General features: G+C 36.9%; 1 protein-coding gene across 4 annotated transcripts; it reads right to left on the bottom strand.

The window, feature by feature from the left end:
• Nucleotides 1–28859: 28859 nt before the first annotated feature.
• LOC102920548 (solute carrier family 22 member 22-like) lies at nucleotides 28860–68213 on the bottom strand. 4 transcript variants are annotated; one of them, XM_076555757.1, is made up of 11 exons: nucleotides 67840–68213; nucleotides 56862–57284; nucleotides 54497–54600; nucleotides 53175–53329; nucleotides 52507–52675; nucleotides 51550–51673; nucleotides 47690–47805; nucleotides 45308–45522; nucleotides 37081–37189; nucleotides 32260–32463; nucleotides 28860–29976 (listed from the first exon to the last, which is right to left on the bottom strand). In XM_076555757.1, exons 2-11 carry the CDS (start codon nucleotides 57261–57263, stop codon nucleotides 29913–29915), a joined length of 1662 nt encoding a protein of 553 aa, XP_076411872.1. In that variant the 5' UTR covers nucleotides 57264–57284; nucleotides 67840–68213; the 3' UTR covers nucleotides 28860–29912. The 4 variants fall into 4 exon arrangements, with proteins under 4 accessions (XP_076411872.1, XP_076411873.1, XP_076411874.1 ...); XM_076555758.1 differs by lacking the exon at nucleotides 67840–68213 and adding an exon at nucleotides 58436–58599; XM_076555759.1 differs by lacking the exon at nucleotides 32260–32463.
• Nucleotides 68214–72089: the final 3876 nt, after the last annotated feature.

Genomic DNA, 72089 nt, shown 5'->3' with positions numbered 1-72089 from the left:
TGACTATACGCTCATGTGCTTCACGAGGCCAAAGGTGGCTAGTGTCAGCCTCATTTGCATTCCACTTTAAACACTGAGGCAGTTTCTCTGGATAAATCTAGATTTCACCAGTTGAGCTAGGGTGGCTAGCCAGCTTGCTTCAATGACTCAGAGTGCTGGAATTATAGGTAGGCTACCACATCTGCCCAGCATTTTATGTGTGTTCTGGAGAACCAAACTCTGGTCTTCATATTTGTGCATCCATAACTTTACATACTGAGCCATCTCCTCAGCTCCTTCCATAGTGCTTTAAAACACCCAACAAAAATGTACTTTGTTAGATCTTAACTGGTTCTCTAATTAAAGCATGAATCCAAGAACATAATACACTGGGAATTGAGAGGTCCTTATGGGCAAGTTAGGATGCAGTCAGTTTCCCTATAACACACTTTCTATTCATCCCTCAGTGTGTCCAAATGTTGAATTCAAGGCTTTGTCTCCCCTTCACAGGAACAACCAGATGATAATGTTGTCTGTTTACATTGGTACCCATGGAGACTCTCCAAAATGCCCTGCCACTTTGCCATTTTCAACTCGTGAAGACTGATGATGCAAATGCCAAAGACTGTGAGACAGAGGCAGGACTGTAGAAGTCACGAGCCCTTCTGTGGCTCCAGAAACTGTTGTTTAAGTACCGGCCTTCTTCGTGACATGTCTGCGATTTGAAAGAGAAAGTAAGTCAGTCACCCTCGAGCCTACTTGGCATTGATAAAGATGCAACAGCTGAGACTGTGGACTTCTTACTGGAAACTGGATTCACTGTGTCAAAGTCCCCACCCCCTGTAGCTAAAAGGAGCCTTTGAAGAAGACTGGAAGACTGCACTTTCTACATCTTCCCTGACAATGTGCTCTTTGAGGTTCTTTTGGTGTAGCCGAATTTTATGAATGACTGAAAAAAGAACTTGCGTGAATAACTACAGTGGTCATAAAAGCTCTTCATATATTACACTGTCCGTATACCAGGTTGCAAATGCTAAGTGCTTACATTTCAAAGTTCCCAGGTTTGCCATTTGCCTACATATTTACACACATTTGGATCCTTTCATTCTTTTATATATGCAGTGGTGTATATAGTGTTGGATGAATTTTAAAGGAGATCAAACTGGGAGCAGCGTGCCACTGTTGGCAGCACTGTTCTAATAAATATAATTTCTATAATTTCCTTTCTTTCAGGAAACTAACACTCCAATACTTGAGAACATAGTTCTATCTTTAAGGGAAAATAAAGAAGGATCTTGGACAAGCCATCTTCCTGAGAAACTTTTCAGATTCATCTAGTCAGTCACCAACAATTTACAATCAACTACATTCTAGGCATTGAGATATAACTATGTAAATTATAACTAGATTTAGCTAGCAAAGAGAGGTGGCCATATAAACATGCCACTGGCATCATATTCTTCTAAATGCACAGGCTTGAGTTCTCAGTCATCCTCTAAGACACAAATCCATCAGTAACAGTGGCTCCTGATAGCAAGCTAAGATGGCTGACAATGCAGAGAACATTAGATGCAGATATTTCAAGGTAGCCAGAAACAGATATAAAATTCACTATTACAGCTGTAATTAAGGTGATTGAGGATTATAAGTGGGCTGTTAATTGTGTGGAAACCCAATGGAATACAGATTCTGAAGTCTCTCCTAACTAAAGAGTCTATAAAGTTCAGAGATCAGTGAGAAAAAAAAAAGTGAGAATGGAAAATAGATGAAATCTCCATGAGTAAACTGGGGATGAAGGGTGGGCAATGGAGGGTAGGGGATGGGGAGGAGAGCATAAGGGAATGGGATGGTTAAACTGGAATGGGGAGGGAGGGGGAATGCAATGAAAGAGATACCATGATAGAGAGAGACATCATGGGGATAGAGAAAAGCCCGGTTCTAGGGAAGTTGCCAGGAATCCCCAAGGATGACCCCAGCCTGGACTACTAGCAATAGTGGAGATGGTGCCTGAACTGAACTGGCTTGCACCAGAGATCAGACGGGTGAATACCCTAACTATCATCACAGAACTTTTCTCCAATGACTGATGGGAGTAGATGCAGAGATCCACAGCCAATCACTAGACAGAGCTCCAGGAGTCCAGTCAAAGAGAGAGAAGAGGGATTCTATGAACAAGTGCATCAGGATCATAATGGGGAAACCTGCAGGGACAACCAAACCAAACTAGAGGGAACTCATGAAAGTTGGATCAATGTCTGTGGAGCCTACAGGGGACTGGACTAGTCCCTTTGCATAGTGAGACAATTGTGTAGCCTGATCTGCTTGGGAGGATCCCTGTCAGTAGGATCAGAGTCCATCTTAGTTGCATGACCAGGCTTTGTGGAGCCCACTATCTATGATGGGACACCTCGTGCAGCCTTGAGGAGGGGGAAGGGCTTGGACCTGCCTCTACTGAATGTGCCTTCACATAGGAGGCCTTGCCTTCTTGTGGGAGGGAGTGGAGGATGGTTTGTGGAGGGGAGGCTGGGCACAGGGGCAGGAGGAGAGGAGAGGAAGATCTTTGATTGGTGTGTAAAATGAATGAAAAAAAATTTCTTAGAAAAAAAATGGAAGAATTGTATCAGAGGTCTATTTAGAAGTTTCTGTCAGACAGCAATGTGGTCTGCACTTGTTAGAAGGTGTGTCTGAGTAAGATATGGGTAGAGAAGCAATCATGTTTCACAGATGCCAATTTAAATATAAACATAATGCCATGTTACTTCCCAACGGCAGCAGCATAGACACCAAGTCCAGCTGTGAACTGAGTCATGACCAAAACCTCCTTTTAAGGCAAGCTAGGGGAATGTGAAGAATTCTGTGCTAATTACCATGATAGATAGTGTTCTAACAACTCCATTCTTCTTATATTTTCAGAAATGCTAAAAGGCTACAATGTAGGGTTCTTAGTGCGTGTGTGGACAAGCACAGAGAGGTCAATTATTTTTTTTTACTTCAGAGAGAAGAGAAATGGATAGTGCTTCCCACAACTCACAAAAGACAAGTCAGCCCAGAAAACCTATAGGCTATGATTCTGTGGTGCAGATTCCACATCTGGATGTCTCTGATATAAAAAATTGAATAGTTAATACCTACCTGAAAAGACTGTTATAAGAATTACACAGAATATTTACCTTTTTTTTTTTTTTTTTTTTGATTTTTTTGAGACAGGGTTTCTCTGTGTAGCTTTGCGCCAGAATATTTACCAAGTGCACAGGATAACAAGAATTTGACAGTGGTTCTTTAATAAATACAACTAGAACTATTTTATGTTAGTCTTTAATTTATTTAAATCATTCTGTCATCAATTAACTATTTTGCATATAATTATTTTACAAGCAATAGATATGTAACCCTTTTAAAATAACATTACTAAATTTCTCTGATTGTAAAATAATAACATAAAGAACTTCAGAAGTATGAAAACCACACTGACTCCAAGTAGTTACAGCAAATGAAACTTTTCATTTTTCTCATTTCTGTGCCTAGAAGAGATATTATAAAACATACTTGGGGTCCTATCATATATAAACTTTATAATCAGCAGGGAACCACAGGAAATACAGAGAGAGGATGCCTGGAATTATGTGGAGAAAAAGTTGTAACCGAGGAGAATTCAATTATAGCATTCATATTTCGTAGACTTTTCGCTAAACTTCCTAACAATTTGGAACACATGGCTACTTAAAACACTCGGTAGGTAGAGGTGTGACAATGGAAGAGCTGAATCAGGTAAGGCCATGCACAGCGGTGGCTGTCAGAATGATGATGTCAGAGATGATAAGCTGGCATCTAAGGAAGACAACAGAGGGTGAAAGCACCAGCAGAGAACAGATAGATGTGAAGAAACTTAGAATTAGAGGGCTAAATCCAAAGTTATCTTATCAGCAGACTTGTGGAGAGACTGACACAATGTTCCCATAAAGAAGTTTCCGGAACTGAAGTGCTCTGAGGTACACGAGGAAGCCCGGAAAACACAACACACTAACAGAACCTGAAGAAATAAATCTACTTTAGAAATCTTCCAGGGCTGATGGACGAAAGAACCGCATACACAAGCAGAGGACTTGCTTGTAATAGTAGCCAAGGCAGTCATCCCCAAGTTTCTGGGTTTGCATGAGATGCTCATCTGGACTTAGATTCTGAATTTTTTTTTCTTTCTTAATACTTTTGACATTTCCCACATTGTATGGAAATATTCCAAAAACTTTAGTTCAAAAATCTTTAGAGAGAGAATGATGACTGCCATACCCTTGGAAACTACATATTTGAAGTTTACAAGAGCCGTCATTCATCCATTCAGTAAATGGCCTAGTCTCCATCGTGCTGGTGTCTGGGGATAGCAGGTAGAAAAGGCATGGTGCCAATCTATATGGAACACTGCGTTCTAATAAAGCAAAAATTAAATACCAAGTCACACAGCAGCTCTTCAATTTCCACTAACATAAAATATGAATGCCCTATGAATGTATTTGACATTGAAGGCATGCTATGCTTTCTTAAGGAACAATGGGAAGCCATTGATTATGGTCAGGGCCTGCCATGATCACCCTTCTTGTCTGAAGGATCATCGGGAAGGTCTGTGTGGAAGTTTTCAGATATTTGCTATTTGAAGCTCACTAAAGCCTGCCATTGTCCACCTTCAGGGTGGTGTCACCTGGATCCGTAGATATTCCTGCTGCTGCACTGGAAGCTGACCTCACCTAGTGCCTTTCCTTCCCACATCTTCTACATTCAAAGATATGTGTGACTCTATAGTACCCTGAAGAATGGCCTCTCTTGCTCCATGAGTCACCATGATGTACATCTCACCACTGACTTTCTTTAGAAACTCCAAAACTGTCGAGAGGGCATGAAAACATCTGACATCTCAGGCTTCCCTTCTCTACTATCATATCTATATTCTGTAGGTCCTGGGAAAGCAGAAACTGTAGATGTGAATATCTTTCAGTGAACATCTCATTGTATGTACCTGTGTGTTTGATTTTGTTCCTTGTAAAAGAAACTCCCAGAAAAGAACTTTTTCAGTATCTCAGATTTAAATAGAGCAGATATTTCTAAACTACATTTAACTGCAAGGATAGGGTATTTCTGAGGCGATTCATTAAACTGCAGACAGACCATATAGCACCACCCCAAAAAGAGTGTTGAGGAAGTTCCCTTCCAGACAGACGTCTCCCTAATGTAAATCTCATTCCAATCCCTCTACAATATGTGTCTTTCCCCTCTATTCAATAGAGACAATAGAGCCTATTGTCTTCTTAAATACAAATTTAATTCCTGTCCATTTTAACCACTGTAACTGGCACCACCACTAATGTGGTCTCAGCAATTACTTACACAGATTCCCCTGAGTGGCTTCTCTCATCTGTTACATCACTGCTGCACTTTATTCCCCTAGAGAAGGCCTAGTTCTTTTCTACAACTAACTACTACCCGACCCAAAGCCCTCAAGCTATTCTCACAGCTCCTCGGATAGGCTCCACTGTCAAACTAGGATAAGATCTAATGTCGAACTTACAAGACCGCAAGTTGTAGTTTCCAGTGATCTCTCTCTAATTCTCGGTCATGGAAGTCTCTCTCCTACCGTCAGGCACTTCACTGCTTTAAAATAAAAGCCTGAGCCTAGGACTGTAGCTCTGCTGGTAGCGTGCTTTCCTAGCATGGCTGAAGCCCTGAGTTCCATTCCTAACACCCTATAACAGAGTTTGGCTGTTTAACAAGCCTGTATCTCAGCACATGGAAGATGAGAGCAGAAGGGTGAGACATTCAAAGTCATCCCCAAAGGTCTGTCTAGTAGCTACATGGGACCTTGTCTCAAAAAGAAATGTATTTTTCACTTTAATTTGGTGTATTTTCTCAGGTTTCCCCTTTACATTTAATCTTTACATGAAACTACAAATGATGGCCAGCAAGATGGCTCAGCTATCTTGCTATCTTGGCTATCTGAGTTCGATTTCCAGACATAACTTAAAGGTGGAAAGAACGAACAGACTCCCCAAAGTTATCTTCTGCCCTCCACATGTGGTTATCTATAAATGTGCAGAGCCAATGGCACAAAGAGAGAGGGTAAATGGCAAAACACTTTCAAACCAATGTTTCACACAAAGCCAGTGAAGGGAAGATGAAACTCCATGTGGCAAGAATTCAAATGCCAGATAAAGTTTCCAATTTTATACCTTTGAATTACTAAAAACTCAGTGGTGTTTAAAATAGTGAAGAGGAAAGGGGTGGTTTAGAATCACCTGGCCTTTGCTGGTAAGCTTGATTAAAAAAGAGTGAAATAAAAGTCTTCATGCCAATTTATCAAAGGGAAAAGGCAAATATTATTAAGTTATGTATTTGAACTGTTACAAAAACAGGAAAAATCTAAAGTAAAGTGAAAAATCATCATGTATGGTACAAGCAGATACTGAAAGCCGGGTAATATGGAACTACCATTGTACCACCAAAAGAAACACTGAAGCTTGAGGCTAGGATATGGTTCAGTGGTGAAGAGCACTTGCATCTAGTCCAAAGGACCTGATATTTTTTTCTGGCTTCCACACTGAACCACTCATAGCTGCTATAACTCCAATTTCACAACAATCTACATCCTCCTGGTCTCCTGGGATAACCACACATGTGGCATATATACAAACATACACATTTTAAAAAAACCTTTAATCAGACCACCATGGTTTAAAGCTAGATTTCAACAACAACAAAAACTACAGAAAACCTACAATCTCATGGAAACTGAATAATGCTCAACTGAATCACCAATGGGTTAAGGAAGAAATAAAGAAAGAAATTAAAGACTTCCTAGAGATCAATGAAAATGAAGACACCACATACCCAAACTTATGGGACACTATGAAAGCAGTGTTAAGAGGGAAATTCATAGCACTAAATGCCCACATAAAGAAGTTGGAGAAATCGCACACTAGTGAATTAACAGCACATCTGAAAGCTCTAGAACAAGAAGAAGCAAAGTCTCCCAGGAAGAATAGACGCCAGGAAATTATCAAAGTGAGAGGTGAAATTAATAAATTAGAAACTAAGAGAATAATACAAAAAATTAATGAAACAAAGAGTTGGTTCTTTGAGAAAATCAACAAGATAGACAAGCCCTTATCCAAACTAACCAAAAGACAGAGAGAGAGAATCCAAATCAACAAAATCAGAAATGAAAAGGGGGACATAACAACAGACATTGAGGAAATCCAGAGAATTATAAGGTCATATTTCAAAAACCTCTACTCCACAAAACTGGAAAACCTAAAAGAAATGGACATTTTTTCTGGATAGGTACCACATACCTAAGTTAAATCAAGACCAGATAAACTATTTAAATAGTCTAATAACCCCTAAGGAAATAGAAACAGTCATTAAAGGTCTCCCAACCAAAAAAATCCCAGGACCAGATGGTTTCAGCGCAGAATTCTACCAGATCTTCAAAGAAGAGTTAATACCAATACTCTCTAAATTGTTCCACATAATAGAAACAGAAGGAACATTACCAAACTCCTTCTATGAGGCTACAATTACCCTGATTCCTAAACCAAACAAGGATGCAACAAAGAAAGAGAACTACAGACCGATCTCCCTCATGAACATTGATGCAAAAATACTCAATAAAATACTGGCAAACAGACTCCAAGAACACATCAGAACAATTATCCACCATGATCAAGTAGGCTTCATCCCAGGGATGCAAGGGTGGTTCAACATACGAAAGTCCATCAATGTAATACACCATATAAACAAACTCAAAGAAAAAACCACATGATCATCTCACTAGATGCAGAAAAGGCATTTGACAAAATCCAACACCCCTTCATGATAAAAGTCTTGGAGCGATCAGGAATACAGGGAACATACCTAAACTAAATAAAGGCAATATATAGCAAACCAACAGCCAACATCAAATTAAATGGAGAGAAACTCAAAGCAATTCCACTAAAATCAGGAACGAGACAAGGCTGTCCACTCTCCCCATACTTATTCAATATAGTACTTGAAGTTCTAGCCAGAGCAATAAGACAACATAAGGAGATTAAGGGGATTCAAATTGGAAAGGAAGAAGTCAAGCTTTCCCTATTTGCAGACGACATGATAGTATACTTGAGTGACCCCAAAGATTCCACCCAGGAATTGATAAAGCTTATAAACACCTTCAGCAACATAGCAGGATACAAGATCAACTCAAAAAAACCAGTAGCCCTCCTATATACAATGGACAAAGAAGCTGAGAAGGCAATTAGAGATACATCACCCTTTACAATAGCCAAAAATGACATAAAATATCTTGGGGTAACACTAACCAAGCAAGTGAAGGACCTATATGACAAGAACTTTAAGTCCCTGAAAAAAGAAATTGAAGAAGATCTCAGAAAATGGAAAGATCTCCCATGCTCATGGATAGGCAGGGTTAACATAGTAAAAATGGCAATCTTACCAAAAGCAATTTACAGATTCAATGCAATCCCCATCAAAATACCAACACAATTCTTCACAGACCTGGAAAGAACAATACTCAACTTCATATGGAAAAACAAAAAACCCAGGATAGCTAAAAGAAACCTGTACAATAAAACAACTTCTGGAGGCATCACAATCCCCGACTTCAAGCTCTACTATAGAGCTACAGTAATAAAAACAGCCTGGTATTGGCATAAAAACCGACATGTGGACCAATGGAATCGAATTGAAGACCCTGACATTAACCCACACACCTATGGACATATAATTTTTGACAAAGTAGTCAAAAGTGTACAATGGAAAAAAGAAAGCATCTTCAACAAATGGTGCTGGCATAACTGGATATCAGCGTGTAGAAGGCTGCAAATAGATCCATATCTGTCACCGTGCACAAAACTTAAGTCCAAGTGGATCAAAGACCTCAACATAAATCCAGCTACTCTGAACCTGCTAGAAGAGAAAGTAGGAAATAGTCTTGAATGCCTTGGCATAGGAGATCACTTCCTAAATATAACACCAGTAGCGCAGACACTGAGACAAACAATCAATCAATGGGACCTCTTGAAACTGAGAAGCTTTTGTAGAGCAAAGGATACGGTCAACAAGGCAAAGCGACAGCGTACAGAATGGGAAAAGATCTTCACCAACCCCACATCTGACAGAGGACTGATATCCAGAATATATAAGGAACTCAAGAAATTAGACATCAAAATGACCAACAGTCCAATTGAGAAATGGGCTTTAGAACTAAACAGAGAATTCTCAACAGAGGAATCCCAAATGGCTGAAAGACATTTAAGGAATTGCTCAACTTCCCTAATCATGAGGGAAATGCAAATCAAGACAACTCTGAGATACCACCTCACGCCTGTCAGAGTGGCTAAGATCAAAAACACTGAAGACACTTTATGCTGGAGAGGATGTGGAACTAGGGGAACTCTCCTCCACTGCTGGTGGGAATGCAAGCTTGTACAACCACTTTGGAAATCAATATGGTGCTTTCTTAGAAAATTGGGAATCAATCTCCCCCAAGATCCAGCTATACCACTCCTGGGCATATACCCAAGAAATGCTCAATCATACCACAAGAGCACTTGCTCAGCTATGTTCATATCAGCATTGTTTGTAATAGCCAAAACCTGGAAACAACCTAGATGCCCTTCAACTGAAGAAGGGATAAATAAATTGTGGCACATATACACAATGGAATACTACTCAGCAGAGAAAAACAATGACATCACACGGTTTGCAGGCAAATGGATGGATCTAGAAAAAATCATCCCGAGTGAGGTAACCCAGACTCAGAAAGACAAATATGGTATGTACTCACTCATAGGAAGATACTAGATGTGGAACAAGGATGACTGGACTGCTACTCACATCACCAGTGAGGCTACCTGGAAAACGGGACCCCAAAAAAAGACACGGAGAAATGGACGATATCTACATGAACAGCCTGGTCATGAGTGGGAACAGTGAAGGGCGACAGTCGAGGGAAAGAGAGTGGGAGATCCTAACTGGATCAAGAAAAGAGAGGGAGAACAAGGAATAGGAGACCACGGTAAATGAAGACCACATGAGAAGGTGAGAAGGGGAGGAAGCAGAGAGCTAGGGAGGCCCACGGAGATCCACAAAGATACCCCCGCAAAAGACTGCTGGCAATGGTCGAGAGACGGCAGGAACTGACCTACTCTGGTGATGGGATGGCCAGACACCCAGATAGTGGTGCCATAAACCCTATCCAAGGACTGAGGAATCTGAAGGCAGACATCCACGGCTGGGCCCCTGGTGGAGCACTGGGAGTCTAATTAGTGAGAAAGAAGAGGGTTTATATGAGCGAGAATTGTTGAAGCCAAGGTTGGATAAAGCACCGGGACAAATAACCAAATGAATGGAAGCACAGGATCTATGAACCAAAGGCTGAGGGGCCCCCAACTGGATCAGGCCCCCTGAACGGGTGAGACAGTCATTTGGCTTGATCTGTTTGGGAGGCAGCTGTGCATTGGTGCCAGGTCCTGGGCTCGTTGCACGAGTTGGCTGTTTGAATCCTGGGACTTATGCAGGGACACTTGGCTCGGTCTGGGAGTGGGGAATGGACTTGCCTGGACTGAGTCTACCAGGTCAACCCCGGTCCTCGGGGGAGACCTTGATCTGGAGGAGGTGGGAATGGGGGGTGGGCTGGGGGGAGGGGTGGGCGAGAGGGGGAGAACAGGGGAATCTGTGGCTATTATGCTGAACTGAATGGTGTTGTAAAATAATAATAATTAAAAAAATGAAAAAAAAAACCTTTAAAAAATCTAATGTTATGTATCAGGTTGCCAAAATGGTGAGAGAAAATTACCCCAATAACTGATGCAATGTGTGCGTGTTGTTCATGAAGTGCTGTGTACTAAATCAAATCTTTAGAACAGAAAATAATAAATAATAAGAAATTTCAATGATGTTAGTTTGTAATCTTGTTTTGGGAGAGGAAAGATATTTTGTAAACTATTTTATTTCCATTTACATCACAAATTCAATGATGTAGGTAACTACAGAGTGTAGATTGTGAACTGATGGCTTAAAGCATGCAGTTCTAAGAATAATTTTAGGGCTTAGTCAAATTGAACATCTTTTTAAATGTATACCAATATACCTGGCTATTTCCAAGATCTGTGGGACATTTCTCTTTCTATGTTTTCTTGGTCGTCATAATAGTGAGAACCTTGTAAACTTCTTTCCAACTTCTTCAGCTTATTGGGCAGATTTTGTGTGTTGGGACAGGAATGATATCTCAGTAGTTAAGAGCACTGGCTGTTTTCAAGAAGATCTGGGTTCAGTCCCCAGAAACCACATGGTGGCTGACAACTCTAGTCTCAGGAGAATCCAGCACTCTCTCTCTACCTCTGGGGGCACCAAAGGCTGGTGATGCAGGCAAAATACACATACACATGAAACGAAACAAAATAGTTCTTTTGGAAGATTGCATTGTTACTATCACTGTGACTAATTTACAAAAATAACCTCATATTGTATGAGCAGGTTGTACTTTGTGCACACTTTCCTAAGAGTTTTAGTCAATGTTTCCACCAATCATCATGCGGAGTGAGCTTTCAAAATTCTTCATTTAGTTTAGAGTGCTGGAACAAAGTCCATCTTAACTCTAGCCTACTTTCATAATGACTGTGTCCTTGTTGTTGAGAGCTAGCAGGTGCCACTGTCAGGACGCATGGATGTATATCATTTGTGATTTGAAAACACAACAGTTGCCCACCCCCACTGCTTTATGAATTTGTTGTCTTATGGCAAATGAATTCATTCTTAAATAAAATAAATACATATTTTTTTCTTTTCAATTTGTTTCCCTTATGGAAACTGATTATTATACTATTCAAGGTCCAGCCATTCAGAATTCTTTATAGCAGAAAACTGATTTTCTAACTAACATGCAAGCATAAATTAATCAAAGAAATTTGAACTTCTCTGAATCTACTTGCCAAATATTGAGGTGAGAGAGAAATAAAAGGGAACTTCAGAACCAAGATAAAGCTAGCCTCCTAAAAGCTGAGAACAGGTTTTGATTAAAAGATCTGCCATTTCTTCTGAAAATTATGCTAGATTGGCAAAATAAAACAATCTGAGTTGATATTTACGTAAGCATATTAATATGCATATGCACTGTTATGAAAAAATGCCAACTTCAGATGGTAATTATGTTTGTCATAAAAAGAAAGGATATCATTGGGAACAGAATTGGTGGAAATTTAGAGAAACCAGAAATTTCCAAGAGCATGATTATTCACTAGAAAAAAAGGCTTATTTAAACAAAAATATAACAAGTATTTGTGAAATAAAAAACTGACTAGAAAAACTAAAAATTGTCTCATTGGATCTAATTTTTATATAATAAAGAAAAACTTCTCAACTGTCCAAGGAAAATGAAGAGAATAAAATAGCCTAAAAACTTCAAAACTGTTGAGTACATATTAGACTTACAGTCTAAAGCATTATATTCCTGTAAATCATTTCAACAACTGTTAAAAACTGTAGACATTCCAATACAGAGAGTACAGGGACAAACAAGAAACCAGCCTAATATCTGCTTCTCTATTTTTCTAAGACAGTTCTTTAAATGTTGATGAAGAAAATTGGATCATAAGCATAGGAAAGAGATTGGATCTGTTTGTATTTGAAGAACAAAGCATAACAAGAAAACGAAGACTGCCAACAAGGAGGCCTATGTCTCCTGTTTTTTTCTTTCTTTTTTTTTTTATCATTTTCTGTTTATTGTATGACAAGACTCTTAGAGTCCCAAGAGACATGGACTCTCATGAGGCTGTTGGATATGTAGAGATTTCTGAGGTTTTCCAGTGCAGGGAGAAAGGGCATTTTCATCTGTCTCAATTATAATTTAAGTGATGTGACATTCAAGCCACACTGTGCCTCACCCCAACTCCCCTGCAGCTCTGGGTTGTGGAGGACTTGCTCAGGCTTTGTGATAATGATGAGAGTTTCCATCAGTAATGGTTGCCTGAGAAAGCAGTGCTGCTACAGAGATGTTTTGTAACCATTAGACATTAGCAGATCACATTTTCCACAGCTGACAAAGCACTGTGCCAATTAGGTAACAAGAGGGTAAAGCCATGTCTCCATAGTCTATCCTGACATGAAGGAAGAAAGAAAAGAGTTGGTGAGGTTCGTAGCCACCTATCTCTGCACATCTGGTGAAGAGTTGATTTGCTGAGTCCAGCTGTTGGGTTAAAGTTCCCACCAATCCTGCCATTATAGGGTAAGTGAGATTGGTTCAAAAATGAAGAAAATAATACAAACTAAACATCTCCTTGATTCTGGGTTCTAGAAAAATCTGTATCACAGGATACTATAGGCAGGTGGTAGAGCCAAGCACCTCTCTAAACGGAGACATGTGCACTCAAACTCATTGCCCTGTAGAAAGGACCCAGGCAAGGCAATGATGAAGACCAAGTCCCTGCTCAAGCTCTTGCTTCATTCTGTTTGGATTCCGCACAGATAGACAGGCAAAACCCTTCCCTTCCTAAGGACTTTGATTTTCAACGTATCAGACCATGGAGCAATGTGTGCCACAGGAATTTATGAAAATTAGGAGAGTAGTTAAATGCAACTTGTAGAGGCTCACTGCTGCACATGACTGTAAAAGAGATGTCCACCAGAAGATTAATAGAAATAAGGGATGAATGTGACAAAGAGAATCCAACCAAACTCACAGTCACCCATGAACAGCGGGGACACATTCACAAAGAGAGACCCTCTGAGAAACAGACAAGTTCTAAGCTACAAGAGCCAGGCTGGACAGAGGTCAAATCTATCAACTCCCTCAACAGGAAAGCAGTGGTCTAGCCACCCTAGGATTCATGCGAAAAGATAAAAATCTCACCCAGGCAGAGGAGTTGACACCAACCTCTGGCCAGTCAGTAGCTTTTCACTTCACAGCCCTAACACAAGGAAACACCCAGAAACCCAGTTAAAAATCAAAGAACAAACTTGCAAGAGGATGTCACAATCTGCATGAAACAAAGGAAATGTATCCAGCTGAATCATTTAGGAAACAAGATGAGCAAAAAATGCAAAACTGACAGAAAGTTCTAGAAGACACGGTCCGAGGATCCAACATTGCTACGATATATTTCCTAAAACATCCAGTTTTTGAAAATAACTACAGGAATTTAGTAGAAAACAGAAATGAATAAGGCAATAAAGGTATATTTGAATTTAAACACAAAAGACAGCAGAGAGAACATAAAACAATACTATGAAAAGTTAGAGGAACTTAAGGAAATGACATTTAGAGAAATAAAGGAAGCTGAAAATAAGTATCTTGACAAGGAGTAAATACCAATAGACTTATTGAATAGAGAAAAAAATTTCAAGTCATGGGTCTGGGAAGACGACTCAAAAGGTAACTGAGCTCCCTGAGCAAGCATGGGCACATGGGTCCAGGTCCCCAGAACACACCTAGAAATCCAAGTGACCATGAACAAGTCAGTAATTTAGGGGTAACAACAATAGGATTGATGGTGCTTGCTGGCTGTGAAGCTCGCTCTAGGTTCAGCAGGAGACCCTGGCTCAAAGAAACAAGGCAGAGGTGATAGAGGAGGTGATGGAGGGTGATAGTTATACCTAAAGTACCTCTCTAGCCTCTGCATGTGCAAAGACTGCACACACACACACACACACACACACACACACACATGCAAAATGACATATTATCACACACACATACTACAAACATGTAAACATAGAAAACAAAATTAAAATATTTATAAAATGAAAACTAGTATTTCCTTAAACACTCCCATACTTCCAAAACTTTCAAAGCATCAGTCATAACACTAACAGTTGAAATTGTGAAAGTCTAAAAAGAAAACATAGGGAAATATTCATGGCACTATATTCATTAGTCAGTGGATGTGATACCAAAGCATGGGTAAAGGACTCTTCCTAAGAGTGTACAACTTTGATGCATTGAAGGACGCTGTCAGCAAAGTGAAGGCACAGCTGATAGAGTGGGAGAAAGTATTACAAATGCTATCTAATAAGGGATTCATATTGACGCCAGGAACTCAAATACATGTCTGCACCTGTAGGAGACACCAGGAGGGCTTTGTACTCACAGATAAGCGTTCCAGAAACCAGGAATGTTAAGCTCCCAGGCTTCTCTCTTCAATGAATGGGATGTGGATACATATTTTCCACCCAGAAGGCTGGGAGTGGATATTGTTAATAGGTTGGCGATCTGTACTGTCTATAGGGCCAAAAATCTCACAGATTATTACATTTATCCCAGATGCTTCCTCCCTACAACTTTATCTTGAATATTGTTTCTCCAAGGGAGTCCAGATACATAAGGTAAAGAAAGTTCCATTTAGATTATAGTCATGAAGTCTCAACTAATAATTGTAATTTGTATCAAGACAACAGCTTAAATCTGGCATTTCAGGATTTTCTTTAGTTTGGGCACACTCAAATTTTCTTCACTGTCCACATTTTTTTTTACTTTATCCAGTAATCAACTGTGACATTTGGGGATAATCATTTCAAAAGGGTTCCAAATTGCAAAAAAATTATCAGCAACCATTAGCAATTCAGAGTCATTGACCATTACCAGGAGGAGAACTATTTCCTTGTGATAAAAACATTTTATAAAAGGTAATTCACGTAGCTTAAACCCTCTTCATGCTTTTTAAACACACAGAACTATATATTCTGGGCCACGTATTTTACTTTCTCAGCACAGTAAAGTTACTGCTCTACAGACGGGTGTCTCCATGGAAACTCACTTGCACACGTCTGCCTCCGACTGCCTTTCCTGTCTACTGTCATTTTTAAAAAGTAACTGCTATTTCTTCATTGACAGTTGCCACATTATCTCGATTAGAAGACATGCATAATTTATATCTTGATGATCCATGAGTCCATGGATATCCTCATTAAGTTGTTTTCATCTTATTGTTGTTTCCAGTATGCTTTAGGGAAAGTCCCTGGCCTGTCTTCAAGTTTGTTACACTTTGGTAGGTTTGGGCTTTACTGGTTCAAATAAACCCTTTTCCATGCCTTTATAGGACACTGCAGACCATGTTCTGCTGCATATCTCCTGGTGGCTTGTGATCCCTTGCTAAAACCCTATAAGGTTTTAGCAGCAGTAGTTTATCAACTGTGAGTAAACCTTTCAAAGAACAGTGTTAGATAATAGTGATAATAAAAACAAAATAAATACACCTTCTCGTATGGAGCTTAGGGCTAGAGTGTACATTGTGCTTTTGTACAAAATAGTAAAATCATGCTACTTTTAGACAGCCATATTTATTAGCAATTTAAGAAAATATTTTTTGTACTTTCTAATGTCATTTGGCCACTTAGCTGTGGTCACTTTCTACTTAAAAACGCTATTGAGTTCAATTCATTGGTATATACTCATGTTTCTGCCAGGCGCTATACTCTTTGGCAAGAAGAATTTCTTTTATGTATCCATTTGCTGGTAATGATTTCCAAGAACTTTGTTTTCAAATCTGAGAAATGATTTATGTTTCATAGCTTGTGTAAACTATGCTTGATTGTTATAAAAATTAGACTAAAAAAAAGAGGTTAGGGACCTGTAAACTAAACACTATAAAATAGTGCTGAGAAGAAATTGAAGAAGACAAAATATTTTGCATTTACAACATAGTCCCTGTGTATGCATTAAAATGAATACCATTTAAATGTCCACGTTAACCAAAATTATTTGTGAATTTAATGTAGTCATTATCAAAATTCACAGACATAATCCTAAAATTCTGATGGAGCCACAATTGCCCCAAAGTAGTAAATGCCACTTTATTCAATAACAACAAAGCCAAAGATGTTACACAAACTGATATCAAAATACAAGTAATCAATAATAAAAGCAACTTGATGCAAGCATATGAGCAGATGCACACCCCAATGCAACAGAATACAGCCCCAGATCCACTTACTGGCAGTCCATATAGTTTTGACAAAGGCATCAAGACTATGTAAAGGAGAAAGGACAGTCTCTAGTAAATAGGATTGGAACACCAGATAACCACACACGGAAGCATGAGATTGAACATATCTTATTCCATATAGAAAACAACCCAAATATAAGATGTAAAGCTATAAAACAAATGATTACAACAGGAAAATGCTTCTTGACATCCATCTAGATTATGATTTCTTGGATATAGCTCCCAAGGCATATTGTAACAAAAGTGGAAGATAGACTAATGAGATTCATCAGGCTGAAATGCCATTGTGAAGCCAAGGAAATAATCAACAGAGAAAAAGCAAGCTTGCATATTCAAGGTAGCATTTCCAAACCATCTACGGATAAGAGTTAATATTCAAAGAAGCAAATGGCTAATGGTAAGAAAACAACTAATTAAAAAAAAATGGCCAAAGGACCTAAAAATAAAATTCCTCCAGTAAAGACACACAAATGGTCATGAAAAAAATGTTCAACAGCAATAATCATCAAGAAAATGCTAATTAAAACCACAAACAAGGCTGGGGATGTAATTCAGTAGCAGGATGCCTTCCTTTCTCTAACATACTTTAGCTTGGTCCTAGAACCTCAAACCTAGAAACAATCAAACAGCAAACATCACAATAACTGGTTCTACCTGGATCTGGTTGGGATAGAGATGATCAGTAAAAAAGGTTTTTAAAAGACAAGGTGATAAGCACTGACTAAAATGTAAATGGGGGGGGGGCCTCTGTACAATTTGTGGGAATGGAAATTACTAAAGACATTATAGAAAACAGCATTGAGGATCTTCTTAAAAAGCTAAAACTAGAACTACCAACAATCCTTCCTCTGAATACGTCTACAAAGATAATGAAATTAGTATTTGGAAGAGAAAATACAATCACACACTCATGGTAACAGCATTCACAATCACCAGAAATAGACTCAAACTAAGCATGATCAAATACAAGAGTAAATAAGAAATATTGTTTTATGTAGTCAACTGGATATCGTTCAATGTTTAAAAAGAAGGACATCCCATCATTTGCAGCAGAGGTGAAACTTAAGAGGACATTATGCTAAACGAAACGAGCCAGGCAATATTTCATGATTTCACTTATAGCTGGAATTGTTAAAAAGCTATACTAAAAGAAACAGAGACTACAAAAGTGTGGTTAACATTGATTAGAACGGGACAGTGGGGTTTAGGAACTGTCTGACAAAAGATAAAAGACTTCATTTAGACAGAAGGAATAAGAAATTGGAAGATATTGTTGATTAATAATAACAATTGCTAATAATCATCTATTTGTATACTTGAAAGTTGCTGAGTGGCTTTTAAATATTCTCAGTACAGAAGAAAAGTTTAGCATAGGAAGTAATTAATATGTAGATTTCTTTGACTTAACCATTTAATGAACTATGATACGTGAAAACACCAGGTTCCTGCATGTGCTGTGTATTTACTGTTTAATTGCCTATGATTTCTAGTTTCATTCTGTTATTATCTGACAAAATGTGAGAAACTTTTCCATTATTTTGCAGCAATCAAATCAGCCTTCATGGGGTAAAATATGTTCTGCTTTGGCACAGTTCCATAATGTAATAAACAAATGTATTTATTATAAATTAATGAGATAAAATGTTGTATATGACTAGTAGATCCATTTTGATTTCTCATGTAAGTTAATTCCATTGTTTCCTTGTTAATTTTTGTTACAGTGATTGAGATGGTAAAACTATTGGCAAGAGTGGGTGTAAAAATCCCCTGCAATGATTATTTTGGATACTGTTTGGTTTTTATGTCCAGTGCTTCTTGTATTATGAAATGACCTTCTTCAACTTTGTGTGTGCATGTGTGTAGGGGTGGTGGTGCGTGTGTGTGTGTGTGTGGTGTGCATATGTGTCTATGTGTGTGTATGCATGTATGTGTGTGGGTGCACAGTTGCTAATAACTTTGATGAGCTGTTCTTTTTTATGATGTAGTGATATTCTTTATCTCTTCTGACTAAACAGAAGTCTGTTTTAATAAATATAAATAAATTTCCTCCTAGATTACTTTTGAATTTTGTTATCTTGGTATAGAACTTTACACTTCCACTTTGTGTGTGTGTACATCACTGCCAGTTAGGAGATAGATAGATAGATAGATAGATAGATAGATAGATAGATAGATAGATAGATAGATAGATAGATAGATAGTCTTTTAATTGAATAGAATCTATTCTTGAAAGATACTTTATCATGTCTTCAGTTTAGTTGGTTTTTCTTTTGGTTGCTTTTTTTCTCATTCATTTTTTTTGCATTCAATTGTATTAGAGTTTTGATGATTGACTTAGGCATGCTTTATTCCTTCCAAGCTTTAATTTGCTTGTATATTCCTCTGGAGGGACATTTTTTCTTTTAGTTTATAAATATCTTAAAAAGAAAACTTTTCTCTTTCTGAAGGGTAACAGCTGAGTTGTCAGTTACTTTCCTTCTGTGTTTGAAATACATCATTCTAAGTCTACTTGCCTTTAGAGTTTCTGCTCAGGAATCTGCTTAGTCTGATAGGTTTGCTTTGAAACTTTGCTTTGAAAGTCTGTCTTGGCTTCAGACACTTTTTCTTTGTATTTTGGTAGCTTTTCTATGGCCTACTACAGTATTAATTTTTCTCTTGTGGTCACATTTATTAGAGTTTGAAAGGTCTCCATACTTAAATAACCATATTTTCCCCAAATTTTGGAAATTGTTTACTATTATTTCACTGAATTGCTTTTCTATGCTTTTAGGATTTTTTGCCTGCTTTTTTTTTAACCTGTATCAATTTTTCATTAGTTTGTCCTCTTAAACTTCCCATATGCGCTATTCATTCTAACTTTATCCTTAGTACTTTCTGAACATGATAACTCATCAACTTTTTCTTCAGGCTCTATTATACTTAAGACCTTCTACCAAAGTTGGAATTTTACGTCTGAAATTTTAATTTCTAAGATTTACATGTGCCTCATTTTCAGACTCTATATCTGTATTGAAATATGTTGACATCTGTTAATCTGGTGGGATGGGCAGCTTTTAGATACGAAAGTTAGAGCCTTCTGACAGAACCATCTTCTCCTAATGATGTACCCCTAGGCTATCAGTTTGGTGTTCAAGGAGGAATTTAATTCCAAATTGAACCAGTAGTGCAAATTCCCTGTATTTTATCTGCCTTTAATTCATGGGTATTAGCACAATATGTACTCTGCCAGACTCTAACCAATTACTCTCTGGTAATCCAGGAAGGTGTGTCCTAGCATGGAATATGTGGTGTTTCAAATTCAGTGACTGCTTTTCCATTTCTGTCAACAATGTATTCCTTGAAAGTGTCTGGGGTGATCTGTGTTTATGTTCCTTGTAGACATAACATCCACAATTTCATCATTTCTCTCTGCTATTGATATGGGAGTGAACACTCATGATCAAAACATGGTCTTCCCCAGCTACTCATGCCTGTTTGGGACTGGGTTCTCAGGGAAGGACATTTATCACCTCTGGAAGTTGAAATATTCACCAGTGGTTGAGCAGAGCTGGACTGTTGCTATAGTAATGTGTAGTATCCTGCAGCTGAGACACATTTATAACTCAGTAGCAAAGATTTTGTCCAATATACTAGAGCTGCGAAACTTCATTCCTAGTTCACTCACAGTGAAAAAGAGAAAAGTACATAAGCAACTGCATTTGTTTTGCACTTTTCTCTGTCTTGCCTTCATGATAATCTGTGTTGTTTAACCATCCTGTAACTTCTTTATTAGTTCTCAGAATTTTTTTCTTCCTTCCTCTCCTTAAAAAATAGTTTATCCTGTGCTGTCCTGCCTCTTCTGCTCTTAAGGCCTGAAAAATTTCATTAAATCCTTCATCCTGTCTGAAAGACACAATCTCCCATTCATATGCATATGTCAGGTACATCAAGTAGTCAGAGGATTCAGGACATTATGAACAGAAAAAAAAATAAAATAAGGAATGAGATGGGCCACAGAGATGGCTCAGAGGGTAAAGACACTTATTGCAAAACCTGGTGACCTGAGTTCAATCCCAATGGCAAAAGGAGAAAACAATCCCCACAGGTTGTCCTCTGACTTCCACACAAATGCCTGGGCCCACATAAATAAACAAACTCTACACATATGTAAATACACCAACAAACTAAGAAAATGCAATATTAAAGAAGGAATGAATGACAGTGTTTGGGCAGTTACATATTACTAGGAGATAACACAAACCTTTATAGAATACCCCTAGGTTGAAGGTATTTTCCCATTGAAGAAATAAGTATAACTTCAGAGTAATCCTATAGTTACTTGGGTTTTGTCATCATTGCCAAGGATATGACTGCAGCTCACCAGAGGGGAAGAAGTCCTAAATTATTTCTAGGCCAAAGAATTTCTCTACAGTTGGTACCGAGGTTCTCAGGAGATGAGTTTGGTGGTTATAGAAATGGAACCCCAAGATGACATATAAAAAAATCTCCACAATAGAGTACAAGAAGGCTGTGTTTGGTGGGCAGAAAAGTACTTTCTATGATACTGAAGAATTCTGTCAGTCTGCCTGTGGTGGTGACTTTGAATGATCCAATAAGCTAACCAGATGACAAGAGAGTTGAAAGAAATCGACTGCAGGATAAGCAGGTAGCTTACACGTTCTGGGAAACTGGCAAGGGAGCCTAGGTTACTAGGAAACTGGTTGTGCAGACTTTGCTGAACAAGAAGAAACCAGCTGATTGCACATAGAATTCAGTGGGAGTTGGACAGGGAGGAAACCATGAAATATACTGAGATACATTGCTTTGGGGGAAAGTCACTGCATTTTCTCAAAGAAATTAAGTGGAAATCACCATCGTGTGACAGGATATGCTAATCATCCAGAGGAGAGCCTGTGAGAGATTTCTGGGAAAATGAGAATGGCTACTTGGCTACTGACCCTCCCCAAAGATAAGCAGGACTATATACCAACTTGAGAACACCACGCACATTCACCCAGGGTTGTCCCTCGTGGGCTCAGGCATCCTAATCTAGCTTCCAACAAGAGAACAGGATGGAGCTCTGCAGAGTCAGTTCAGAAGTCCATCCTCCAACAGCATCCCTCCAGTGCCCTCTACTGTCAAACTTTAAACCATCCCAAAGCCACAACAATAGCAAGTCGGAGAATTACATTCAAGAGGTAAGTAAAACATTAATAAACAAATTTTCTTGACCTTAATCCCAGGAGTTAAGATCGAATCAATGCCAATTTTCACTTCCCTGAGTCTATCTGTTGGTACCAGTTTTTCTGAACCAATTCTGTATCAAATTAAGATCCATTCAGGAAATGAAAGCAACGCAATGATATGGATGTGGGAGAATTGTGAACTCCTTTTTATGAACTCCAATGAATTGACTACTAAAAAGGAAAAAAAATAGTACCAAAGAACAGATAAATCACTGCTGAGAAGCAATACCCCAGTGAGTCATTGGCTTTGTAAGGGATAAAGCATCCCCAGGCTGGATTGGAAACTCCAAACAAGGAAGTTTGTGTATGGATTAGCCTGGCATCTCCATGTGAAATCTCCATACAGGAGCCTGTTAGTTCTCTGGCTCTGCCCTTCCTGCCACCACTGGAGGTAACCTTCTCCTACAACAGTGACTCTTTACTCCAGTCCTAAAGGAGGCAGAACTACCAGCTCTTTCTTTGTCGGTGTATGGTTTATTCACTATCAGTTTGCTGTTACCTTTTAACATCTTTTGAATGAATTCATACTGATGTATATGCACTTCATTCCCAAAGTCACTATTATAATGTGTCTGGAAACTCGGAGTATCAGCCTCTGAAGTTGTTTCACTCATCTTTCTCTTCCCTTTTCTCTGCTATCTGAGCCCATCCAAGCTCAAGCTCTATGTATCCCTAGCATGCTGATAGTTCTTTCCTCCTGAGAAACTGAACATTACCTCTCTGCTCTGTGGTGATATATTGTGTACCCTAATAAACTTGCTTGAAGATCAGAGGACAAAGCCAGCCACTAGATTAGACATAGAGGTCAGGCAGTGGGGGCACACGCCTTTAATCCCAGCACTTGATCTCATTCTTTTGCTTGGGAAGCACACACACCTTCAATCCCAGGAAGTAATATGGCATGGCAGAGAAAGGTAGGAAACAGGAACTCACTCACTCTCTTCAGGCTGAAGTTTTTTGGAGGTAAGAACTAGGGGCTGGCTGTTCTGCTTCTCTGATCTTTCAGCTTTCACTCTGATATCTGGTTCTGGGCTTTTTATTAAAAGACCATCTAAGATTTGAACAACACTGTTCATCGTTTGTTTTCCATTTAATTTCATATAGTTTTCCCTCCATATTATTTCAGAACCTGACTTTTAGGTAGCACTTTTGTGATAGATTTCCTAAACATCTGACGTTTTCTGTATTTTTAGGAATAGCAATGGCAGTATTGATTTGTTTATCAATCTTCCTTTTCACTGGAGTCTATGGAACATATGAGCAAGGGTTGTGTGTGTCTCTTGGTTTCTGCTATTATTTTGTTGCCTAAATTATCTAGAACTCTAGAACTTAGAGGTCTTCTAGAGCTTAAGCACTAACAAACTAATTCTTTTCCAAATATCTAGATTCTTCCCACCTATTGTCTATTTCCTATTTTCAGTGTGTGTAGACTTCCTGTTTTTACTTATTTGAAGTGACATTTAAATTGTCGTCACATTCTATATTTATGGCCAGGGCAGTGACTCAAACATTCTACATGGTTATTTTGAAGACTGCTAAGTATCATGAAAATAAGGACTAAACAATGTTTGCTAAACCATGGTGTTTTAGCTGGGGTCATCCTTATGGATTCCTGTGAATTTTCCTAGCAACTGGTTTCTTCCTAACCCCATAATGGCTTCATCTACCAAGATACGTCTTTCTTTGCTGTCCCTCCCCCAACCAGACAATCCCTTTCCTTCATGTTCTCTTCCTGCCTCCCCTTTTACCCCCTACCTCCTCCCCCATATACACTCCCAATTTACTCAGGAGAACTTGTCAATGTCCCTTTCCTAGGGGGATCTATGCATGTCTTTCTTAGGGTCCTTGTCACCTAGCTTCTCTGGGGTTGTGGATTGTAGCCTGGTTATCCTTTGCTTTATGACTACCCAAATTAGAACCTTCATCTAGTAATGGATGGAAGCGGATGCAGAGATCCACAGCTAAGCACTGGGTGGATCTCCTAGAGTTCAGTTGAAGAGAGGGAGGAGGGATTATATGAGCAAATGGGTCAAGATGATGATGGGGAAATCCACAGAGACAGCTGACCTGAGCTGGTTGTAGCTCACTGATTCTGGACTGAAAGCAGGGAAGCCTGCATGGGACCAAACTAGGCCCTCTGAATGTGGGTGACAGATGTGTAGTTTGGGCAGTTTATGGGGCCACTGGCAGCAGGACCAGGATTTATCCCTGGTACATGAACTGGCTTTTTGGAACTCATTCCCTGTGAAGGTAAATCTTGTTTGATACACGGGGAAGGGGCTTGGTCCTGCCTCAACTTGATATGCCAGACTTTGTTGATTCCCCATGGGAGGCCTCACTCCCAATCTATGAAATATCTGAGTGATTTGGTATCCTGTATATATGAAAATGTGTAGTGAAGTGGAAAAACTTTACAGGATAATTTGTCTAGCCAACAGTAGGTTGCAAGTTATGTCTCTATGAATTACAATTTTAGAAAACTCATTGAATTGTCTTTTAAAATAGATTCTACTTTTTTATTTAAAATTTCTAGATGCTTAAGAAAGATACTCAAGATGGACCATTTCAATTTCTTTTCTTATCTTAATATTGGTGGTGATATTTTACTAACAAAGGTAATATTTTTATAAAGAAAAGCTAAGATAGATGCTTTCACCAAGAGAAAAAATAACAAGGATCAGAACATTTGCCTATGTAAATGATTTTTGTGGAATAAAATGTGAGAATGTGCCAGCATCTACTTTTTTTCTGGTTGTTTTTTTTTTTTTTTTTTTTTTGTTTTTTTTTTTTTTTGTTTTTGTTTTTTTTTTGATACAGGGTTTCTCTGTGTCGTTTTTGGTGCCTGTCCTGAATCTCACTCTGTAGACCAGGCTGGCCTCAAACTCACAGAGATCTGCCTGGGTCTGCCTCCTAAGTGCTGGGATTTTGCCACCCAGAATTCTATTTCCTTTTTCATTCAATTATTTTATGAATTATCTGTAAACATGATTCCCATAGAAACCTCCAGCACTATGAAAGCTAGACAGTAGAGATGAAGCTTCCAGGCCAGTAGCAGCGTGATTTATATTCTTCAATTCACATGCTTTTTGCTAGTACTATATATTCTGATGACTAGATAGTTTTGCTGGTTCTAATAGTTTACACTGACAGTTGTGGTCTTTCAGAATATGGAATATGAAGGATAACTCACACCAAAGACTATTCAAAAACAGATAGAGAATGGAATAAAGAGCCTCAATTAAACACACACACACACACACACACACATATTTATGTGAATTCACTTGTAATAAAAGTACCAATAACACATGGTAGAGAAAAGATAGCCTCATCAATATAGAGAGTTATGAAAACTGGCAATGCACAGGTAGAAAAATAATATGGTAACCCTTTACAAATCATGTACAAAAATTAACTCAACTATATTAAAGAAAACACAGATCTTAACTTTATACAAATAATGAAAGAAAATAGGAGAGGTTAGAGATTACATTGGTTTGATTATATTATTGGAATTGATAGCTATGTATAAATATGTTCATTAAAGTAATTTAATTATACCAAATTTTATTAATAATTGTAGAAGCAGATTGTTCTGCATAAATTTATATAAAGCTCCAAGTTGCTTACTTAAATTTTTGAAATTTATAAAGTATATGAATTACAAAAAAGTCTTTGAGATTCAATAAGAAATTGACACCCGTGGTCATGTAACTATAGAGTAATAATTTTATGTGATAGTAAACCACAGTTCTGTCAGAATTCTCAATATTATTGTTAATTGATACTTGCATTTAACACAAGAACAACAATTGACCACCTTGATTTTCCTCTTTATTGAGATCTTTGTTGGCCTTGTGGACTTACTTTCAATGCTGCTATGGTAAGTGTAAATTTTCCATTTTCTTACAAGAGAAAAGATAGAAACTTATCTTGCATAAGAATTCTTTTGTACCCTCATAGAAAAAGAGATAGCCTTGTCTACAAATAGAACATCTAGTATAAGAATATTGGAGTCTGAGAACATAGAGAAAGCCAACTGTTAATCACCTGGATAGTTCATCCCTACTGGCTAGCTTTCATAGTGCTGAAAGATGCTATGCACACTACAGAGGGAGAAAAAAAAGAATCACTGTCACTCATTGTGAATCCTGCAGACTTCAAAAGACAACTGCCATAGCAATATTATACTCACTGGTACAGTAGTAGCATGAATGTTGTTAGAGTAACCAATTCACTTTTTACTTGGATCTAATGCCAGTTTCATTGGCTAGAAATTATATCTGACATTGTTTAAGGGATCAAGAACCTGTGGTTAGATTGGTCAGAGAACACAGTACTACTATTCTGCTAAATAGACATAGCATTAAAATAACCTCAAATGAGTTATAGCTACACCTGTTGATCAGTATATATTAACCCTTATCAGAGAATTTTTCTTGCAGTTGATGGCCACATGCAGAGAGTAAGAGACTGTAAAGTGCTAGACTCTAAATGGAAGCTACATATTACACTCTTTTCCCTTTAGGCTCAGAAATCTTGGCAGACAGGGGAGCACTATAAGAGCCAGAGGTGATGAATAAGTTCAAGAAAACAGTGTTTCCCTGACAAAGGAAAGCAGTTGTACATATTAGTTCACAGTGATTGTGACAACATGCAAAACGTTTGGGCAAACAAATCTGAAAAAGTTCTAGAAAGGAGGTGCAGAAGTGGACACAAAATCTTACCACTAGCTGAGGAACTATTAGCATTTTATAGCTGGGGATGGGATTTCTTTAATGGTGTGATGCCTGTAGTTCCAACACACTCTGATGCATGCCCCACTCCCAAGAGTAGTTAGGCAGTACAGATTGGACTCGGTTAAAAAGGGGAAAAGTGAATTGAAGAATATAAATCAAGCTGATACTGACCTGGAAGCTTCATCTCCACTGTCTAGCTTTCAAAGTGCTGGAGGTTTCTATGGGAATAATGTTTACAGATAATTCATAAAATAATTGAATGAAAAGTTGGGAGGGTAGGGAGGTGAAGGATAGAAAAGGTGGATCTGAAAAGGAGTTGAAAAAGGGTTGACGTGATCAAAATTCATTATAAGAAATTCTGAAAGTATAATTGCATATGCTATTTTTAGAAATTAATACAAGTAATAATGCTCGAAAAAAAGATAAGGAAATTAAATACAAGGATGGATTTGAAGAAAAAGAAGAGAAGATAGAAATGATCACATGAAAAACATACAGTAAAGAAGAAAACCAATCAACAAAGGGCAGTGGAAATAAGAATTATAATAGGAGAAAAGATGAGAATAAAGAAATAAGAGACTAAAAAACTGTTGCAGTTGGAAAAGGAAGATAATTGAAAAGGGGTGAGCAGAAAGGAGAAGAAGATACCACATAATTAAATATTAAAAACTGAGTGTTATTGCTCCTGCCTGTGATTCAAAAACTTGACAGACTGAGGCACAAGAACCACAAGCCCCAGGTTAGACTGATCCTGCGGTGGGAACCAAACTTTAAGAAGAAAAAAGGAAAAGAAAGAAGATAAAGAAACTAGAAATTAAAAAAGAAGAGAAATGAGAGTGAAATAAGAGAAAAGAAAAACTACAGTAAAATTAGAATGAAAACTTAGATGTAACTGTTTAAAGCAATCAGGTCTGTTTAGAAGACTTTAAGAAATAGAGGGGTTCAGTTACTAATCACTGCCCTGCCCTTCAGGATGGAGCTGAATGAGTGTCAAGCTTCCTACCAGCCTCCCAGCTAGTCTGCAGTCCCCAAGAATGATCAAACCTCTGGTCTTAGGGTGTGGACACATGATGAGGTTGCAGCAATCTACACCAAAGCTTGTGTGGTGTATCCTCCTAATTTCTCTCTCTCTCTCTCTCTCTCTCTCTCTCTCTCTCTCTCTCTCTCTCTCTCTCTCTCTCTCTCTCTCTCTCTCTCTCTCTTTCTCTCTCTCTCTCTCTCTGCAATTTCACATCAGTAAGTAACTATTTATGATCACTTGTTTCCCATGCTGGAGTTCTTGTAACTAGCTTTCCTAATTAATGGCTACAAAAGAGAATAAACCACTTCCCTTCCTACATCTCTGACCTGCTTCTCGTAACATTTATAGGATCATAGGATTAGTTCATGATCTTTGCTTGGAGGACCTGGATCCAGGTCAAAAGAGAGATTTCTAAGGGTCAAGCCAAAGGCTCAGATGAATCATTTCAAAATGTCCTCCCATTTCATCAGTGTAATCAAATACAAGAGAAGAGGGAGCATGGCTTGTGCCAGCATGCTCGAGACTCCACTCCATGTCTGGTGAGATCGTGCTCTGCTTAGGGTTGGGAGGCTGCTGATGTTGTCTGAGCCTTTCACTGTTTATTTCAGCTCAGCCACAGTTTATACCCAGGTGCTTTCAGGTATATTGGGTGCTGAAGCTCTTTCTGTCCCTTGATTCTCTTCTATAAACTGCCTCGTTTTCTGTGTTTGTTTCCATGAGTCTATTTGCTGAATTCTAAAACTCTGGTGCCTTCCCACTGTAAAAAAAAAAAAAAAAACTGGAGCTGTGAGAAATAATAAAATTATTATTATCATTGTTATATATAACAATTATCATATTCACAATAACATTATTTAGAGGATTAAATTTAGTAAGCAGTTTCTCCTTGAGCAACTATAAACATACTAACATACATCAACTTCAGGGAAAAAATAGCACTATTCTTACTATGGACAACTTTCAGAAAATAGGAATTGGCTTATAAATTGCTGAAGGGGAAAATCAGCCTCGAACTTTTATCAAGTATCCTGAACTTGGAAAATTTATTCCCTCTATTTCACTTTTGTTCCCCACATCCATGGTCATCATTTGTGCTTCATGTTTCATTCCACGTGGAATTCATGTAAGGAGATTATGAGGCATATCTATGGTTCACGTGAACGTTAAAAGATAACACATGAAACAATGTCCTGACCTAGAGGCTTCCAGAATGTAAACTATCTGAGCCTTATCATCATCATCTCTAATTTGTTATTCCAATCGGGATTTTATTAGAAAATTTTCATAAGGAATTGATCATGTGCTTTTTAACATCTGGCAATTCACTGATATTACTCCTCACCTGATGTACTTAACTCACTGTTCACTACTAAAAATGGAAGAAAAAAAATTGTCTGAGTTTATAATCTCTAGTTATGATGATGCTCAATTCTAGTCATTATGAATATATTTTCATTTGGTGTCTACAAACACGGTAATTCATTATACATGTGACTGTCAATATGTGGGAATTTTTAAAAGAATTACCAAGCAATTAAAAATCATAGTAGTGCTTTCATCCTCTAAATAATCATCATGTTGTTCAACAAAGTCTCTAAATTTCCTATGCTATTTTCATGAAGATTTTTAAATCAAAATATACATATTTCAAGACAAGCACAGAATAAGAATCTCTATTTGTTTTCTTGGACTGTTTGTTCTTAATTTTAAAAAGAACCTGTTCCATTTAATACTGCAACAAAGTATTTATTGCACAGATTTGTTTAATTTTTTATGAAAGGAACCTGTACTCCTGGTTTATTAAATAATAAATCCTTAGGATTTTCATCTATGTGGAGATTTGCTTTTGCAATAGGTTCATTTAATAAGTGTATTTGTGAATGTCCTTCAATGGGTGTAGTCTCTACAGTACAGAACAGGACAAAGAGGGTTTGTGTTTGTGGAAACCCTATGGATTTTGGCTTCTTTAGCATCCTGTAGTTTCCAAGAAGTCTTCCCCTTCTTTTTCATTGATGTTTTTATTCATCAATCTGTTCCAGGGATAAAAGAAAAAAAAAACATTAGATGAATGGACATACAAATAAGACAAAAATGGTAAAAATACAGAAGTAAAGATTAATTGTACTACACAAGCTACACATCTCTCAAATATTTATTCAGACTTCCCAACATATTCTTAAAGAAATAGTCTTAAATTAACATGACCATTTTAAAGATGGCCAAGTGAAACTCTAAGTTCTCTTGTAACTCACACAACTGACACAGTTACTAAAAAACAGAGTTTTTAATAAAAAAATCAAAATCTTTACGCCTTAATTCTATACTCATTTTTAGCATATCAGAAAAGTATTACTTTCCCTGAATAATGCCCATGTTATGAAAGAAGATGTATGAAACATGAAATACTCATTTCATCTTGATCTGAAAACTATGGTCTGAAGATAAAAAGAGTATAGTGGACATCTGGCTTGCCAGTAGATCTATGCCAGTCATTAATTATGTCTGCAGCTGGGACTTGGGTATACAACGATGAGGTGAACTTAACTGAAAATAAGTTAGTCATGTGGAGATGACACTTAAGGTGGTATATATAGTATGCTTTGTTTTAAGAAAGCAACAGCCTATTGATTCCGAGTAAATACATATGTGAATACTGTAATACTCCCTCAATCATGGACTGTAATCTGGAAGTCTAAGACTAGCCTGTTCTTCACCTACATGGCTAAATACATTAGTCAATGTGTTTTATCTCAATGTGTTAAATGTCTCATTGCATCTTCATTTGTGTTCCCAAAAAGGTATCAAAGTCTAATTCAATTAAATGTAAACTCAAAGTACTGTCTGGGTATGAAACCTTTTAATAATTTACTTAAACTCTCTCATATATATTAATCATAAAAGCACTGCAGACCTTAGGAGTTTTCACTACTAAGTACATGGGAAAATACAAATGAAATTCATCTAAAAGGCTTTGTAATTTTCCATGCTGGTGAAATAGGAAACAGTTAACAGAATGTTTATTATATTCATTGCTGTTTACCACGTCAATGGTTGATGTTTCAGGAAAAGATAGATTATTTCATCAAAATCTTCTAGTAAATATTACATGCATAGTCTCATATCTATGACCATCACCATCAAAACATTGTGTTAAAAGCTTTAAGGGTCTAAAAATTATAAAAACAATCATTTAAATTTAAGTATAAATAACATGGCTATTACTTTATTGGTTACTGCTATGTCACAGATACTTGGTAAGATTTAAATTTGATTTTGCAACTACAGTGATAGTGCTTAATATATAACATTAAAGACCACTAGGAAAAGCAGAAATAAAACAATATTTGGCTTCAAATGACTTGGGCTCCAACTCTAGTTCTTTCTAACACTCTGTGATTGTATATTTTCATACATATACTTCTGATTTTATATAATATATATAAATATCTGAATAGGTAAATGATAGTCAGATATGAAAAACCTATGAAATTATGCATTCCAAGTCACAAATTATATAAAATTATAGACAAATAAATACTTTTTTCAATGGCAAACATATCAGGATGCTAGGGGATAGATACATACATATATATATTAAAATTATTTTTGTAAAAGCAAATCACAGTTGTGTATCACATAAGTATTCATGTTACTAAACATAATATTAACAAAATTAACCAAAATATTCTTGTAGATTATTATTTTAAGATGTGTTGCATTTTTTTTTTTTTTGGTTTTTCAAGACAGGGTTTCTCTGTGTAGCTTTGCACCTTTCCTGGAACTCGCTTCGGAGACCAGGCTGGCCTCGAACTCACAGAGATCCGCCTGGCTCTGGCTCCCAAGTGCTGGGATTAAAGGCGTGCGCCACCACCGCCTGTGTTGCATTCTTTTATGTTGCATTTGTTTAACTCTGTGAAGCTGTGTTACTGTGCCTGTCTAAAACACCTGATAATGGCCAATAGTTAGGCAGGAGAAAGGATAGGCATGGCTGGCAGGCAGAGAGAATAAGTAGGAGAAATCTGGAAGGAAAAAAAAGGAAGAGCAAGAGAACAAGGAGAGGATGATGCTAGGGGCCAGCCACCAGCCACGCAGCCAGCCACAGTGTAAGAGTGAAAGTAAGATATATAGAAGCAAGAGAAGCAAAACATCCAGAGGCAAAAGGTAGAGCATCCCCAAAAGAGTAAAAACAACAAACAGCATATCCTAGTCTGAACCTTATCAAATTAGATTATATAAATCTACCATATAATTCCAAACCATTTCAAAACTATACACCCTACATTCCCACAAAAAATATCATCATAAAAGCTCACCTTTTCTCCAAATCCTTGATAGTGTCAGAAAGTGGAAGATTAAAAGTCTCTGGCAGAAAGTACATGTTGATTGATGCCACTATGGGTATGGTCCCACAGAGAATCATAGGAAGGTGTACAAAATACTTTCTAGTAACAAGTACTAGTGCAGATACTAATGCTCCTATTCGGGAAGCAGTGTAATAAACACCACCTACAGTTGACCTTAAAAAGTAGACCAGAAATGAAAATCTGAATGTATAAGCTTGGTCTCAATTGTATCATTTTCACCACAAATATGCAAAATCACCCTTGGCCAATGTGGATTTTCCCATAATTCAGTACTACTAATGTTGTGTATATATCATATATATCCCAATGCCTTCTAGAGTCCCATACAAAGCATGATTTCCATATGGACACAGATTTCTGCTTTTCTTGGACATGCTATAAGGTGTTTAAGGCATTAGTTTTTGTTGGCCACAGAGTATACAGCCTATTGTGATTTTTAGTTTTCTCATCTTTAAAATGGACAAAACAGATACTGTATCAATGTTCATGGAGTCCAATATTAGGGTTACTTGATAATATGAGATTAATTAAATTTAAAATAAGCAAGAATAATATTTTAGTGTATAGTATCTGATATTTATTTACTTCTTTATTTACACTTAAAAAGAAATTCTGAAGTCTATTTACCCTTGAATTTAAAGAACTGATATTACTTTCTTTCTTCTCTTTCTTTTCAGGTAATCTTGACCTGGTATATAGACTTCCATTGAAAATTTTAACATATTAATTTAAAAAATTAGAGGATCAATACTTGGCTGATGGCACTTTCCTATAGAATTTAGAAGATATGTTGCAAAAAAATGAAATCTAAAGAGTAAAGGAAGTATCTTGAGAATTTAATCTAGTAAATAATTCAAGTTCACATTTCATTTCTTCAATTACATGAAGTTACCATTTTACATGTATTTTCTCATTTGGTTTCCACAAAAAAACTATTTGTCCAAGTGGGCATATTTTATGGGCATTAAATTACAAGTGTTAAAGTTAATTACTAAAAAAAAAATTAAAGAAGCAAAAAAATACCATTAGCTCACTTGGGATCATATGAATGTCAGTGCATAGCTAAAGAATGGGTACTGGGGAGGGGATAGCTTCAGAGAATTAAATTTCAATTATTAATGATAAATTTTTGCAGATGTAATATAGAGCATTGAGACTACACATAAGAATTGCACATTGATGAAAAATTTGCCAAGAGAGTTCATTTTCAGTTGTGTGCTAAATTATTTCCCACAAATGATAATAACATTCTAATAAAAAGAATATGGAGGGCCTATGAGTAATAATGGATAAATGGAGTGCCTGTATTATTGGATGGCTAATATGATGGGAAAGCTTTAAGGATACATACTTACCCAATGAGTCAACCACCTATATACAAAGCATGATGGCTGTCTATTCATACATCAATAAAATATCTTTCTAAAAAGTTAGCTTTTTTTAGGTAAATTCAAGGTTGTCTGTCAATCATGTCTTGCTCTTAGATGCCCTGCATCCCACTAAGAACTTCATTTGTTTGTTTCCTCTGCAAACAAACAAAAGCATGATATGTCCTTCTGTTCTAAGAGGATGGAATCCCTGAAAGTTATATAAAAATTGACTTATTAAGAAAATTATTTTTATTTGGGTGGTTCAAAATCAAGAGTGACAGTTGATAATGGAGAGTTTTGTCTTCAGAGAGTGTGTAATATTGGATAAGAGTAATAGGAAATTTTCACTGATTAATTAAAATGGTACAGCATCAGTGGGAAATTGGTTTATATCTATCTGAGTTCCCAAAAGGGTCAATGGGAATCCTCAAACAACTTAGACTTCTGCCGAGACACTAGGATGCTCTCCATAAATTGAAAGCAAGGCTCCATTGCTGAGGACAATACCTAGATAATTCATTGAACGTGGAGAGGTTAAGCTGGTACCTACATAGAGCCATCACCCTTCTTCCTAGTATTTTTGATACAAGAAAGTAGTCTACACAATACCAAAAGATAAACATAAACACCAACTCAGCCACAAAAGTTTTGATCTTCAATGATTTGCTATCTGCAAGATATGTTAAGGCAATAGTATCACAAAGCTTGTGGGAGTAACCAAACAAAGTGTGATTTGATGTAAGACGCACACCAGGAGATGGAACCCATACCCTATACCGAGAACCAGAGACTATATAGCCCAAAGACCTAGGGTAAAATAAAATACTACTGATCTTTAAAAAAAAGAAAGTAGTGATGAAATGACTCCTAATGATACTCTGCTATACTCATAGATCATCTCCTTCTTCAGCCATTATCAGAGAAGTTTCTTTCTGCAACAGATGGAACCAAATACAGAGACTCACAACCGGACATTACACAGAGCAAAAGAGAGAAACCCTGGAACACTAAGCCATAAATGGGATGTCCTCTGTTAAATCCCTCCCCTCAGAGCTCAGGGAACTCTGCTGAAGAAGAAGCTGAAAGAATGTAAGAGCCAGAGGGGCATGGAAGACACCAGGAGAACAAGGTCCCCTAAATCAGTATGAGCAAAGCTCATATGAACTAACAAAGACTGAATCAGCATACACAGAGCGTGCACAGGCTTTCCCCAGGTCCTCTATGTATATATTATGGCTTCCAGGTTAGTGTTTTTATGGGATTCCTAAGTGTGTGAAAGAGTGGATCTCTGATTGTTATGCCTTCTCTTGGGCTCTTTGCCATCTCTGTGTTTGTCTTGTTCAACTTTGATTTGATAATACTGGATGTTGTTGTTTTTAAGCCTCATTCTATTTTATTTTGTTATATATTATTATTATCTCTTAGAAACCTGTTCTTTCCTAAAGAGAGACAGAAATGTAGTGGATTAAGATGGGAAGGGAGGTAGGGGACGGAGTGAGTGGAAGGGATAGAGGGAGGGCAACTCATAATCAGATATACTATGTGAGAAAAGAATCTATTTTCAAGAAAAGGGAGGAGGAAGAGAAGAGGGAGGAGAAGAAAAAAGGGGTTACCACAAAGAAATATAAATAATAAATCAACAAGCAAAATTTTCAGTAACTTTTCCAAAACACGTTTGCTTTGTCACATTGTCTGATATGGTTTAATTACACATGAAATGGTTTAGATAGTAAAAACGCTCAAGATTCTCTACTGAAGATAGAAAATTTAAGAAGTCCTTTTATACTAATGGAAAATGCATCAGTAGGGATTTCTGAAATGAGTGTGGTGCTTGGCAAACACACATGGAGTCTCAGTTTTGCAAGGGAAAGACGACGGTCCTGAACATGAAGCACTAATCTCCTGAGATACACATGCATGTTTAAGATTGTGTGCTAGGACTGGTCATGGCGCTGTACGTTATCTGTTCCTTAATATGCAGCATTTTGGTTTTGTACATGAAAACATCTTAAAGATGCCGCCTTTTCAAACTTCGTACACAAGTGTTACTTGAGCCACCAGAGATGTGAATTAATAGGCTAAACTGGGTTATATTAAGCCTGAAGAGGTAGAGTAAGAAGACAATAGTAGTCTCTGTGCTGAAATTTGTATATGGCCAGAGTTCTCAAGGGATGATGATGTAGAGGGACTCAGGAAAATATGACAGAATATTTTCACCTACTAAATTATTCTCCCAACTACTAGGTAAATGCTAACCTTTCATCTCTGAATATTGTTGGAGGACACTTTCTATTTTTCGTTTTATGTTAGCATACGGGGTGTTGAGTTTAATTAAGATGTTTTCATGCATATGTAATTATACTGTGTTGTTACTCTCTTCTCCCACTGCCCCTTTTCATCCCCCTGCTCACAGGTTCTTCCCCCCACAGTTGTCCCACCTTCTGTTTTCATGTCACATGCACACCATGGTTCTCTTTTCTTTCCCTTCTCCCCTCTTGTATTTTCCTTTCTATTTTCTACTTTTATGACCTGTACATCTAAACATAAACACACACACACACACACACACACACACACACACACACACACACAGATACATACATTCACTATCACATCACATATATGCCACTCTCCTTTAGACAGATTGTGCTAGAAAATTTTGCATCAAATTGACATACACTAAAGTCATCTGAGAGGAGGGGACCGCAATTGAGGTAATGCCTCCATAATACTGGGCTGTAGACAAGCCCATAAGGCATTTTCTTAATTAGTGATTGATGGGGGAGGGCCCAGCCCATTATGGGTGGTGCCATCCCTGGCACGGTGGCCCAGGGTTCTATAAGAACCAGGCTCTGAGCAATCCATGTGGAGCAAGTCAGTAAGTAACACCCCTCCATGGCCTCAACATCAGCTCAAGCCTCCAGGTTGCAGCCCTGTTAAAGTTCTGGTACTGTATTTCTTTGATGATGAACTGTGATGTGGAAGCATAAGCTGAATAAACATTTCCATCCCCAAGGTGCTTTGGCCGTGGTGTATCATCACAGCAATGGTAACCCTAAGACACAGGTAATTGAAACTAAACATCAGCATACACTTGAGAGCTAAACCACACTATAAATCATATAGACCTAACAATTATCTATAGACTATCCCAGCCCATAGAAATGAAATACATGTTCTCAGCAGACCATTAAAAGTTGGCTGTAGACCAGCCTGTAAGGTATTTTCTTAATTAGTGATTGATGGGGAGGGTCCAGTCCATTGTGAGCTTCATAGCATCTTCTCTAAAGTAGAATACATCCTAGCAATGCCTTCTAAATTGTCCCCTATTTCACTCATTTAAATTTTCTTGATGCTTCCAACGGTATTCAGGGTGAAACTTTGCAGTTTCTTTTCTTACCTGAGTACTGTTGGTGTGTGTTCCTGGGTGTAGGCAGTGCTTATGCAGCCGAAAGCTGCAAAAGATCCTTTTACCAAAAGGAAAAGCATAAGGCGTAGGACATGCATCTCTGCAAACAACATTAATAGAAGAAAATGATTATTTTTACCAATATTTGTTGATCTCTAGTTTAAAAAAATTACAATTGCTCTCTAAAACATTAAACACTAGGCTGTTATGTGGAATCAAGCACTGCTTTATTATAGAAAGTATATTCTGATTATAATTTCCCCTGCCTTAATGCCTCCTATAGCCTCTCTATCTCCCCACCCACTCAAATCCAAACCCTTTCTTTTCTCTCTCATTAGAAACAAAATAGACATCTAAATAAAGACAGAGAAAATTTAACAAAATAAAAACAAATATCAATACGGTAAAACAAACAAATCAGCAAAAAAAATTGCTTTTAAAAAAATTGAAATAGCTTGCATAAAATGAGCTTGTCTCAACATAATTAAGGACATATATGAAAATCCACTGCCAACATCACATTCAATACTGAAATATGAAATCTTCCTCAAAGATATGGAGCAAAGTGTGTGAAATCCAACAGAGTGAAAATATAATCTATAGAATAAGAACAAATATATACCTGACAGTATTAAGCTCCACAATATTAAAGAACTCCTAAAACTGCATAACAACAATTCAAACGACTTGGGTAAAAAATGGACAAAGACATCAACAGAAACAAAAAAAAATAGAATACTTAGAAATGATTGTTCTGGTTGAGTAAGTCCTGAGTGAGTATGTCCTGTGGAAATGAGCAATCCATTTCAAGGACAGAGACTCATGACAAAATAGCAATGCCTACTTTCCTTGGAGAGTGAGACTCCCAGGGATAGCAAAGGCTCCCTCTAGTCCATGTGAAAATGTTGATAATGTGTGCAGAAAATATTCACCGTTGCTTCCCCCCCTCCCTAAGATATGTATAATCTGAAGACTCTCCCCTATAGAGGGTGCTACTATTGAGATTAGCTTAACCTACCTCCTTGTTCAGCTGTATATAATAATTCTGCCTCCTTGTTTATTTGTATGTGATAGGCCCACCTTCTTGTCTAGCTGCATGTACTCACCCTACCTCTGTGTTCAACTGTATGCAATAAACACAGTGAGCTTCCAGGACCCTGGAGTTTCCCCATCAAAGAGCCCAGTCTATCTGATCCCAGCTTTGTGTGTGTGCCTCTCTGTCTCTCTCTCTGTCTCTGTCTCTGTCTCTGTCTCTGTCTCTGTCTCTGTGTCTCTCTCTGTCTCTGTCTGTCTCTGTCTCTGTCTCTGTCTCTCTCTCTCTCTCTCTCTCTCTCTCTCATACTCCCTCCCTCCCTCCTTTCCCCCTCTCTCAGTTTGTCTGTTCTTTTTCATTCCCTTGCCACCCCAGTCAGGTCAAGTCCCTGAAATCTGCGCAAGTATATATGAAAATGTAAAGCCTATGTGGGAAATGACTCCTGGGAGGAAGTTTGATCTGTTATGAAGGATAGTTGACAGATTTTCATCCATACACTTCGCAGTCAAGGGAGAAATAACACAATGTCTCTGGGATTAAATTATGAATTTAAATATGGTATGCTCAGAGAACAAACATATACTTTGTCCTCTGTCTTGAGCTGGAGAAACAATTTCTTCCTTATCTTATGCATTTTGTATGCTAAGCACATACTAAAATAGTTGACAGATACAAAACATGTAAATCTTAACTCTTACTGTTTGTTATAAAATTCACCTCTTGCTATTTTAAAATGCAATCTCTCTGGATACTTAGATTAAAACAATAAAAATCTTCGCATTGGTGAATTCCCAAGTTTTAAAGTATTTGTTTCTAGAATAATTATTTAGTGCATACAGTTATAGTTTAAATGTGAAATGTTTCCTAACAGGCTCATGTGTTTGAACACTTGTTCTGCACCTAATGGTACTGTCAGTGAGGATTTGGAACCTTTAGGTGGTGGAGTATCCCTAGTGAGATCTGAGCTTGCTTTGCCCAGCAGGGCTGCATTAGAGGATTGCTTGACTATGTGCATGGTTACTAGGTGATTGGAAGGGTCTACACTTGGCTGAGCTAGGGGGATGTCTTTGCTCCACTCCTTGGCATTCCTATAAATAGCCCTTTAGAAGAGACAGAAGAGGCTGGTGGATAATGATCCAGGCCCTCCTGAAGCTGTCCTGTGTTTCTACCTATTTCTCTCCCCTCTATCCTTCTACCTCTATATTTCTACTTCAATCTCTTATCCCTTACTCAAGAGTTCCTTGTCATATATAAGTGGTAACTGGTCCCTAAAAAATGGCATCAGGGACAGGGGCTTGGTAAAAGGAGTGTGAGGGGGCATCATGGGTATAAGGTGACATACCCAATAATTACAAAGGTGATGGTATTTTATTCTTGGGAGTGACAATTAGGCAGTGGAATGCTGAAGTTGAAATGTAAGGCTGCAAGATATATTTCTCTCTATCTAGGTTTCTTTCTTTTTCTCTCTATCTTAATTTCTACCTATAAAAATTAGGGGAGTTGGGCGGTGGTGGCACACGCCTTTAATCCCAGCACTCGGGAGGCAGAGGCAGGCCAATCTCTGTGAGTTCGAGGCCAGCCTGGGCTACCAAGTGAGTCCCAGGAAAGGCGCAAAGCTACACAGAGAAACCCTGTCTCGAAAAATCAAAAAAAAAAAAATTAGGGGAAAGGTATAAGGAAGAATGTAGGACTATAGTGTAGAAAACACTTAGGATAAGGAAAAATATATAAGATAGAATATATAAATATAGTATAAGAAAAAACTTAGGATAAGATATGCAACAAGACCAAGAAACTATGTCTTTGATATTTTTCAACTGTGGGATTATGAATGCAAACTCCTGGGGAAGAATCAGAGAGAAATCATTCAAAGATGAGAAAAATGGGCAGAATGAGATTCCTATGAAAGCCTTTGGCCTGTGGACAGCTTAGATTTAAGTCCTGAGTGGCAGAGGAGAGAATTTTCCCTGAGATAGCTATGGGTGAAATAAAACATCTTACTCTGCTGACCCTGCCACTGTATGAAAAACATCATACAATCAAAATTAGTTTCCTTTTGACCATGAAGCCAAATTTAGAGAACAGAAGTCTTGGGGGAAAATTTAGTAATTTCTCCCTCTGAAAAACTACTAGCTTGCTGGGTGTCGGTGATGCACAACTTTAATCCCAGCAATCTGGAGGCAGAGCCCAGTGGATCTCTGTGAGTCTGAGGCCAGCCTGGCACCAAAACTACACAGAGAAACTCTGTCTTAAAAAAAAAAAAACTAAAAGCTTTTCAGACCTTTTCTTCTCAGATTGTTTTTTCTTTCTGTAAGGGCAAAAATTAAATTCACCTGAAAAATCTATCAGAATGAGAAAATCACCTGTAATTTTTCTAGAAAAAACAAAAAACCTCTTGGAACAGGGCAAATCCTCTCTGCTACTCCTTTCTCTCCTTCAAGCCAGAATTGGAAAAACAGCAGCCAGAGTCACTGCAGCCAGAGCCTATGCCCAGGAACCACAGCAGAGGCAGTGTGGGAACCTGGGAAGGGCTGTTAGCATGGAAAAAGCAGTTAGCAGAGCCTGATCCATGCAGTGGCATCAGAAACTCTGTATCTGAGGGAGGAGACAAGCCAGGACAAGACAATAAACTATCTGGGAGGGAATTCTCTGAAAAGATTGAAAAGGCCTTTATTTCAAGTACTTTTATCTTCTTTCACTGACCTGGTAAGACAGGAGTATAAAGCATCAAGAAATTTTCACTTCTGGCAACAAGCATCTGAGTACACACAGACAGGTGCCATTTGTTCCAGGGATGGTGTCAAGTGAAAGGCTTAATACTGACTTAAAAGCATCATATGATAAAGGATCAGAAACTTAATTTTGACCATGTTAATGAAACCAGGAGAGTTATAGTCACCACTGGCTGCAGCTGAGTTTTCTCCCAGAACCAGAAAGGCAACCTTGGAATTGTAGTTTGAAAAGTAGCTTGGGAAATGTAGTGATGATGTAGAGAAAAGTAGCTTGGGAAATATAATCCACAACATGGTTCATAACATTGTGAAGATATAGAGAATGGCAGTTTGGGAAATGTAGTCTATAAAAGAGATACAAGTATTGCACTGTCTCAATAACTCTGGTTTTTCAGATAAAGATGCTATTTTTCCTACAATCTTGGTTAGGTTGCCTCCTAGGAATGAGAAACATGAACAACTTGCCTGTCAGGTGGGGATTATTTGCTATGGAAAATTGAGAAACAGGTGATGCCTGTCAGGAGGCAATTAAGATGCTAATTAAGTCATTTTAAAATCTTTAAGGAAGAAAGAGAAAGAGATTTGTACACTGGGAAATTTGGGTGTGAAAAAAGAAAAAAAATTATGGGCAAATAAAAAAATTAAGAAACTTGGGTTGTGGTTGAAATGCAACAGAGAAACACTGGCATCATTGAAATGCTCATGATAATCTTAAGATGCAGCTTCAAAAAATTAAGAAAGTGGAAAATCACACTCTCAGAAGCTTACTGGCTGTCTGAGTTTGGTGAGGAGTGTGGAACAGAGTAATATCAGCTCCAGTGACACTCCTCCAGAGGCCTAATGGCTTCATAGGAAGTTTTTCCTAAGAGCTTTAAAGAAGCTCAGTATGGTAATTACTCATAATTTGTGCAATGTCTCTCTTGTTGAAAGAAAATCTAATAGTTTTGTTAAGAAATATCTTCTTGATGTTTGCTAAAGTTGGGAAAGTGATCCTATAGAGTTGGCTTTTGAATATAAGTTAGTAAAGAGATTGTTCTAGATAAGTTTTTAAAATAGTTCTATAAAGTTTCATGTTGAATATAAGTATTTAAAAAATATAAATATTGAATGTAAAAAGTGTAAATGTTGAATGCAAGTTTGCAAAAAGTGTATAGTGATGTTCATACTAGAATTGTTTTTATTATTCTTTTATCTTCAGACATATTTGAATGCTTTTTGTAGTAGTCCAAAATATAATTTTATAGTTTCAATGGCCCTGGAAAAACTTAAGCAAAGTTGTTATAATTAAGGGAGTTTTTCTGTCTTCTTCCTAAAAGTTTGCACTCTTTCTGTTTAGAAAGACATAGGCCTCCCACAAAGTGACAAGTCTTCCACAACCAAGTTAGTTTGTTAAAGTGTTTTTAAAATAGGATGGGTTTTTGTTTACTTGAGTGCATATTTTGAAGTTTTTTGAAATAACTGTTTTCTCCTGGGAATCAAAACAGTCTCTTGAAAATTTTATTGAACATCTGTTTGGAAAGAGTTTTGATCCAGGAAAAGTTCTTGGTGCAGCTGAGTATGCTGTAGTCACTTTAGACCCATTCCAAAAATGATATTTCATCTTTATCATCCTCTACTCCTTTATTGCTAGATGTGGCAGCTATGGAGATCTCTGTGGATGTTTGCAAGCTCCTAATAGGGAATTGGGTCAGAGAGTACCTCCTCCTCCCAGAGGCTGGTAGCCAAAGACAGGCATCTTACCTCTTGATAGCTTCCAACATAATCCAGAGTATGCTTGAAGGAAAGTACATCACCATGACAGGTAAGGAAGATAATCAAGAAGAACAACCTAAGACAGGCACAGTCTATCTGAGGTGCCTAGAGGGCCTTTTATTATTTCTAGAAGAGACAGTTGTGGAGGCACACAAATGTTTCCTAGTGAGATCTGAACTTGCTTTATCCAGCATGGATTGCGTGACCATTTTGCATGGTTACTAGGTAATTGGAAGGATCTACACTTGGCTGAGCTAGGGGGATGTCTTTGCTCCACCCCTTGGTATTCCTATAGATAGCCCTTTAGAAGAGACAGAAGGGGCTGGTGGATAATGTTCCAGGCCCTCCTAAGGCTGTCCTGTGTTTCTATCTGTTTCTCTCCCCTCTATCCTTCTACCTTTATATTTCTACCTCAATCTTTTATCTCTCACTCCTCAAGAGTACTCTGGGGGGAAAAGGGAGCTGATCTCCCACACTGTAGGAAGTGCATCTTTGGAGACTTGAGATTAACAGACAAGTCCTGCTTCCAGTCCCCTCTAGGTTTCTTATTACACCAAGGTGGTAGAAGATAGAGTTCCAGCCACACATTCACAATATCATGGAGCCACTGGCCATCATGCCTTCACCAGCATGGTGGTCACTATCTTCATCAGTAAAAAAAAAATAAATAAACCTCTTAGTTACTTCCTTTCAGGTACCAGTAGCAACCACACAACAACAACAAACTAATGGACATCACACATCCTCTTTTCTCTTTCAATTTAATTTAATTTTACATATCAGCCACGGATTCCCTTGTTCTCCCCACTCCCACACACCCACACACCCACACACCCCAGCTGCCTTCCCCCAGCCCACCCCCCATTCCCATCTCCTGCAGGGCAAAGACTCCCCTTGAGGATTGAATTCAACCTGGTAGATTCAGTCCAGGCAGGTCCAGTCCCCTCCTCCCAGGCTGAGCCAAGTGTCCCTACATAAGCCCCAGGTTTCATACAGCCAACTCATGCACTGAGTACAGGACCCAGTCCCACTGCCTGGATGCCTCCCAAACAGATCAAGCTAATCAACTGTCTCACTTATCCAGAGGGCCTGATCCAGTTAGGGGCTCCTCAGCTATTGGTTCATAGCTCATGTGTTTCCATTTATTTGGCTATTTGTCCCTGTGCTTTATCCAACCTTGGTCTCAACAATTCTCGCTCATACAAACCCTCCTCTTTCTCGCCAATTGGACTCCTTGTCGTGCTAGAAACCCCATCCAATGACTGAGAGAACCGGATGCCGAGATCGACGGCCAGGCCCCAGGTGGAGCTCTTTTCTCTTTCTAAGGAAACTTCCATTTACCTGACCCTGTCTCCAATGTTGACTAATCACAGTTCATTGTTTCAGCCTTATATGATTTAAATAAATACTCTGAAATACAGTCATACCAATGGTTCCCAATTAGAAGCCTGCAATTTCTATTGGTGAAGAGTATCAATCTACTTACTAGATCAAGGAATGAAATACTCTGTGACCAAGTTCCTCCTTATCTCTTACCTCCTCGTTATTTACAGGTTGTTAACACAATAACACCAATTTTCCAAACCACATGTCCTCCTTCCACTTCTAGTGCAACTTTTTTGGTGCATTTCTTCACCAAATAATACCTATTTGGCTTTATGGGTTCAACGTTGAATGGCACTAGAGAGATCCTCCAAACTACTTGTTTGTAGTTACTGTTCTTTCTGCATGATATCCTCATGCCAAGCACATATTGCTAACATAGGCCTCCCAGACATGACTTTTTTATAATTGATAACCAATAATTAGTTTCTAATAAAATCTGATGTAGAGCTCCCAAGTTTAAAGAAAGCCATAAAGTTGGGATTCTTCTTATTAAGGAATTCATAGCCTTTAAAATGTCCAAATGTAAAAGCAGAGTGTAGGGCTGGTGAGATGGCTAAGCTGGTAAAGGTGCCATCAAGCCTTTGGATATGATTTTGGTCCCTGAAGCCCTTGCAATAGAAGGAAAGAACCAACTACTGCAAGTTATTCTTTGACCTCTGCATATAAACTATAGGGTGCGCCATTTTCCATATACAAATTTATGGGCTCAAGCCCCCTCTGGCTATTCTTAATCCAGTACAAGAGTTCATCATGCAATCCATATCTATGACTTCTGGGCTCATTTTTTCTTATTCTGAAATTTGGCTAGAAACAAATCTCATTGGAGAAAGATATAAATTTTAACTTTTATTGTCCTGTGAAAATATCACTTGTAATGATTGTATCCCTTTCACTGGTTTAATATAAATAAGTAAATAAACAAATAAATGTTAAGTTCCTTTAGAAGAAATAAATGGGGATCTGGAAAGACAGCTCAGCAGTTAGAAGAACCTACTGCTGTTGCAGAGGACCAGACTTCTTTCTCAGCACCCATATCACACAGCTTATTATGAACTTCCTGTAACTCCATTTTTTTGGTTATCCAATGAGACTGACCTCCAAGGGCACCCACATTCATATATCTGTACATTCACACATTGCATGCACATGTGCATATGTATGCATACACGTATAATTATATAAAATATATATTTAAAGAAATATAGTCTGGTGCTCTTCTAGACAGTACAGTGTAAGTTGCATTTACTATTTGAAAAATCCACATATACATGAATATGCATTAACAATAAGATTCTAAACACTGAGGAAGTCTCACCTTCAGCTAGAAATATGGTGATGGTAGTACAACTCCCAATTGTAAGGAGTGAAAAGGCAATTGAAGGACGACGGTTAACATTTCTCATTATAAAATATGTGAGTAATTTAATGGGTATGTCTACCACTCCTAGGAGAATCTGGTTCAGGAAGATATTATTTCCCAAATTTTTAATATCCAACAAGATGCCAAAAGTGCCGAACACTGCTGTAAAACTGAAAGAAAGCACACAGAGAGGCATTCAATGAACTAAGGCATCAAAACATGTTATTATGGTGTGTGTGTGTGTGTGTGTGTGTGTGTGTGTGTGTGTGTGTGTGTGTGTGTGTGTGTGTGTGCGCGAGCGCGTTTAGGATCATTATTTCCTTCAAAGATGCAACTAAAACCAAATATTACAAGCATGGGATGAAATAGAGTTTTATAATGTCACAGAAATTACTTAGAAAAATATGAAAATAAGATAATGATAAAATTATTAATAAATTGAGTAGTTTATATAAGTAAATTTATGTTTTAAAAAAACACTCTGAACTTAGTCCACTGCTCTGATAGACTCTAGATCTGAAGTTTGTTGTGATCCAAAGAGAAAATAGATAAGTATATTCCTAAAAGATGCATAATTTCTTGAAAATCATATTTGTTTGGAGTTTAAAATTTTTATAAAACACTAGACTGCCTTATAATTTTGTTATAATTAAAAATAATGCATCATGAAATAAACCTTCTGAAAATTTCAAACTTGTGGTAATATTGTACTTGAAATTATGACACTATATGTATGTATATCCATTATAATTACTATATATAATAATTATATATAATATATACCATTATAATTAGCAGAACAAGCTAATATATATGAGCAATGGATCTAGGTATGTACTGCTCTACCTAACATATCACTTCAAATTTATGTTTTCAATAATATAATTTTATGATTATAAGTTGCTTCAAAGGTTATTTTTCTAAATTCATTTTACATATAAGGTCAGAGACATAGATTTCTCTTATTTCACTGCATATTACACTAATTTTTCTTGACTTAAACAACATTATCTTATGTCTATGGGTGTTTTTCCTGCATGTATTCCTGTGTGCAGAGATCACAAGAGGGATCCTCTAAAACTGGAGTTGCAGAAAGTTGTTAGCTACCATGTGGATGCTGGGAGCTGGTCCTCTGGAAGGGTAACAAATACGCTAAACTCCTGACTCACCTTTTATTTTAGATAAATAAATGAAAAAATAAATAGAACCATGAGTGTTAACTCAGAACTGAAAGAATTAAGATAATTTAAAAATCTATGTAGCAGTGTATTCATTTAATGTGTACTTTTTGCAAGATGGTAAAAGTAGCCACTGGAAAAGTAAGATTGTTACTTCATTTTCCTACTGTTTGGGAGATGGTAATTTCTTCATTTAAAAAAGTATAAAGTGATGGTACATTTAACATGTCTTTGAATTTTCTTACATCACATTTCACTTTTTACTATATATAGTATCATGCTCACCCACATATTTAATGTATTTACTACATACAAATCTAAAGAACTAGGTCTCTGGAGAGCTCTTCTGATGCATGTACTTCTATTTATCAAATATCATGGTGAGAAGTATGAAAATGTTTTTAGTGATCATTTTCTATACAGAAAACCCTGGGCTCCAAATCTGCCTCTTGCAGCTCTTGACCCATTGTAAAAGTTTATCATGCAATATGTGTATGTTTAGGAAAGTAGATAATTTCTCCTGAGGTCATTTTTCTTATCCCGAATTTGGACTAGAAGTAAATTCACTAGAAAAAAAGCTATAAATTTTAACTTGGATTTTCTTGTGAAAATGCATTATTACTTGCAATGATCTGTCCCTTCCACTGTTTTTACATAATTTCCCAATGCATTGCCAAGATATATATTTGGAACAACTGAAGGTCAAGGAAGGTCCAAAATGCAGGCTGCTTAGCCTGGAGCAAAACTTGAAACATTTGTGTGGATTTGATTCCAATGTGATACATTTAAGTTTACTGCATTGCAGTATGAATAAAATTGACCAATCTAATTGAAAACCTGTTTTGTCTTCCTCATTATTTAGTGAAACTTAGTTTGGGTCCAAATAGCCTTTTTAATCTCATGTTTACATTTCTTCAGTCCTTGTAAGTTGCAATCATCCCATGAGGCATTTCAAAACAAACAAACAAACAAAAAACAAAAAACAAAAACAAAAACATGACCCATATAAGTTCTTTGTATCGCTCCCTACACAGATTTGTATTTTCATTTCAAGTGCCTTGAAACAAATGTTTGTTTACCTCAGATGTTCCTCTAAAGGGTTAGCATGGTGCTGAAGCAGTTGACTATGTGTAGGAGGAGGAAAGGGCAAACTACTCACATTACACAGGAAAAACAAAGCACTGTTCTACGCATCATGGGATTAATAATCAAGTCCTTTATTCTGAAATGTTTGCTGGTTGAATTCCCATCTTCCTTAAGTTTAGATTGCAAAGCCTTAAAAAAAATCAAGTCAAAATACTTAGTTTGAACAAAAGTTTGAAATAAATCCTCACAAATTATATTCCCCACTCCTCTAGGCTGTCATAAACCAGCAACAATTATCTCACAAAACTACAGTGGCATGGATTGTACTCTAACCATCTAAAAAGAAAGTACGACTGGCAAAATTGCTTAAGGTAAAAGTTCTTGCCACCAAGTCTGATGACTTAATTTCAATCCCAGTATCCACAGTTCAAGTTCAAAAATGATTAACCATAGTATTCCTCTGACTTCTATATACTCTTCCTGGCAAGTGTGTACCCAACACGTGTACACAAAATGAGAAATAAATGCAAGTAAATTTTAAAGCAAATAAATAAAAATAAGTAGAAATAAATTTATAATGTTTAAATGAATAAGCAAATATTATATATGGTATGAAACTATTTCCTAAATAGAAATCACTTTCTAATAATTCATAAATTACTTGTTTCTTGTTATCAACTATTGGTGCAGTGTGATCTGAAACAGTTATAACTAACTAAATGGTGCTCAAACTGAAAAACACTCCTTAAGAATCCCCACTGTTTAATTACATATGATTAGTTAGTAGCTGCTTTTAGTTGTAGAGACCTACAGAGGTTTCCTTGTGAGAACATACTCAGGGTCCGAGAATCTGAGCTTGCTTTACCCAGCAGGGATGTATAAGGGGATAATTTGACCATGAGCATGGTTACCAGGTATCTGGAAGTGTCTACAATTGGCTGTGTGGAGTGCTTTGATGCAACAAAGAGGAGGTCTTTTGCCCCACCCCTTGGCATTGTTTTAAAAAGCCCTTTTGAAGAGGTTAAAGGGACCTTTGGGTTTTGATCCAGATCCTCCCAAAGCTATCCTGTCTTCCTTTTCTTCTCTTTCCAAAAGTTTCTTATCTCTTTCTCCTCCTCACAGGAACTCTTTAAAAGGTAGGAGCTGGCTTACCACACATAGTGAATCAAGTTCTATACCTAGTTAACTACTAGAAAAATTCCAGTTAATTTTTATTGTATCATTACAGATTTTTGTATATCTTATATTGCTATTAATTTTATGTGAAATTAATTTTCAGCAAAAAATCTACATTAAATATTAACTTTAGGACTCAATATTTTAAAATATTTTAGCTGGTTGTTTTTAATATATTTTTATTAAATCTTGGAAAATTTCATGCTACATATCCTTTAGCTAATTGTTTCTATGGTTTAAAATTGAAAATATTATAGAGTGGTCAGGAATGGAGAGACATATCTAACTATTTATCTATGATGCCTGTAATTGTAGACATCTGAAACACAAATCCTCAACACATCTTATTGGATCATTTTTCCTCAATGTGCTACACATTGCATTATATCCAGGACACCAACTACTTATTCAGCTTATTTTCTTTTTTCTTAAATATGTACAATGACTGTAATTCACCTAGCAATCATGTGAATCCATCAAGTCAACCAGAACTTGTTAGACATATGAAAAATACTAGTTCACTAGAGAAATAAAGGAGTATGGTATATATATATAAATTATATATATATATATATAAATTATAATAACATCTTGCTTTCCATTCCCTCCAGTACATCCCATGCACATCCTTTATCGCTCCCAAATTCATGACCTCTTTTACATTGTTGTTACATAAACACACACATACATATATATGTAATATACTATATATATAATATAATATATATATGTAAATACCACCAGCTCAGTCCATATAACATTGTCTGTGTGTATATGACCTCAGGGCTGAGCATTTGGTATTGGATAACCAATTGGGGTAAGAGAATATTCCTAAGAGTAAAGCATTTCTCCATGGTGCATTTTACAAATAAAACCCCCAAAATTTTCTTTTTGTTTTCCATTTAGAAAATGTTTATAATATTCATAGATTATAATACAATATTAGGCTTAAAATCACATTACTATGCAGCCTCCCTTCCTTCCATGCGCAGTGTGCTGCACAGTGTGGACTTCTGAAATACCTGAACACATCCCTCTAATCAATTCTTTCACCCTTCCAACAGGATCTTAAGACATTGCTGAGGACTCACAAATGTCAAGAATATATTTTTATAAAGGGTACTTCCACGTCCATATTCGCTGCTGATAAATTTAAAATAGCTAAGAAATGAGCAACCTGAAAGACCTTCAACAGATGAATGGACAAAAAAAATGTGGAACATATAAATTAATTTAGTGATAGAGAAAAATGAAACCATGAACTTTGCAGGTAAAATGAATCAAACTAGAAAATATGATAATGTCAATATTAAATTGACAGACATTTTCTGCCTGATCTGTGGTTCCTAGCTCCAAATCTTCAGATTTGGGGTGACAATGCACACACAGAGATAGATTATCTAACAAAAACCCCAGTACCTAGCACAAAAACATCATTTCCAGTTCTTAGCCCATGCAGTTCAAGAAACTTCCAATACAATACAGGCAAATGATGTTGCGTTGGTTGCCTCCTAGAGGTTAAAGGTAATTCCCTTTTGCTATAGACATCATGCACTTTGTACACAGGACTCAGCAGATCTGAACTAGATCTAACCTTAATACCTCCCCATGAGGACTAGCTGCCATAGTCATAGGAAGGCGCTGTGTAAGCTGCCAAAGGAAGAAAACAACCAATATTCCTACCCAGATGTGATGCCTATGAATTACAGCAATGGCCAGCATCACAAGATATCACTAACAGTGTGATAGTGGTGCACATATCTTGGTGGCAAACAACAGCTTTCTAATTGGATTTAAGGTCCACTCGACAGGAAGAAAATGATACCTAATACTGGAAACTTAGCCAGCTACCTAGAGCTAGCAAGTCAAAGATCTTAGAGGAGAACCTTCTTCCATCACTTTGCTAAACCTGTATAAATTGCTAACTGCATTCTAAATATCTGTCCTTACATCTATAAGTATAGTTATCATCCTTGATCAAACAAAATTCTCACTGCAAACGTCATAAACCATTACAGAAAATCACAACTGGTCAAAATATAAATAACGACTGATCATAAGATTTCTAGCCTCAGTTGATACATCTACTTCACAACTCTAACAACTTAGGCTCAGGGAACATCAAGGAAGAAGGAGAGGAAAGATAGTAAGAGCCAGAGGATCAGGAAGTCTGCTGTGCTATTGTGTGTTAAGGTAAGAACAGGGGAACATCACCCATGATACTTGAACAAACATGGCTGCCTAAATAAGACCCGGATGAGAACAACAGCAATAGACATGCTAGCGTGTCTTTCATAGGGCCCCACCAAGACAAAGAGTTATGGGCAACTAGTGAATTTTAAAAGAGGGAGAAATAATCGTCTCCAGGGAATGGGTTTCCTATTTGATTACACAAGACAATATGGTCATCCTTGAAATCATATACATGTAACTAACAGCAAATAGGCTGAACAGATTGTATTGGTAAATTTAGGTATAAGTATATAGCAACAACAATCTAAGAAAAAGAGGTCATGAATTCAAGAGGGAATTGGATGGGATTAACATTGGAGGAGTTGGACAGAGGGAACTGAAATGGAAAATGATATATTTTAGTTAAAAAAGAAATTTTAAAAGGGTAGTAATAATAATCTTTTTAATATGAGTCTATCCCAAATTATTCTAGCTCCTGGGTGTATTTGTCTATAATTTCACTGTGGTTGTTATTAGTTGATGGCCATGAGAAATTTAAAGACAATTATAAAGTATTTCTAGTACCTCAGTAGTTTGATTATATGCAATGTCTTTCTTCCCATTGATGAAGGCAATTCTCTGTAGAGTCTTTATTGCTTGTTCTGTTTTTCCAGTGCTTATTAGCCACCGGACTGATTCTGGGCCCCAGCTGTTTTAAAGATGAATAGAAGGGAAGGTCATATTAATGTTCAAAGACATTTCTCTTGTATCCAGGAAAAGAATAATCTTATAGCTATGATCCCACCTACCAATTGAGAACATTCCAGGATTTAAGCAACCTTCAATGTATCCATGAATCCCACTGTCATACCCAGTTGCTAAGCCTTTTAATATTTATTCATAGCTATAAAAACAACAAAAAATTTGTTCTTATAGAGGCATAAAGATTCCATTATTCAAAATCTAAATGTGTTTCATAGTACTCTAATTCAAAAATTCTGCCACTTCAATATGTGACTCTAAGTTGATTGAGATTCACAATTTTTAAATACAAAAATGTGTATATTCCAAATTAAAAGTATTATTAACTTTTTATATCGCTTATTTAAAATAATACCTTATGTTTTATTCCCAAGAAGACAAATTAAAGTTTGAAAGAATACCAGAATAATTTTTTTCGGGAAAAAGTCTGTTGTACATCTCCCTAAAGAGGTATCTAAAAGGTCTATTTTCAGACTTCTCTGTCCTTGACTGCCATGCAGGTAGATTTTCCTGTGGCTTGAGCTCAACAATCAGGTGAAAACCAAAGTGATACATAAATGAAATTTTGAGCCAACATTCACTTAATTTTATAAATTAACTGAAAATATCCTATCATTGATTTTTATAAGACTTCTAAATTTATTTTTCTGCATATAGCACTTCAAATGGCACAGAGAAAATGAGTAAATGACAAATATTCCTCAGGAGACAAAGCAACACCATCATATGATATAGTCATTGGGCTTTAATTGTTTAGTACATTTGTCAAAGTGCACATACCAGAAAACAATGAAAAAAATGAAGTAGGGCAAGGCAAGAACAAGTTGCAGTATGTGCCAGTCTGAAAGCACATAAGCTAGTCCCCCAAACCCGGCCTGGCCAATACTGAAGGATAGTCCATTGAGTATTATTATTCTGCTGTGCCACTTTGGTGAGGTTTCTTCAAAAACTAAAAGAAAAAAATAGTTCTGTATTAGTTTGCAGTTTACTGGTGTGTTTATCAATATGACCAATAGCGACTTGGGGAAGGAAGGGTTTCTTTCATCTTAGAGCTTATAGACAATCATGAAGGGAAGAAAGGGCATGAATTTGAAGGCAGGAACTGATACAGAAGCCATGAAGAAGGACTACTTCCTTGCTTGCTCTCGATGACTTGCTCAGCCTGTTTTCTTGACTAACCCAAGACTACCTACTCCATGGTGTTAGGACCATTTGTAATAGGCTAGGCCCTCCTAGCCCATTAACTGATCATGAATTAAAAATATATCCTTCATACTTGCCTACAGTCCATTCTGATGGAGGCATTTCATCTGAGGTTCCCTCTTCCCATATGAGTCTATCTTGTGTCAAGTTAACAAAAACTAACCAGCACACTATCCAACACCATTTAAGAAAGATAACTTCAAAAATGAAAGACAATGCATGTGTACAGATTAAGGCAAACTTACCAAGGATAGGACAGTTGATTACAATATTACTTATGGATGCAGACAGCAGGAATCTCAGAACACAGTAAAAAGAGAAATTGGGGGCAAAGGCACAGCAGGACCCCAAAATCCCATAGGCTAAGCAAGAACACACCAACAATGGTTTCCTTCCAAACCTATGGTAACAGTAGTTAAAATTGTAAAAAAAATCTACAACTGGTTATTTACACATCATTAGTATATCTCCAGAGAATCCTCATTGCTCTTAGATCCTTGTTTTCTGACATCTATACCACCATAATAGAACAATTAAAGTCACATATCTTTACATAAATGTCACTGTATAGTCACTACCTTTATGTATATAATAAAGCACATTTCTCTATTTCTTATGTCAACCATCACACTGAGCATATTCTAGGTTCTTTTAAACAATTTTATTGGTTAGTTTGTGTGTGTGTGTGTATGCAAGTGTTCGCATGCCATATGCATGCAGGCACCCATGGGGACCAGAATGGGTATCTGAACTGAACTGAGGTCCTCTGAAAGAACAGCAAGCACTCTTAACTACTAAACCATCTCTCTGGCCTCTTCATTTTTGCTACCATTTCTTCTGACTTGCAAAGCATATCCACACACATTAATTGAATTATATCCTTCCTCATAAATAGTAATAATTAGCATAAGTTAATAATATGTTATTCATAACCCATTTATTTTAAAATCTGTGTCATCATTCATCTGGTTGTGAAGTGCTTATCTATTGTTAACGCTATATTTTGCTTTCTAGAAATTTCCCTGAGCAGTCATCAAACTCAAATGTTTTCAACCTCCTGTCATAAACTTTCTTATAGACTTCAAGCAAATTAATTTTCATGAGTGAATAATTTAACTACACTATATAATTTTTAAATATGAAAATGCCCATAAGTTTTGAGTTGCCACAATCTTCTGGCCATATTGTATACCAAACTTAGGAAGAAAATGAAGATTTAGTTCTTACAAATTTAGCTTCTTAACTTTGTCTCTCATTGCTAAGTCTATGCTATTGTTTTCATTAATCATGTTTGCTACATGACATTTTGTGACACTTTTGTCCTCTTTCCTTTTTTTCATCTATCACTTGTTAATTCTTTATGGGTCAGTTCAATATTCACACCAATTTGGAGTCTGCAACATTGACTTCAATCTTCCAAAGTATTTTATTTCTTTGAAACTTACCTATCACATATACTGTATTAAGCCTCCTAGATTCTTTCAATGTTCATAATTTAATAAAACTGTATAGTCTTTAAAATCAGTTTTATAGATTATTCTTTGTCCAAAATAAGAGAGAGACTTACCTGTCAGAAAAAAAACCACACACAAGACTAGCCACCAAATACCCTGCCATAGTGGTGGCTTGTGCATAGTATTTGAATGATTGGAAATCACATACTAAATCCCACTGTAAAAGATTGAATAAAAAATATCATAACTTGAATGGTTATACATAGTATTTGAAAAGAAGCCTCAATTTTATCTAGAGAATACACTTGCTGGATAATGAGAAAGTCTGTGATTATTTTTTTAACATTAACAATGATTGCATCCTTGGTAACTTATGATTAGACATGTCATTGCCCCTAGAGGGGAGCTTACTATTATTATTTTGCTAAATGTACATAGTATTAAACTGGTTCCTAATAACTACATTATACCCATAGATTAATTAGTGCATCTATCACTTATTTTCAGAGCAGTTTCTATTTACTAGTAGTAGATGGTGATCAAGAGATCCAAAATTGGTCAACACAGAAAATAAGGGACTACAGAGTGCTTAGCCTTAAATGAAACATACATTCCATATACCCCAGCTGGGTATCATATATTACTATATTTCTGTAGTAGTAGGTATCCATGGAACATTTTCTAAATGTTTTTAGAGTTATTTCTCCCTTCCTTTGTTCCATCCTATCTACCCTCCCCTCCCAAAACCCCAATTTAACCCTTTCTATTCTATTACTCATTTTTACTTTTTTTTTCAGTAGAAGTCATTTAATAATAAAACAGTCATCTCAAATTGTACCAATTCAAGTCAATGGATGAATAAAATAAAATGGATGCTAATCTCAAACATACTTTTTCACACAGAAACTAAACCCCAAAGAATTCATACAGCTAGAATTTAAAGATAAAACTATAAAATGTATAAAGTAAAACAGCCAAAAATCTTTGAGACTTTGAGGTAGACAGATTCCAGTGTGAAAGGGTCAACCACAAAAATAAAAAAAAGTTAGAATCAGTTTTATCAAAGTGATTAGCTTTTGATTGGTAGTACTGGTTAAAAGCCCAGGGTTAAGGAGGTCATAGGCTCTAGATTGGAACCTCTTATTGCCACTTTGTTCAATGGTTATAATGTCAAAATTGCCTTCTTGTGGTAGTTTGAATAAAAATGAGTCCAAAGACTCATATGTTTGAATATTTGGATCCAAGTCAGTAGAACGGTTTAGAAAGGATGAGGAGGTGTGGCCCTGTGGGAGGATGTGTGTCATTGGGAGTGGAAATTGAGGTTTTAAGAACCATGAAATTCCCAAAGCTTTTCTCTGCCTCATGGTTATGGATCAAGACGTGAACTCTCAGATATTCCATCACTCCTCCATTATGGAGTCTAACTTTATGAGATCATAAGCCAAATTACACACTTTCTTTTATAAATTGCTTTGGTTGTGTTTTATCACAATAAAAATTAACTAAAACACATCTAAATATGTATGTATATACCTATAGACCTAACTGCTCTCAATCTGGCTCAGAGAACCTTCTTCTGGCAGTAGGCAGCTATCAAGGAGAGACACATAATTAGCCAATAGCTTAGAAAAGGAGACTGATTGTTCAGCCCTAAATATAATATTTTAACATCTTTATTAACCACCATCTGCCCCCAAAGATTAGGGAAAATTCTATATTCTGAACATATCATAGCTATCCAATTTCATGAAGTCATAGCAGCTGTGGTTACCTACTCAAGATATGCAAAATATCAAACCAGCCCAAATTCCATATAGATATGGGTAGTATACTCCTGAACTCACTCCCCGCAGAGGATTTATTTATGAGAACTTCTGCTTTAAATGTTTTATAGATGTTATTCATTGTCATCCTTGAAACCACTCCAACCCTACTTATTAATTTGTATGGAAAATTAGAATTTCTAATGATTATGTTCAGATGATGACATTAACCAGAAACTTCCCTAAAAACACTGCCTTCAATATTAATAAACTGAAACATAAAGCTTCATAACAGTAAATAATAGACCTAAGATTTTTCGCCCAAATAAGCCGAGTCTTGAAGATACACTACTAAGTGTAATATTTGAATGCAATCAGCACATTCAGTTAAAATTTTTGTAAAATGATGGTATTATTCTCTTTTTAAATATATGGGGAAAGATTTGTATGAAGTACAAATATATGGGCATAAAGTATGTATCAATGATAAAAAACTGAAAATCTTAACTTTGAAGCTATATCTCTCTTGAAAAACTACATATATGGATGCAAACACACACACACACACACACACACACACACACACACACACACACACACACAGATTCACATCTCCTTCCAAGGTCTCAATATTTTGTGAAAACTGTCTTAAATCTCATTACTTGGTGCCAGGGCTCCATAGTCAATTCACTAGACATCACTAGATGTAACTTACCTCAGTAACAATGGTAGAAGTAAAAACACTGTGGTCATATGTCCATCCATCCAGGCATGGCTCAGTCTCCAGCTTGGTGTTGTTAAAAACTGATACATTGGAATCTAAGAATTGCCACTGGGTATGCCGGAAGCGTCGGCATTGCTCAGGTTTCTGATTGGGGCCCATTGGGATGGAGACCTTTAGCAGAGCTTCAGTAGTTAAGTTTATGGTGATATTAATTTCAGATCTTGGATTGTCAAGAAGGTTTACACGGCAGTGATGATCAGGGATGGCAGCTGTAAAGTTCTCCATGATGTCATGACAGGACAACAGCAAAGTTAAGATGATATAAAGGACAGTCCTCGCAAGCTGAAATCTTCCACTGTCACCTACATGACGTAGAATTTCATCCAAGGCCATGGCTATTCCTGTAAAAGCTGGCTGCAGAATCATAGGTATTGTGGTATAGAAAACAAATTGAAAATTGTGACTTAATTGATTCTTTTTAATATTTGTATTTTATAAGTAACTTCTTAATTGATTTTTTATTTACTTTTCTGGGCCAGAAATTTAGAAATTTGAAATAGTCATTCTTTTCTTAACAAAATGCACATTCTTTGCCCGCATATTAAAATATAATAAACCACTTGGATTTTTCATTCTTTCTTTTCATTCTTTCACAACAAAGACAGTAGTATGTTTTATTCCATAATGACAGAGAATTCAAATAAAAAAGGCCCTAATTTGGCAACTGCATTGAATTAATACCAGTTTGTAAATACAGTTAAAATGCAATGTGTTGTATTCTGCTTAGCTCTTGAGAAGTAGGTTTTAAAGGATTATCATAGCTATTACAGTCTTTCTGCTCCTGTGAGACTGTGTCTCCTTTATGGGACAGGAAAGCTACACCATGTCTCAAAATTATGGAAGTCTAAACAAGATCTGAACAATGACAATATCAGTTACCATACCAACATGCGTGGTGAAAATCTCACAAGGCCCCACCCCTGGTTAAAGAGCTTTATGCAATCAATAACCCTGCTTAGAGTGAGAAAATAGGTCCCTTCCAGGGATTAACCCCTAAGCAGTCATGCAGTGCAAAATGGTAAACCCTAAAATCATCCATGTGAGCAACTGTAAATGGACTCAGCAGGTTTTATTTATATGTGTGTGCATATATAACAACAATATTCAAAGAGAAAAAGAAAAAGTAAACAACAGAGAAGAACTGATGGGTAGAGAAAGGGGAAGAGCAGGTTGTAGGGACTAGGATATAACAATAGGGAATTGAAGATGACCAAAATATAATATTTGCATAAATAAAATGTCATAACAAAATCGTTATTTTGTACAATTAATGAATGCAAATAAAAATGGAGAAGAGATACTAATATGCAAATAAAGATTACATATATTCAAGGCCTAAAAATGTCATGGTTGCATAATACTTCTAATCAGATTAATTTCTATTTCTATCATCATGTACATGTGCTTTATATACTGACAGTTTGCCTGTCTCATCATTGTGGTATCACCCTTTCAACAACAGCTTCCCAACTTCCTTCCCCAATCACCTGAAAACATTATTCTACCTTTGGGTTCTATGAGTTCAACAGTTTTGGGTTGTATGTATAAGTCAAATCAATTTGTGTTTTCCTTTCAGTGTTTTGTTGCTTTCATATAGAATACTGTCCTTCCATGTTGTTTATGATTTTAAATGTAGCAAGAATTTCTTTTTCTTCTACCTGGATAGTAAAAATAATTTTCAAAAAATAAAAAATTGCTTATATGTGTATATATATATCACATTCTTATATATATATATATATATATGTATGTATATATATATTATATGTATATACATTTTTACCACATTCTTTTTATAGCTATGTACCTTTAAAAGAACCCAATATCCCAAATCATCTGCAAAATGAAAATCACAACCAAGTCTAGCAACAATGACAACACATCCCCTCACATTTTAGAGCATCCTTTATAAAAAAAAAACTAGTAGAGCCAGGCTGTGGTGGCTCACACCTTTAATCCTAGCACTTGGGAGGCAGAGCAAGGCAGTTCTCTGTGAGTTCAAGGCCAACCTGGTCTACAGAGTGAGATCCAGGACAGGCACCAAAACTACACAGAGAAATCCTGTCTCAAGAAATAAATAAAAAAAAATAGATAGATAGATAGATAGATAGATAGATAGATAGATAGATAGATAGATAGTAGAAATGCCAATGTAGGAGAACAGTTTAAGAAAAGTCATTACATAATCCTCACAAGAACACAATGCAAATCAGCATATCAATTAGGAATAATATAGTGGGGATTCCTCAAGAACATTTAAAAAAAATTGTCAATCCCTCTTCTGATTCTAAATCCATGGAAAAACACATAGATATTTGTCTCTTATGTCCACAACAGAATTATTCACAATAGAAAGCTATGGGAAAAGGTAGCACTCATCATTGAAAAATCATTTTGTTGAAAACTGTTTACCCTTGGCTTTCTCAAATGATGTGTTTGTACAAATGATAAGCATGTATGTTTTAAATAATAGAAATTATTAGAAAGAAAACAAAAATATACTCTCAAGGTATCCCCTATCATGGGCTTTACACTAGGGTCCACAGTCCTGGCAGCTTTACCGGAGGCAAGAGTAGTCCTAGGGACCCTAGGGATTATACTGCTCACCACCAGCTTAACCCCTTTAAGCCTATCCAATGACCCTAGAGCACACTCACACCTTGGGACTCATATCCCATTCTATTACTTTGAAGTACTCTTAAGCTTTACCAGAAGGCAGGCAGGATCTAGGAACCCCAGATTGTACCTCCTTACTCTCTTTGGCTCCATATCAAAGCCTACAACTTCAGAAGCAGATTTTGGCTTTATAATTGCACAGGCTGGATCCAGAGCCCACAGCCCTGGCAGATATACTGGAGTCCAGGCTGGTCATACGGTCTTCAGAGGCCAGACTAGAACTAGGAACTCCAGACTATACCCTCTCCCCTGAGCTGCATATCCTGGTCTATAACTTTGGAAGAAGACTTCAGCTTTACCAGAAGCCAAGCCAAAACCCCCCAAACACCAGAGAAGACACAATACTAGACTCAAAAACATGCTAGTCACCAGAACCCTTGGCCATTTAGGTCAAAGGACCAGAGAGGAAAGAGAAACCAAGGAATAAAACACAAATCTAACAAAGACAAATGCAGGAATCAAAATCTAGACCTATAATCATCCAAATCCAGATGGCTAAACTCCAGTGTAAGAACACAATCAATAACAGAAAAAGTAATAGGGCATCATTAGAGCCCACCTATCCTACAACAGCAAGACCTGGACAACCCAAAACAGATGAAGCAAAAGGAAATGACATTAAAAATTAATTTATAAAGATGATAGAGATCCTTAAAGAGGAAATGAAAAAAATCACTTAAAAAATTGAGGGAAAGACAAACAAAAATTGGAATGAATCAATAAATCCCTAAAAGAAAGCCTATGGAAAAAAAACAACAAATACTTGCATGAAATGAACAAAACTACTTATGACATGAAAATGTAAATAGAAGCAATAAAGAAAACAAAAACAGAGGGAATCCTAGAAGTGGAAAATCGGGGCAAATGAACAGAAGCAAGCATTATCAACAGAATACAAGAGATGGAAGAGATAATCTCAAGTGTTGAAGACATGATAAAGGAAATAGATTCATTAGTCTAAGAAAGCATTAAATCTAAAAAATCTCTGATACAAAATATCAAGGAAATCTGGAAAAATATAAAAAGACCAAACATAAGAATAACATGGATAGAAGGAGGAGAAGAAACAGCTCAAAATCCCAGAGAATATATATAACAAAATCATAGAATTTTCCCAACCTAAATAAGGACATGCCTACAAAGGTACAAGAAGCTTAAAAAACATAAAAAATATTTGATCAAAAAGGAAGTCCTCTTGCCATATAATAATCAAAACACTAAACATACAGAACAAAAAGAAAATATTAAAAGCAGCAAGGGAGAAAGGGCCAAATACCATATAGGCAGAACTTTTGGAATTATACCAGACTTCTCAATAGAGGCCCTAAAATCCAGAAAAACCTATACTAATGTCTTGCAGACTCTAAGAGACCACTGATGCCAGCCCAGACTACTATACCCAGCAAAACTTTCAATCATAATAGATGGAGAAAAATAGATATTTCATAACAAGTCAAATTTAAACAATATCTATCAATATCTATGTACAAATCCAGCCCTTCAGAAAGTAATAGAAGGAAAACTCCAATCCCAGGAAGCCATCTATCCAACAAAAACACAAGTAATAGATAATCACAGACCAGCAAAACCCAAAGAAGGGTAACACACAAACATACACACACACACACACACACACACACACACACACACACACACTACCAACAAAAACAAAGTAACAGAAATTAATAAATCATTGGTGATTAATATCCCTCAATATCAATGGACTTGATCTCAATTTGCCAGTCAAAAGACACAGGCTAACAGAATGGGTAAGGAAACAGGATCCATCATTCTGCCACATACAAGAAACATGCCTCAACATCAAAAACAGACATTATCTCAGAGTAAAAGGTTGGAAAAATATTTTCCATTCAAATGGACTTAAGAAGCAAGTTGGTATAACTCTCCTAATATCTAACAAAATAGACATCCAACCAAAATTGATCAAGAGAGATGGAGAGGGGCATTTCATATTAATCAAAGGGAAAATTCACCAGAATTATCTTCAGTTCTGAACATCTATGCCCCAAATTGAAGGGCACATTTGTAAAAGAAACATTACTAAAGCTTACATCATGCATAGGATGCACACAATAATAGTGGGAGACTTTACACCCCACACTCACCAATAGACAGACCATCTAGATAAAAACTAAACAGAGAAATAACAGAACTAAGAGATGTTATGATTCAAATGGACCTAACAGATATTTACAGAACATTTTACCCAAACACAAAAGATTATACCTTCTTCTTAGCACCACATGGAATCTTCTCAAAAACTGAGCATATATTCAGCCACAAAGCAAGTCTCAACAGATACAAAAAAATTGAAATGACTCCCATGGATTAAAGATGGATTTCAACAACAGAAACAATAAAAAGCCTACAAACTCATGAAAACTGAACAATGCTCAACTGAATCAACACTGGGTCAAGGAAGAAATATAGAAAGAAGTGAAAACCTTCCTAGAATTCAATGAAAATTAATGCACAACAAACCCAAACTTATGGGACACAATGAAAGCAGTCCTGAGAGGAAACTTGATAGCACTAAATGCCATCATAAAGAACTTGGAGAGACCTCATACTAGAGACTTAACACTTGAAAGCTCTATAATAAAAAGAGGCAGACAAACCTAAGAGGAGTAAACCACAGGAAAAAAATCAAACTCAGGGCTGAAATCAATAAAACAGAAACAAAGAGAACAATACAAAGAATCGATGAAACAAATGTAGAGTCTGAGGAAAAGCTGAAGGAAGACCCCAGACTCAAATAGCATGCAAGAACAAAGAGTGTTTATTATACCAGCATGCATGTGGGGTTGTTCACTTGTCCAAAATGGTGACAACCCAGACAGGGCCATGCAGGCTCCTTTGAAGGATAACTAAGGGGAGTTTCAGGATCAACTACATAATTGGTTATGCAAGCAGCAGTTAGTTACATTAGTATATTTTTAATTGGTTGAAGCTTAGTCTTATCATTTTGGACACATCTGCACAAGCTTGGACATGATTCAGAAGGGGGCTGCTGGGTTTGTCCTTAGATACTGTGAGGTTGACCTAGGCCCTCTGTGTTTCTTCTCCCCCTTGACCCTGAATGTAATGGCCTTGGAGATAAATGGCCCTTTGTTGGAAAAGGCACCTGTTGGCCCTTCTCAGAGAACTGAAACCTAACTTCAGTTGTGAAAGCGGGAAATTTTAACCCCTTCACAGAGGTGGTTCTTCAAGAAAATCAACAAAATAGATACAGCCTTATCCAAACTAACCAAAAGGTAGAGAGAGAATATGCAAATCAACAAAATCATAAATGAAAAGGGGGACAAAACAACCAACTCTGAGGAAATACAGAGAATCATTAGGTCATATTTCAAAAACCTGTACTTCATGAAATTGGAAACTCTAAAAGAAATGGACAAATTTCTTGATAGATAACACTTACCAAAGTTCAACCAAGACCAGATAAACAACTTAAATAGACCAAAAACCAATAATAAATAGAAGGAGTCATTAAAAGTCTCCCAACCAAAAGATGTCCAGGTCCAGATGGATTTAATGCAGAATTCTACCAGATGTTCAAAGAAGAGCTAATACCAATGTTCTTCAAATTATTCCACAAAATAGGAACATAAGGAATATTGTCAAATTCTATGAGGTCACATTCACCCTCATACATAAACCACACAAAGACTCAACAAAGAAAGATAATTATAAACCATTTTCACTAATGAACAATGATGCAAAAATAATCAATAAAATATGGCAAACTAAATCCAACAATACATCAAAAAGATCATCCACCATAACCAAGTAGGTTTCATTCCAGAGATGCAGAGGCAGTTCACTCTATGAAAATCTTTCAATATAATCAGCCATAAAAACAAACTGAAAGAACAAAACCAATGATATCTCATTATGTGCTGAAAAAGCCTTTGACAAAATCCAACACCCCTATATGATAAAAGTCTTGGGGAGATCAGGGATATAAGGGACATACCTAAACATAATAAAAGCATTATACAACAAGCCAATTGTCAGCATCAAATTAAATGGAAACTGAAAGCTATTCTACAAAAATCAGGAACAAGACAAAACTGTCCACTTTCCCGATATCGATTCAATACAGTACTTGAAGTTCTAGATAGAGCAATAGGACAACAAAAGGAAATCATGGGATACAAATTGGAAAGGAAGAAGCTAAAGTTTCATTATTCACAGATGGTATGAGAGTATACATAAGAAATCCAAAAACTCTAACAGGGAATACCTACAGCTGAAAAACTCTTTTAGTAAAGTGACTGAATATAAGATTAACTCAAAAAAATTAGCAGCCCCCTATATACAAACAATAAATTGGCTGAGAAAGAAACCAGAGAATCAATAAAATCCTTTACAATAGCCTCAAATAATATAAAATACCTTGGTGTAACTCTAACTAAGCAAGTAAAAGATTTGTATGAGAAGAACTTCAAGTCTTTGAAGAAAAAATAAAGAATATATCAGAAAATGGAAAGATTTCCCATGCTCATGGATTGGGAGGATTAACATAATAAAAATGGCCATCTTACCAAAAGCAATCTACATATTCAATGCAATCCACATTAAAAATTCCAATACAATTATTTACAGATCTTGAAAGAACAATACTCTTTTGGAAAAACAAAAACCCAGTATAGGTAAAAACAATCCTGTACAATATAAGAACTTCCAGAGATGTCACCATCCTTGATTTCAAGCTCTGCTACAGACCTATATTAATAAAAAAAAACATATGGTATTGCCATAAAAGCTGACAGGTGGATAAATAGAATTGAATCAAAGACCCAGACATAAATCCACACGCCTATGAACACCTAATTTTTTACAAAGAAGCCAAATTATACAATGGAAAAAATAAAGCATCTTCAACAAATAGTGTTTGTCTAACAGGCATGTAGAAGAATGCAAACAGTTAAAAATCTATCACTCTACATAAAACTCAAGTCAAAGTGGTTCAAAGAACTCGGCATAAATCTAGATACCCTGAGTCTGATAGAGAACAAAGTGGGAAATAATCTCAAACACATTAGTATGGAAAAACAATTATTCTGTCCTGAGCACAGGCACTAAGATCAATAATTAATAAATGGTACCTGCTGTGGGATGGTCTGTATGTCAAATTGCTATGGTTGGTCAATAAATAAAACACTGATTGGCCAGTGGCCAGGCAGGAAGCATAGGCGGGACTAACAGAGATGAGAATTGAGAGAATTCTGGGAAGTGGAAGCCTGAGGAGGGAGACACTGCCAGCTGCCACCATGACAAATAGCATGTGAAGATGCTGGTAAGCCACGAGCCATGTGGCAAGGTATAGATTTATAGAAATGGATTAATTTAAGTTACAAGAACAGTTAGCAAGATGCCTGCCATGGCCATACAGTTTGTAAGCAATGTAAGTCTCTGTGTTTACTTGGTTGGGTCTGAGCGACTGTGAGACTGGTGGGTGACAGATTTGTCCTGACTGTGGGCAAGGCAGGAAAACTCTAGCTACAGGTACCTCATGACATTGAAAAGTTTCTGTAAGACAAAGGACAGCACCAAGAGGACAAAACAGCAGCCTACAGAATGGAAAAGGATCTTCACCAACCCAATCCAACATCCAACAGAGAGCTGATTTGCAAAATATATAAAGAACTCAAGAAACCAGATATCAACAAACCATATAATCCAGTTAAAAGTGGGGCATAGAGCCAGGTGGTGGTGGTGCAAGCCTTTAATCCCAGCACTCAGAAGGCAGAGGCAGGTGGATCTCTATGGGTTCAAGGCCAGCCTGGTCTACAGAGTGAGTTTCAGGATAGGCTCCAAAGCTACACAGAGAAACCCTATTTCAAAAAAAAAAGTGGGACACAGATCTAAACAGAGAATTCTCAACAGAAGAATCTCAAGTGTCCTAGAAACAGTTAAGGTAAGGTTTAACATTCTTAACCATCAGGGAAATGCAAATCAAATGACTCTGCGATTCCATCTTATATCTGTCAGAATGGGTAAGATCAAAAACACTAATGACAGCTTATGCTGGAGAGGATGTGGGGCAAGGGGAACATTCTTCCATTGCTGGTGGAAGTGCAAACTTGTACAGCCACTTCAGAAGTAAGTATAGAGCTTTCTCAGAAAACTGGGAATCAATCTACCACAAGACCCAGAAATACCACTCGGGTATATACCCCAAGGTTGCTCAATCCAGCCACAAGGACACTTGCTCAACTATGTTCATTAACAGCTTTATTTGTAATAACCAGAACCTGGAAACAACATAGATGTCCCTCAAGAGCGAAATGGATAAAGAAAATATGGTACATTTATAGGATGGAGTATTATCCAGCTGTTAAAAACAAGGACACCAGAAAATTTGAAGGCAAATGGATAGAACTAGAAAAAAATCATCCTGAGTGAGGCAAGACCCAGAAAGACAAACATATTATGAACTCACTCATAAGTTGATATTAACTGTAAAAGAAAGAAATGATAATTATGCTACAACCCACAGACCTAGGGATACTAGGTAACAAGGAAGGTTCATGGGAAATAGTTGATCTCCCTAGGAAGGGGAAATAGAGGAGATTTTGTTAGTGAACTGAAGGCAGGTGGGGATGGAAACATGAGTGATCAGGTTGTGCAGGGTAGGGCAAGAGTACTAAAAGAAACTACTGGAAGGGGGTGGCCATTTTGGGGTCAGGTAAAAACCTGTCCCAAGGGAATCTCCCAGGAATCTACAAGGATGGCCCCCAGATAAGACTCCTAGTGATAGTGGATAGTGAACTGGCCATCTCCTGTGACCAGATTGGTGCATAGCCCAATTGTCATCAGAGAGGCTTCATCCAGCAACTGATGGAAACAGATGCTGACCCACAGCTAAACATTAGGCAGAGTTCAGAGAATTCTGCAAAAGAGGGTAGTGAAAAGATTATAAGAGCTAGAGAGGACAAAGACATCAGAAGAAAATTCACAGTATCAACTAACCTGGCTTCATAGGTGCTCACAGAGACTGAACTGACAACCAGGGAGCCTGCATGGGACTACTGATCTGGGCACTTTGCATATGTGTAACAGTTGTATAGCTTGTTCCTCTTGTGTAACTCCAAACCGTGGGAACAGGGGTGTTTCTGACTTTTTTTTACTGGCTTTTGGGACCCTACTCCTCATGATTGCACAGCCTTAATACACGCGGAGGTGCTTAGTGTTACTACAAGTTGATATGTCATGTTTCATTGGTACTCACGGGAAACCTGCTCTCTTCTAAACAGAAATGGAGGAGGAATGGATTTGAGAGGCAGGTGAGGACAGAGGGAAGCTGAGGGAGAGGGACTGGATGAGAGGAGAGAAGAGAAACTACTGTGGCCAGGGTGTAAAATAAATAAGTAAATAAATCTCAAATGATTTTTTTTAAATAACTAAGTTTCTCCTGAACATTATGAGAGCCTTACTAATGTGCTGGTTCAAGGTGTGGTCGTTGTAAACTCATGCCAAAAAAACTTCCAGATCTTGTCAAGTGGTAAAGTTAAGGAAAGGGAAGTTTGAGAAAGAAGTGTTCAAAGAGTATGCTGAAAAAAAATAGTTAATAGTACTTACCAGGAATGTATCTGACTAGAACATGACAAAAATGAACAACAAAACACAAACCATGAGACAGGCTGAGCGGGAAGGGTTAAGAATTTTGTCAGGGATTAAAAGAGTTAGATAACTTTAAAATGCCTCTTTTATTCTACTCCATCATTTTAGTCGACAAAACTGACTGAGTTAGCTAAAACTTCTATATATTTTAGGTGGAATATATTATATATATATTATATATATATATATATCTGATATATACTGAATTACACTTCTATGCTCTACTTTGTGGATAAATTATAAAACCAATCCATAAACCATTAAAACATAGCATTGTAATTTGTTAAATTATAATTTTTAAAAAGTAAAGATAGAGAAGTACAATAAAAAATGCTACTGCAGTTCAGCAGGAAACTGATAATTGTATTCACAATGCCCAAAGACAATAATATAAGATCTTCAAATAGGAATTCTCATATTTCTGTTAATTGCTTCATATTCATTATGAATAGGAAACACATGGACAACCAGTAATATTTTTCTCTTTTTTTACATTAATCAAGCTCATTTTGCTTTCATGACTCAATTATGTACTCTGTTAACCATGATTTTGCATGCTATTATAAAAAAAATGGAAACTTACCTATATAAAATTTGTGTTGCACACAGCCAAATCACCCTTAGAGAAAGAATGTGTGTCTGCACCAAAGAGAGAGGTTATGTAGTCCAAGTTATTAAGTTACCTCTGGTTAATAGACATGTCCATTGGAACTAAGTGACTGAAGTGGACTTTAGTGCATGGGGTTGCTTATGTTTTTCTGCTTAAAGTGAACACTCTGTTCGTGAGTAATGTTGGTATCTAGAAGCCCTATGGAAAAAGCAAAGTAGAGTCCCACGAGACTTTCAAGATGGTCCCAGAACAGCGATTAGAACAATGCCAAGTATCTTTTCTCCAGAATCTGTATTTCTGTGTGCACCTTGCTGTCTCTCATCACCATCGTGGTCCTCCAGCCTTGTCATTTCTGCCAGAATAAATTAAAGACTTTAGAGAACATTTGCCTAAGGAAACAAATCATTTTATCTGAAAATAACTACATTTTTCTCTAGTCTTAAATATTTCATTTAAGCATACACTGAAGTATAATCATATTTATCCACACTTTCCCCTTCCCACTCATTCGTATACTGCCAAAAGGTCACCTTTCAGCTTCATGAGTTTAAAAATAACCCACTAAGCCCATTTAGTGCTGCCCATATGTGCATGGTTATGTGGCCACTCACTCGAGTATGGTAACTGTACCAATGACCACATAGTCCAAAAAATGATTCTCCTACAAGATAGCTCCCACAGGATACTGAATCTTAGAAAAATCATTAATTCAGCATGTATCTATCTATGACACAGATCAACCACACATTTCATAAGAAAATAATTTATTCCATCCAGTTAATGATCTCTCAAGTTTTAACTTGGGAATCTTTAACAATTCAACTAAATGAACCCTGACAGTGAGTGCAACATCACATTCCAGCAGACTTGCTGACATCAGCACACAGCCACAGACGTGAGCACGAGCAAAGAAAAGTGTAATGATGTTCTCTGTCTCCATATGTGCCGCATCTACTGATATTTTGTAGGACAGAGCAAGAAACATAACAAAATAAGAACAAAGATCAGACATGTAATCTTAGCTTGCTCAGTAAAAGAAATTACAAAGCAATACAGCAAAAGTCACGGATATAGAAATGGCTAACAGAGCCAGGTGGTGATGGTGCACTCCTTTAATCCCAGCACTCAGGAGGCAGAGCCACGTGGATCTATGTGAGTTCAAGGCCAGCCTGGTCTACAGAGGGAGATCCAGAACAGGCACCAAAACTACATGGAGAAACCTTGTCTCAAAAAAAGAAAGAAAGAAAAAAGAAATGGCTTACAGATTTGATACATTAAGACATAAATTTAGCACAGTAATTTTATTAAATATAAGCATGATTCTAAATTACTTGCTTTTCTTGTACTAATTTTAGTTTAGATTTTTTACCCTCTTTCAAATTAAGTCTTTATTTTTGTTACTTAAAATATAGATAAATGGAATATTAAGTGTTTTCCTTCACAAAAAAAATATGATGACATATGTCCAAATCTAGTTTCAGTTCTTTTTGTTGTTGTTGATATACTGACAGCAAGATAGATTCATGAAGAAAATTACAGGACTTGAGGATGCAGCTCAGTGTACATGCCTAATATATAAGAGGCCTGGGATTTTCTCACAACTTCAAGAAAAGAATTTATTTAACTCACAGTTCTATAACTTCAAGAAAATGACTCTGTCACAGCTGGCACATGGCTCTGGCAGAGTTCTGATGATGATCTCATAGAAGACAGTGTCTAAAAGAATATTTAAGAAACTCAGAAGGTGAAGATACCAAAAAAAAATGACCCATTCAAAAAATGGGCCTGGGACCTGAACAGAGTCCTCAAAATAAAGAAGATATGGCTAAGGAGTGTCTTAAAAATGTTCATTGTTCCTCACAATTAGGGAAATGCAAGTCAATGCAACTTGTGAGGTTCCATCATACCCCAATCAGAATGGTAAAGATCAACAACCTTCGACAAATGCTGGATGGAGATAGGGGAAAGGAAATGTCCATTCACTGTTGGTGCGATTACAAACTGATCCAGTCATTCTGAAAATCAGTGTGGATAGCTCTCAAAAATGTAGAAGTAAATCTACCTTATGAGTCAGTTCTACTACTCTTTGGCATGTGCACAAAAGACTGGAGTTCCTACTCCAAATATGCTTGCTCAGCCATGTTCATTGTTGCTTTATCCACAATAGCCAATGGATGGGTAATAAAAATGTGGTACATGCACACTCTGGAATACCACTCAGCTATGCAGAAAAATAAAATCATGAACATTTGTGTAAATGGATAGAACTAGAAAAGATCATGTTGAGTGAGGTAACCCAGACCAGAAAAATAGATATGGCATGTTCTCTCTCATCTAGGACTCTTAGCTCCAAATCTTCAGATGTGAGTGCATGGTGTAACTGCAGAAACTTGGAAAGTAAAAAGGTACCATTGCCAGGTAGGAAGATGAAGAAGCGGTAGAGAGGGAAAGGGCGAGATACATGTGATCTGAGAGGGGAGATGGGAAAGAGTGGGGCTCTTAAGGATAGGTATTGAAGTAAAGACAGAAGAAGGTAGGAGAAAGTTGTATTTTCACGATAAGAGGAGAAAACTTAAAATATACAAATGTTTCTACATTGGAATAGTAGAAGAAAAACAATACCTATGAATACAGTGAGGAAAATTTGGGGATAAGTGTGGATGTGATGAGAATAAAAAGAGGAAGTGCCGGGCTCCATTTTAATCTGCTGTGCTTTACTATTTGTCACTCAGCAGTTGGTGTACAACATGGAGATGGATCAGCTCTCTACAGGAATGTTGCATCTTGGGTAACAGGAGAAAGCAAAGAAATGACGATAACAATGTTAGAAGCAGCATTTATGCCTGAGTCAGGTTTGCTAAGCCCCTTCACTCAAATTAGAAGACTACCAAGATGATGGGAGTCACTGTAAAATAAATTTTATAATAAAAATAGATCCTGAAATGTTACAGGATTTGGGGGGAAATGTTTGGTTTTCGTCTAGTTTTGTTTTGTTTTTGTTTTCTCTAACTCCAATGCTCTGTGGCATTAACTTCTTCTAGATATTGTTTTCAAGAACAATTTCTAAGATTCTTCGAATTTTTTAAAGTGTTGAGACTGTGTGTGTTCATTAATACAACCTCTGTTGAAAGTCAACAATGGCTCATATTGCTTTGTGTGAGTATTTTTTACCTTACTGGTCTTTTGCTTGTATATTTTGGTTTCCAGTTGTGTTTTTATTGGTTTTGTTCGTGTGTGTGTGTGTGTGTGTGTGTGTGTGTGTGTGTGTGTGTGAATGTGTGTGTGTGTGTGTCAGAAAAAGAGAGAGAGAGAGAGATGAGTGGGTTTGGGGGTATATACAGTTTCTTGTGTTCTTTTTCTTTTGTAGTTGTTTGTTTTATTTTCTTTTCTCTTATAAAAGAAAAAAGGCAAGGAGTTAGAAGGGTAGGGAGGCAGGGAGGATCTGGGAAGAGATGAGAGAGGGAAAACTATGATCAGAATATATTGCACAAAACAGTTATTTTCAATTAAAAAATAACAATAAAGTTAACAGTGGGGTTAGGAGCAGGAATCAATGTTAAAGTTCTTATGGATAATGTGTTGGGCCCTGGTTTCAGTCCCCAATGAAGGAAAAAAGAAAGGGACGGATGGAGGGAGGGAGAAAGCAAGTCAATCAAAAGGATTTAGTCTGCTGGGTAAAGAGCTAAATAAAGGTCCAGGTAGATTTTCTTTTACAGATGCCAAGCTTTAATCTCTTCTCCTTACTGGTTCTCTAAAATATGCTCTAAAGAACTGAACAAGATTCAATTACCCAATTGTATCTTGATGATACCACTAGTTCAAGTGGCAAACAACAGAGTATAAAAGTAGAAGCTTGAATCTTTTTTTTAAGATTTTTGCTTTATTTTGAAATTTCAAACATGAGTACATCATTTCCACCTCTCAGTCTCCCTTCTCCAACTCCTCCCACATGCCCCACACTTGATTTCAAATTAGTGGCATCTTCTTTAATTACCATTTTTTACACACACACACACACACACACACACACACACACACACACACACACACACACACCCTTCCTTTCTGAGTTCATTATTGAACCTCATTTTCTCTTTTGTAAGTATATGCTATAGAACATATTCAAAATTATTATTTTTATCCCTTTCCATAGCTGTTGGGTTTTAAAAAAAAATCATGTTTTGAGCCTGGGAGAATAGTGTGGTCAATAAAGTGATTTTTTG

The sequence above is a fragment of the Peromyscus maniculatus genome, chromosome 20 (genome assembly GCF_049852395.1).
Source record: "Peromyscus maniculatus bairdii isolate BWxNUB_F1_BW_parent chromosome 20, HU_Pman_BW_mat_3.1, whole genome shotgun sequence".
NCBI classification, from domain to species: Eukaryota; Metazoa; Chordata; class Mammalia; order Rodentia; family Cricetidae; genus Peromyscus; species Peromyscus maniculatus.
The sequence above is the reverse complement of the archived record's forward strand: the minus strand, read 5'-3'. Positions and strand labels throughout refer to the sequence as shown.

Bases quoted from the DNA above. Each gene is read 5' to 3' on its own strand.
- LOC102920548 (XM_076555757.1), bottom strand. From the start codon at position 57,263: ATGGCCTTGGATGAAATTCTACGTCATGTAGGTGACAGTGGAAGATTT. The intron at 45,523-47,689 runs GTGAGTAGTTTG...GCTTTCTTTCAG, and splicing joins CTTTGTTTTTCCTGTGTAAT to TTTTACAGCAGTGTTCGGCA. The intron at 29,977-32,259 runs GTGAGCTTTTAT...TCCCTGGAACAG, and splicing joins ATCAAGGATTTGGAGAAAAG to ATTGATGAATAAAAACATCA.